The 72,089-nt window shown below is 42.1% G+C and overlaps 3 protein-coding genes across 7 annotated transcripts in view; all 3 read right to left on the bottom strand.

Moving 5' to 3' along the window:
* Positions 1 to 3,230: 3,230 nt before the first annotated feature.
* igf3 (insulin-like growth factor 3) lies at positions 3,231 to 8,864 on the bottom strand. Its single transcript, XM_061700927.1, has 4 exons — positions 8,787 to 8,864; positions 7,830 to 7,962; positions 5,443 to 5,630; positions 3,231 to 3,429 (listed from the first exon to the last, which is right to left on the bottom strand). The coding sequence occupies exons 1-4, from the start codon at positions 8,829 to 8,831 to the stop codon at positions 3,328 to 3,330; spliced, it is 468 nt and encodes a 155-aa protein (XP_061556911.1). The 5' UTR covers positions 8,832 to 8,864; the 3' UTR covers positions 3,231 to 3,327.
* An 11,499-nt stretch (positions 8,865 to 20,363) lies between these two features.
* On the bottom strand, positions 20,364 to 44,528 carry lrif1 (ligand dependent nuclear receptor interacting factor 1). The gene is made up of 4 exons (XM_061687394.1): positions 44,239 to 44,528; positions 26,815 to 28,270; positions 23,254 to 23,569; positions 20,364 to 22,600 (listed from the first exon to the last, which is right to left on the bottom strand). Exons 1-4 carry the CDS (start codon positions 44,274 to 44,276, stop codon positions 22,332 to 22,334), a joined length of 2,079 nt encoding a protein of 692 aa, XP_061543378.1. The 5' UTR covers positions 44,277 to 44,528; the 3' UTR covers positions 20,364 to 22,331.
* Positions 44,529 to 50,859: 6,331 nt separating this feature from the next.
* The window catches only part of renbp (renin binding protein), a 33,403-nt gene continuing 12,173 nt past the window's right edge, over positions 50,860 to 72,089 (bottom strand). For 3 of the 5 annotated variants that reach the window (XM_061687415.1, XM_061687407.1, XM_061687432.1), the window contains 10 exons: positions 65,128 to 65,237; positions 64,930 to 65,005; positions 64,773 to 64,848; positions 60,880 to 61,058; positions 53,474 to 53,701; positions 52,714 to 52,795; positions 52,389 to 52,564; positions 51,596 to 51,727; positions 51,182 to 51,269; positions 50,860 to 51,086 (listed from right to left, as the gene is read on the bottom strand). In XM_061687415.1, coding sequence (XP_061543399.1) covers positions 51,013 to 51,086; positions 51,182 to 51,269; positions 51,596 to 51,727; positions 52,389 to 52,564; positions 52,714 to 52,795; positions 53,474 to 53,701; positions 60,880 to 61,058; positions 64,773 to 64,848; positions 64,930 to 65,005; positions 65,128 to 65,237 — 1,221 coding nt within the window. In that variant the 3' untranslated portion in view covers positions 50,860 to 51,012. The other 2 variants (XM_061687424.1, XM_061687441.1) reach the window with 2 other exon arrangements.

The following is a 72,089-nucleotide window of genomic DNA, read 5'->3' on the forward strand; positions in this document are numbered from 1 at the left end:
GTGGCTGTCACAAACCAGCAGTAAACGTCGGTTTCTTTTATCGTGGACTTAGGCGGCCGGAAACACTTTCTTGTCTGAACAGAGGTTTTTCTAATCATAAATTTAAATCTGATCACACACAAGCCCTGCTTATGAATGTTTTAGACGTGCGCGATAAGTCCGTCTTCTAATTCATGTACATCCATACAGTTGATGTTGTTGATGATGTTATTACCTCTAAACCAAAGCAGTTAGATCAAAGTTTGTGCACTTTTAAAATGTTGACAAAGCACACTTTTTCTGAGGACCGACAAGACATGATACACAGATAGGCCTTCAAAATGGACCAAAAAAATGAATATTGCACCATCTTATTCGGACACACATTTTGCTTAAACTGCAAATAGGGGCATGTTAGGGGCATTCAACTTTATATTATTAAACGCTGACACCATTTGTGACCTTGAGAGAGAGAAGGCAGGAGACATCTTCATTTTGAATGCCTCTCAAGAAAAGGCCAGGGATGGTTGCACAGAGAACTGACCTTAGGCAGCCTTGGAACCTCTCTTTCTCTTGGTATAATTTTTCATAATTCCGAGTATGCATCCATCCATTCATTTTCTATAGTGCTTGCCTTGTAGCGGATGAGCTCTGGACTACTTATGAAATATTTGGTCTTCAAATTAATGAACGTAACACATGCGTGTTTTTGAAATGTGGGAGGACGCTGGAGTACTAACGGAAAACCTTTGCAACTGAGATTCATACCCCAAATCCCATAACTGTGAAGCCGTTTTTACAATCCTGAGTTTAGGCATGTCACGCTCATTGAAGCTACAGGTAGTGAAAGTAGCTGAAGATTCTACATTTTTATATCGTTGACAGGTTATTGTGATGCATATCACACCACTTTAGGAATTGCACAGAGTAGATATGCCGAAAGTTTCCTATTCCATGGTTCTAATCTCTTACGTGGAGGGGTCACCTTTACAGTATGCGTTATGATTTTGTTTGGTTTTGCCGTAAAAGATTGCACGGCTCACAGTTAACTTTGCGGATTCAACCTTTGTGTTGCATGCTGTCCAAATGCAATATACTCCTCAGTTATTTATTTGAAGTGCAGCTGTGGAGGTTGATGGAAACTCTTGTCTGTGCAATTCCAACACTCCCTTCTTATGCCTTGTTGTATGGGTGGAATGCTGACGTCAATTTTCTATGCAAACTGTCTTCATTGGGGTCACGGGTGATCTATCCCAACTTACAAGTACTTTGGGCGAGAGGTGGCGTCCAGCCTAGAATGGTCACCAGGCAATTGCAGGGCACATATGAATGAATGAAGTAGTTTATTTTATAGACAAAAAACCAAATTAGATAGACAAAACGAATTTTAAAAAGTAGCAGTGTTCAAAAAGGAGTAGGAGGAAGTAAAACGTATATATCCCTCCCCCCGTGTTACATTTCTTCAATACCTACATAGAACATGCCAACTCCATATAGGATGGCTGGAGCCAAGATTCAAACTTGTTTGATCTGAACTGTGATGGAATCTTGTCCGTGCAACACTCCTTTCTTGGGTCCTGAAAGTTCTTACCATGAGTTGCTATATAGGCTGAATCTTGACTGCAACTCATTTACCTTTAAATACAGAAAAGGGAATCGCAATTCTGTAATTTTGCTAATATCACTCCTTTCTAAACAATGCAAGCCCTATTAGGTCCTTTGCTGCAATGGCCTTCTCAACAGTTGGGAAGGCACTAGATAACTTCAGTCTTGTTATAAAATGATCAGCTGTTTTCCATGTCACTGAGGCTCAATGTCAAAACATAAGGTCAAGTTATGGTAAACAATATATTGTTATGAATTGGCAGTGAAGTAAAAACCATAATCTGTAATGCTGGAAGTTGTTGAAAAACAAATCTCTCAATCATGTTTTCATCCAGCTATTCATTCTTTTGATGATAAAAATTAGATCAATACATAACCAACTTCAACATATTTCAATCTGAACAGTCGTACTATATGTTGTCTAAGAGATATAAATAATCCTTTTAAATATTACACAGATAATAACATCTGCTAAATAGAGAAAGAACGGCTCCATACACACAATAAAATAAGATAAAAACATGAGATAATTTACAAATAAGAAAATGTTATCAAAGTGCATGTACTAATAATAAACAAATGCAACTTATTTGAAAGACAGCTATACTCTAAAACTGCCATAAATAAACAGTAAAGGATTTGAATACAAATAGACCAGCAGCTGGAGAAGTATTCATAACATAACATTAGCAAACTAATGACAACTATACCCACAATAAATACAAGAAGCCAAAGACCATGTAGGGCCACTAAAATGTGGCAGGTGTTGGCAAAGTTTGCACAACATATTGCTGTAGCTATTAGCAGTAGGGATTCAAACGGGTGAAAACATTCTGGAAAGTTTCTGTTAAATTTCCATGGGAATTTACACTGGGCAAAGTTTGAAAATATTCCAAATTGTAAACTTTTTAATGGGCATCAAGAGAATTAACTAGAAATAAAAGGGAAAAACAGGTAAACAGTAGCAGACAGAATTCATGTTACCACTGTACGTTTTGAAATATAGTTGTTTTAGTCAGGATTATGCACAAAAAAAAAAAAAATTATATATATATATATATGTGTGTGTGTGTGTGTGTGTGTGTATATATATATATATATATATATATATATATTAATATATATATTAATATATATATATATATATATATATGTGTATATATATATATATATATATATATATATATATATATAGGCCCCCCAACTATATTCAAGCTCCCTACAGAGCCAACCTTATTTTTTTTGCAAATTCCTAGTTAGTTCCTGTTTATTTGCATAAATTCCCATAAATTCTCTCTAATTCCCATGGAAAGTTTCCAACCTTAATTAGTAGAATATCTTTGATCGTACAATTGCGCCCATAAAAAAAAGGTTGAACTCTGCAGCCTGAGTTGAGGAGACACTTAATATGCAGCTTCAGTATGGCGAAAGTTATTTGTCAGTGCTTTACTGCATTTAACACTCATACAGTGGAAGTAATTATTAGTAACTTAAGTATGCAAAATATTAAACCAACATCAGCATTTTTCCAAAAGTGCAAGACAGTACAAGAACCATCTGCTGGTGAGAGTCAGGCCAGTCCTACAAGGAGGGTCCATGAGACGGTCTCACTCAAATGGTGAAAGAACCCCATTTGAAGAGGGCAGCTGATTAAAAGGATGTCCTTTTAGTGGCCATCGAGGGGGCCTCACTTGTTGCGTGCTGTCGGTTCATCTTCCTGAGTGATGTCGTTTTCTTTGGGAATTAACGTTTTGTTTTGTTCCTATAAGCCTCTCTCTTTGGAGTGTTGGGTGGCCCCAGGTGCTGCAAAAGTCTTTTCTGAAATACTGCTTGGAACTGATAGGCCTGGAAGACAACGATAAGCAAAAGCAAAGCGTTTCAAGGACTTGGCAGGCAGTGGCTTCTCTGCATCAGATGACCTTGGTCCTTTGTTTGACCTGAACTGATTTGATGCGTTGGCACTGACTTGTTATGGTTCAGTATCAGTATTATTTGCTACATGCATTTATTTACATTCTTTTATCTAGTAAACGATTATCTTCCATCAACATGACCATTTCAACATACAGACGTCACTAAGATGTGTTTTGTCCACCTATTTAGTGGGAGGGTTTTGATCAGTGAGTGTAAATCATCGTCATTTTACTTTCTTTGCTACAACAAAGTTTCAAATAAACGGAGTGCATTCAGAAATTTGCTTAACGAGTGAAAGATTCACAGTTTCTAAATGTATCAATTAACATAAGACAGGTGAGACACACCAACATTCTGATGAAAGGTTATTAAAGAAATGCCTCACAATAATAATGGAGGTCACTGTAAAATTTACTTCCATCCATCCATTTTCTGTATCACTTCTCCTCACTAGGGTCGCGGGCGTGCTGAAGCTTATCCCAGCTATCTTCAGGCGAGAGGCAGGGTAAACCCTGAACCGGTCGCCAGCCAATCGCCGGGCACAAAGAAACAAACAACCATTCGCACTCACATTCACACCTACGGGCAATTTAGAGTCTTCAGTCAACCTACCACGCATGTTTTTGGGATGTGGGAGGAAACCGGAGTGCTTGTAGAAAACGTGCAAACACCACACAGGCGGGGCGGGGATTTTACTTTTGTTTCTTTATTAGCCTCACACAATGTGGTACATCTCCATCCATCCATCCATTTTCCGTACCGCTTATCCTCAGTAGGGTCACGGGCTTATCCCAGCTGACTCTTGGTGAGAGGCGGGGTACACCCTGAACTAATCGCAAGGCACAGATACAAGCAAACAACCATCTCACATTCACACCTACGGGCAATTTAGAGTCTTCAGTTAAGCTACCATGCATCTTTTTGGGATGTGGAAGGAAACGGGAGTACCCGGAGAAAACCCACGCAGGCACGGGGAGAACCCCGCCTCTCGGCTGGGATAGGCTCCAGCACGCCCGCGACCCTAATGAGGGTAAGCGGTATGGAAAATGGATGGATGTATAAGTCTGGCATGGAGTGTCTCTGTCACCGAAAACGCACAAGCGCAGTCAATGAATGTGGCTATTGTTGCCAACAGCCACTAAAATAGCCACACTCCCAAATTTCGCCCATTTCCTCTCTTTGTATTATTACAATAATCGGCTTCTACTTTGACAATCACGCCATGTTGTTTGTGGTTCAATAAAATATGTGGAGTCTCAAAATTTTGTTTCACAATAAGAACACTAGGAGTCGCATTTTTCCTGTTGCAGCAAGTTGATATGTGCGCTCGGATCAATTGCCAAGTATGAGGGTGTAAGTCGCCGAGTGTCATTTGTTTGCGATTGTCCAGTTCAGTCGCCCTCAGCCGCATTGCTCAGTGTGCGGTGGGCCAAATGTACATGGTTTAGGAATGCATGAGGAAGCCCGAGCACTTGAGAAAACCTACAAAAGCACTGGGAGAATATCCATCCATTTTCTGAGCCGCTTCTCCTCACTAGGGTCGCGGGCGTGCTGGAGCCTATCCCAGCTGTCATCGGGCAGGAGGCGGGGTACACCCTGAACTGGTTGCCAGCCAATCGCAGGGCACAAACAAACAAACAACCATTCGCGCACTCAGTCAATTTACAGTCTCCAATGAATCCATGTTTTTTGGATGTGGGAGGAAACCGGAGTGCCCGGAGAAAACCCACGCAGGCACGGGGAGAACATGCAAACTCCGCACAGGCGGGGCCGGGGATTGAACCCTGCACCTCAGAACTGTGAGGCTGACGCTCTAACCAGTCGGCCACCGTGCCGCCCTGGGAGAATATGCAAACTCAAAAAAACCTCAAAATATGCAAACCCCAAACCTCAGAATGTTGTCTTGTTAAGCATGATTTTACAGTCAGTAAATGCAGTTCTTACCACATCTGTTTGTCTTGTGGCGAGGGGTTCTGTGCTTGTGCTTGGCCACGCTGTAGTCTGTTGTTGCTTCTCTGCCTTAGCACAGTACATCTCCAGATGATACAGGTCACAGCCATTTGACCGGCAGCATTTGTCCACGATCCCCTTCCCTCTGGGTCGAGAACCATAACCAGACCAGGTACCTTTACCTTTCATAAGAAAGATACAATCCATGAGAGTCCTGTTTTGAATGCTCCATGGCATCAATATCATTGGAGTCTTTGTTGTGTTATTGAACTGGACTAATTTAGGGGTAGTCGTGAGTAGCACAATCAAAGCAGCACAGTTAAATATCTTTGTGGTGCAAGATATTGGCTTGGTTTACATGCATAGTTGTGTTCCTATCGTAACTCAATATCCTGAACAAGACAATGCCAAGGCAAAATGATCACCCTCACCCAAGTAATTAGCAAGAAAAGGATTTAGACGTGGTAACATTATTTTATTGATTAATCATCCCCTCCGATATGATAAAGTTTAGTCATTTCAGTAAGCTATCTTAATTTTCTGTATTGTAAATGTCTTTCTGCTCTTTGTTTTAAATGCTTTTAATCATGTAATCATGGGGCGGCTCTGGCTCAGTCGGTAAGTCCAGTGACCGAAGGGTAGTTGGTTCGAATCGCGACTCCGACTGTCCGCATGTCGAAGTATCCTTTGGGCAAGACACGGAAGCCTAATTTGCTCCCAGTGGGGTTGGCAGTGCCTTGTGTGGCAGCACCCGCCCATTGGTGTGTGTGTGTGTGTGTGTGTGAATGGGAAATGTGAGGCTTTGTAAAGCGCTTTGGGCACTGTGATAGTGTCGATAAAGCGCTATAGAAGTGCAGTCCATTTACCATGTAAAGCACATTGAGTTACAGTACCTTGTGTATGAAATGCGCGATAGAAATAAATTTGCCCTGCCTTGTTATAATGTTCATTAACATGCAAAATGGACTGAATTAAATATTCAACAAGCAACCAAAAACATAGTCCAATTTAGTCGGGTTATTGCTGTCCAGGCAGTGTTAGTGTGAGCCAGCACTGTTCTCTCTCTCTTTTTTTCCCCTGTACCTTTCTATGAAAACAAAGCTGCTCTCAGATAGCAAGTGCTGCAACAATAATGCTATCACACAATGTGCCACTGTGTTCTGGTGGGTATGCTCCCATTTGAAGTGTTGCTACCAGATGGAGACAGCGGCCTCGGTCAGAACAGGAGAAAGGTAATCAGGTGAAAGGGCCCGCGGGTGGCTTCCAGTGTGCACATGTGCAATTAACAAGTCTTCAAATGAACAAGGGATACGATTAAATACGTACTCAACATTGAAAACCCAGTAAGTAAATACACCTTGAGGCACTATTATGTAAAGCCCGACACACAAACACTAAAATGAATTGTGCCTTTTAACTCGCTGCGAAGACCTTACATACCTGTGCAGATTATTGCTATGTAAACCATCAAAGAATGCTCTGACAGAGGGGAGTCAAACACACAGCCTTTCGGCTAAAACTGGCACGCGAAGGGGTACAAGTCAGCCAGAAGGATGAATTTGAAAGTGAAAAAAAACTATGTCCATTGTGGTGGTGGATCATTTTGAGAATTATTATGATAGAATGGTAATGATTTCTGGGTCTTCAGAAGTTGATTGAATTTTGAAGTGCAACGCTATATTTTTCAGTTCCAAAAACCTGTGACTTCAAGTTTTGTGCATTAAAATACAATCACTGTGATCGGTTATCAGGCACACATGTAGATGACAAACGGAAGCAACATTTTTGCAAGAAATCAGGTTTTTGGTTGTTAAATAATTCAAATAATAATAATGAATTATTAATCAGTATTAATAGTAATTAAAGCCAAGGATTTTCCTCATGTTCTTGTTTGGTGTAGCATTAAAACAAAGGGGAAATGTATTATTTATGAATATATCAAGTATGGTATGATTTAATGGTCCGGCACCTTTGACTTCACATTAGGCTGCATGTGGCTCCTGAACTACAATGACTTTGACACCCCTGCTCTAACATGATAGCTATATTGTTGTTATCCTCTTTAGTATTGCAATCATGAACACAATGTGCGGAAAAAGAGTGACACGAGAGAGTCCTATCATATTTACACCTCACCCCATTGTCTCAAAAAAAAAGGTATGAAATACTCTATGTGCAAACAAGACTTCATCAGGTGTTTGTGGACGTGCATCAAAAATGCGCCACAATGTTAGCAGATAGTGAACGCGTTTTAGGCATGGTCCTATGTCAATAACAAACACATTGGTCCATAAATAGCAAAACTCTACACCATTTCAAAACAGTCCCCGAGAAAGTATTCGGTATCAAGTGTGCAACACAAACCATGAAGACGCACGTACCCAAGTAGAGCCCACGATCACCACACACAAACAGGAGGTCATTGAGAAGTTCCGAGCCACAGCGAAGCTTGGCTGCCTCGGAGCAGATAGGCCCGCTGACCAGGCACATGGTTGAGTAGAACATGCACAACACCTGAGTACAACAAGAACATGTATTGAAATGAAACCAGTTTTCTCTGAGTGGGATCAAAACCAGTGGTGATCCTGTCTCATAATAATAGTATTTAGCAATACTGTTTTGGACGTTGCATGAATGATATTTCAGTTCTATGAATCACACATTATTTGTGCTGTCTTTATAATTTGTAAAATTGCAGTTGAAAATGTTGGGAATCTTAAACTGCACAACAGACAGTAATGGTTATTTTCCATGTAAAAACAGATCAAAACACAACTGAACCCAAATGATCCTACATGCACAAGGGGTAGCATATTAGTGCATGCACTTACAGTATAAGTGCAAATACGTCCACCAGTGATATTAACAATCTTAATGAGTTCTATTAAAGTAGTATGTCAACTAAATGACAAGGATTCTAAGGATTCCCTAATCTCTGTAACTGTTTGCATGACTTTAAACTTTTGCATGAGTATAAATAACACAGTGACTCCTAGATAAGTCAATATTAGGCCATAGTCAACAATTTGTAAAGATTTTGGAGCAAAAAGACAATGCATTGATTACATTGATGCCCTTTAAACATTCAGATGTTTAAATTTAGTGTCAAGTTTTTTGGTTTACACACAATATTGTAATAGTTCAACCTGACAATGTTAAATCGAAAACTTAGAGTTTAAGCACTTTTCATTGATAAGGATATTGTCACATTCAAGTCTAAGTTGAATGTGCGCAAAAAACAGAGATCTATATTGTCTAAATGCACGCCATCACTACCGACAACTCCAAAATACTATTTACTTATTGACATTTATATTTGGCAAACAAACAACTCTTACCTTTAATGGCAGTGGTCTCCCAGAAGGGCACCGTGAAGAGTTCATCCTGCCTGTGCAAGGGGACTTTAGCACACCTTCGGTATTATAGTCTAGCTGTAGGAGAGGAGGAAGGATCACAGCACAGAGAGATGGCCTCTCTCCACTTGTTTGCAAATTCGTTTTCAAATCTCATCTGATTCTCTTATCAGATGACTCAACATTCTGTGAGAGGGACTGAACTTGTTCTAAAACATTCCTTACTATCATGTGATACAGTGGATATAAAAAGTTAACACGGCTCTGCTAAATTGGTTTCGAGACACCAGTGACACAAAGCTTAATCATGTTGAAGCGCTTTCTAAGTTCAGTTGCATAATTTGAGTTTTTTTTCCTGAATTGAACAACTTGAAGACAGTTGGATTGTAGATGTTCTACTGCAATATCGATCACCTTGACTAAAACCCAAAACCATGATTCTGGCCATCTCCTTGGCTACGATGTTGTGTCAGTGGTGTGCTGTGTTCTTTTTGTGTCAAACAAACTGTATTCCTACTGCTCTTTAATGATGCTGAAAGCCTTTTGGCAGCCTCCCTCACCTGTTATGTTATTGTCCTTTCGTCAGTTGTCGATGGATATCATCCATCCATTTTCTATACTGCTTATCCTGTCGAGAGTTGCAGGGGGCCGGAGCCTGTCCCAGCTGACTTCGGGCAAAAGGCACAGTATAGCCTGAAATGGTCGCCAATAAATCGCAGGGCACATACAGTATCTCAAAAATGTAAGTAGACATCACATTCTTTGTAAATATTTTATAAAATAATTTTTATGGGACCACCAACTTCAACATTTTCACTGAGGGGTCTATTCAAATTTGTTTCCAGTGGTTTGACATGAATGGCTGTTTGTTGAGTTATTTTGAGGAGACAATCAATTTTACTGTTACACAAGCTGATCACTGACTACTTTAGATTGTAGCAAAGTGTCATTTCTTCAGTCTCTACATGTTGCCTGCACAGAAGTCAGGCGAAATGGTAAACAACTGGGTAAATGTCAGAAAAACTACTGTATCAGCTCAGATATCTCAAGTTATGTTTCTGCTTTTCAAGCAGCAGCCGATGCCATGTTATGCATCTATGTTTTTCAGTTAAGCTAAGTTCTATGTGGGAAACATATACAGTAAACCTCTAGTGGCACTGCATAATTAGTTCACATCACTCCAATCATTGCATCTAGTAAAATGATGGCACTTGTACAGTGCTGTGAAAAAGTATTGCCCCCCTTCTTAAATTCTTACATTTAAAAAAATGTCCCCCACTTTATCAAAAATTGTGAATTATCAGACAAGGCTAACCCAAGTAAACTTAAAATGCTGTTTTTAAATGGTGATTTTCTTTATTAAGAAAAAAAAAGGCTACCTGGCCCTGTGTGGAAAGGTAATTGCCCCCCTTGTTAAATCAGGAATTAACTGTGGATAATCACATTTTCCTGGGTTCATTTTCACTGACCGCCACCAAACCTGGATATCGCTCGACCTGTTCAATCAAGAAATCACTTAAATAGAACCTGTTTGACAAAATAAAGGCAGCCAAAAGATCCCAAAAAGCTGCATCAAAATGCCACGATCCAAAGAAATTCAAGAACAGATGAGAAATAAAATAATTGAAATCAGTCTGGAAAGGGTTATCAAAGCCATTTCCCAGGCTTTAGGACTCCAGTGAACCACGGTGAGAGCCATTATCCATAAATGGAGAAATCATTGTGGTGAACCTTTCAACTACGAGCACAGCAATGACTCATCCAGAAGGTCACAAAGGAATCCAGGACAACGTGAAGAACTGAATGCCTCCCTTGCCTCAGTTAAGGTCAGTGTTCATGACTCAACAATTAGAAGAGACTGGGCAAAAAAAACTAAACAATATTGACCAAAAAGAACATAAAAGCATGTCTTACTTTTGGGGGAAAAAAAAAAAAAAAAACAAAAAAACATCTGAATGATTCCCAAGACTTCTAGGGGGAATATTCTACGGACTGACAAAACAGAAATGTAACATTTGGACGGTGAGTGTCTCGTTAAATCTCGCGTAAATGTAACTCAGCATTTCAGAAAAAGGACACCATCCCAACAGTCAAACGTGGTGGTTTTAGTGAGATGGTCTGGGGCTGCTTGGCTTCTTCAGGACCTGGACAACTTGCTGTGATTGATGGAACCATGAATTCTGCTCTTCACCAGAAAATCCTGAAGCAGAATCTTCGGTCATCAGGGCGTGACCTCAATCTTAAGCGCACTTGGGTTCTGCAGCATGACAACGATCCTAAACACACTAGCAACTCAACTTCTGAATAGCATAAAAAAACAAATACAAATAAAAAAATTTAAAAATGAAGTTTTTGGAGTGGCCTAGTCAAAGTCTGGACTTGAATCTAATTGAAATCCTGTGGCATGACCTTAAAAAGGCCATTCATACTCAAAAACCCTCCAGTGTGGCTGAATTAAAACAATACTGCAAGGAAGAGTGTGCCAAAATATCTCCACAGGGAAGGGAAAGATTCGTTGCCAATTATATAAAAAGCTTAATTTCTGTTGTTGATGTTGAGGGTGGCCCAACCAGCTATTAGGTTTAGTGAGCCATTATCGTTTCACTCAAGGCCAGGTAGCTTTTTTGGTTTTCCCCCTTAATAAATAAAATCACCATTTAAAAACAGCTTTTTATATTTACTTGGGCTATTTTTGTCTATTTACATTTGCTTGATGATCTTAAACAAAGTAGGGAAACTATGCAAAAAAAAAAAAAAAAAAAAAAAGAATAATTTGAGAAGGGAGCCAATAGCTTTTCAGAGCACTGTAGTTGTGCCGTCATGAGCACCATTTAAACAACCTCTTCTCCCTCTGGGTGGAGTCAAAGCAAGAATGAATGCCAAAATTTGGTCTTTTTATAGCATTATAATTGAGACTGTTGATTCATTATAATTGAGACTGTTTATTCATTTTCCATACCGCTTATCCTGTTCCGGATCACGGGTGAGGTGGAGCCTAACCTGGATTAATTTAGGTGCAAGGTGGCCTATATCACAGGGCACCTTATTGATATTGTTCAAACTGTTACTGTTGTCTGCATCGTTCATTTCGTAAAAGGAAGAGAAACTATTGATGTTGCATTTTCATAAAAATAAAAGATATGTCATTAAATCTGCACTTGTTTACACAAAACCTAAGCAGTTTGTTTTGCATTCTTTCCCTACTGTACAGCATTGCGACTGAAACGTGACTTTAAAATTAAGGTACGTACATATAAAAAGATTACACACTCTGAAATAAAATAACAACTGAAATAATATGGTTGCACAAGTATGCACACCTTTTTATAATTGGCACGTGACTGTTCAGAATTAACCAATCACTTTCAAACTCATGTTAAATGGGAGTTAACACACAACTGCCGACATTTCAAGTGGCTCGGATTAATCCCAAATAAAGTTATGTTGTTCTAATAAGGTTTTCCTGACAATTTTTAAGCTTTCTAGCAGAGGTCTGAAGGTTTTGCGCTAACTTTGACTGCTGTGTCTTTTGGAAATATGGCCAAAAAGTTCAAACTTGGTTTCACCTGACCATAAAACGGTTTTACACATGTGAGGAAGATTAGTATTATTATTTGGTGCAATGAGACCAAGGTTAAACTACAGTTTGAACAGTTCAAAATTGGGGTCAGCGTTACCACAAAAACGCCTGCGAAAAAAATCCACCCCAAAAAATGTCAGGAAAAGCCTACTAGTACATCTGAGATTTATTTGGTCTTATTTAAAGGTACTTTAATTGGTGGCAGGTATTTGCTGAGTCCCATTAAACACTCGCAACACAGTGACATTGCAGTTATCGGCGAGTGCAACCACAGTATCTCAGTTGTTTATTTTTACTTCCTGTCTCAGAAAGATCTGAAAAAAAAAAAAATATGTTGAGTTGTACTGGTCATAGGTCACACTAATCTCGGTCAAATTTTTGATAACCCAAAAACCTGGCTTTTGAACAGGGGTGTGTAGACTTTTTATATCCACTGTACTTACCAAACCGTGATTTTTGGCATACTGTTACACCCCTAGTGATTATAGATTTACTGCATGCGGATTCACTGGTGTGGCCTGTGATGACAACAAGTTCGACACCCCTGCATAGGGTGTAGAATGCGGCAAGAAACAACCCATTTTAGCCTATGTTGTTGAACACCATAGAGTTCATTCAGATTCTTTGAAAGAAAGAAATCACGTAGGTTAGTTTTACAGACAATGCTGCAGACCTCAAAACTGTAGACCGTGACAGGCCATGTCACCATTGCTAAGCACAGAAGAAAAACCAGCAGAATAAAATGAAATTAAAAGAAGACGATGCTAGGTGATTTTGTGAATTTGGAGAAAAGGGCAGGTTCATATTGTATTGTCTTCCTTCCTTCTCATCTCTGATGGTTATTCGATTGTTTACAGTGTTAGCAGCATGAGATCTGCACCAAAGTGACACTTAGATTGGACCAAATGCATTTTATCCAAAAATACAAACAATACGAGCCCATGTGCAAGTTTTAATTCTGCTTGGCTCAAATGATGATGACGATGATCAACATTCAAGCATTAAATTAACTTGTCAAATTTGGGATCTTGATGAATTCAATTAGGCTCAAGATAGATTTCCTGCTTGTAATTGAATTAAAGATATATTTATAATACGCCCTTAGCTGATTTGAACAAACAAAATGTACTGTTTTGGAAGCCGTTAAACCAACGTGAACGGTGTTGAATTTTTGACAGCTTAAGTGCCTCCCCTAAAAATGACCAAAATGAAGTTAAGCACCAATAGAAAGATGTATGTGGTACAGTGTATTTTCTATGGCAAAGGGAGACCCCAGTGACTGAAGGCATGGAAGCTAATACTATGTATGTGTATTATGTACAGTACTGTATGTGTATTATCTCATAGGACTGTAGATCTACACGTGGCTCTCAACTGTTGGAGACCCATATTTTCCGAATGTCGCCAGGTCGTGACCAGAGGTGGGTAGAGTAGCCAAATATTGTACTCAAGTAAGGGTACTGTTGTTTGAAAATAATCTTACTCAGTAAAAGCAAAAAGTAGTCTTCCAAAAAAATTACCTGAGTAAGAAAAGTAACCAATGGAAAAAAAACACTCACTGAGTAAATGGTGAGTAACTTCTGATGTATTTTCTTCACAAGAGCATGAATGTAAAATAAAAGAAAAATAACTAAATCAAAAGTGAATGTGCAAATTTTGACATTGCTGTGTGCGTGCATGCATGTGTGTGAGCAAGATTAGCACGTACCCCAAACGATGCATGTTATACAGTTACTTACGACCAGAAAATAGGGTTAATGTGTTTTCTCAAGTTAGAAGGGGGTTGGAATATCCCACGTTTGGGCAGAAAGTTCCAGACAAATACAACAATGCATGCAGTTGTTTTTCGGCATCTGAAATATAATCAGTTGTGCGCCGTTCTCTTGAATGGGAACGACAATCTTCCCAACATGGCTGTCATATAGGCACGTATTAGCCGGCCTGGCGTATCTAGTGTTCATATCTATGCCTGCGAAGCCAAGTTGAAGACATTGTGTGCGGTCATGTGTGCCCTTGTGTCGTTTGATTGGTGAACTAGAGTCAAACGTCACTCGTGGTTACATTGGATGAAAGCAACAGCCCCTAATGCGGAAGTGATAGTCTAAACAGCTAGATTGCACACGAAAAAAGGGATGAGCGATAATTGACAAATAAAAGTAGCGAGCGGCATGAAGATCATTGAAACTGCCCACCTCTGGTTGCGACCCACTTTTCTAAAAATGAAGAACATTAGAGAACATGAATTGTTCAAAAATAGCCTTTAATAACACAGTATGAGTAACATACACTATATTGCCAAAGGTATTTGTTCACCTGCCTTGACTCAGAGATGGATGTAAGTGACATCCCATTCTTGATCTATAGGGTTTTATATGACATCAGTCCACCCTGTGCAATTATAACAGTTTAAACTCTTCTGGGAAGGTTTTCCACAAGGTTTATGAGTGTGTTTATGGGAATTGATGGCCTTTTATCCAGAAGCGCATTTATGAGGTTACACACTGATGTTGGACGAGAAGGCCTGGCTCTCGGTCTCCGCTCGAATTCATCCAAAAGTGTTCTGTAGGATTGAGGTCGTCCACATTAAACTCTCTCCGTGTCTTTATGAACCTTGATCTGTGCACTGATACATAGAAAATGTTGGAACAGGAAGGGGTCATCTCCAAACTGTTCCCACAAAGTTGGAAATGTCCAAAATATTAGCCCCTGAGCTCCAGTGAAAGGAACTGTGAATGCTTCAGCATACCAAAAGACAAACAGTTTGGGCTTACCCCTTCCTGTTCCAACATGTCTGTGCACCAGTGCACAAAGCAAGGTCCATAAAGACATTCATCCCTCCATTTTCCGTACCCCTTAATCTCACGAGGGTCTTGGGCGTGCTGGAGCCTATCCCAGCTGTGTACCTTGCGAGAGGCAAGGTACACCCTGAACTGGTTGCCAGCCGGTTGGTGGGTACATATAAACAAACAACCATTCACATCTATGGACAATTGAGAGTTTTCAATTAAGGTTTTGGGGATGTGGGAGGAAACCGTAGAACGCGGAGAAAACCTGCGCAGGCACGGGGAGAACATGCAAACTCCACACAGCCGAGGCCGGATTTGAACCCGGGTCCTCAGAACTGTGAGGCAGATGTGCTAAACCAGGTGTGTCAAACTCATTATTGTCACAGGCCACATTGTAGTCACAGTTTCTCTCAGAGGGCCGTTGACTGTGAAGCCATATAAATGTTGAGTCACCTCATATTATTGTTACATACACATAACAAATTGATGGATACCTAGTTTTGAAATCAGAAGTCAAGGATAATACTTTGTTCAACTGTTGTTCATGTTACTGTAAACAGAAAATGCTTGCAATGTCTCAACGATACTATTTATTGTTATTATTTTATGAGAATTTGAGCAAGAATCATGGAAGTTGACACAGATGATTTGCTTTCGCGGGACACATGAAATTACTTGGCGGGCCAGATTTGGGCCCCCGGGCCTTGAGTTTGACACCTGTGGGCTAAAGAGTCGTCCACTGTGCCGCCCGCATAAAGCCATGGATGAGAGAATTTGATATGGATGAACTTGACCGGCCTACACGGAATCCTGCCCTCAACCTGATATAACCCATTAGGGATGAATTAGAGCAGAGACGGAGAGCTAGGCCTTCTCATCCAACATCAGTGTGTGACCTCCCAAATGTGCTTTTGGAAGAATGGACAAAAATTCCCATTAACTCACTGCTAAATCTTGTTGAAAGCCTTCCCACAAGAGTTGAAGCTGTTCCAGCTGCAAAGGGTAGAGCAGCATCGTATTCAACCATATGGATTTAGAATGGGATATCACTTAAAAATCATATGAAAGTCAAGGAAGGTGAGCGAATACTTTGGGCAATACAGTGCGTATTTAAACACATCACATTCTTACATGTACAAAGTGCCTTTCAGAGAACCTTGCAAAGAAACTGAGGATGAACAAACATTAGGTACAAAAATGGAAAAAAAGAAAATTAGCGATCACAATTGCACCAAACAGGGCCACAGAATTTCACTCATTTGGCATTGAGCTCTTCTTTTTAGGAAAGTCAAAATAATGTTATTTTCCAAATAAAAGTATAGTCGGACCAGGGATAGACTTTGAATATTTCAGCGTACAGGGGGTCCAGAGTTTTTTTTTTTTTTTTTGCTCACATACAGAATTTTCATGTAAGTTGGCCGTGTGCCACAGTCTACTACTAATCTAAACTAATACAGTCGTAAAGTCACAATTACTTTAGCTCTTTGTATGAAAAACCCTTGATAAATCTATAAGAATCCAATGAAAAAAAAAAAAAAGTACAGCATAAACTGAGAGTGCCTTCTTGTGCAAAGTGACCACGTATTCTTACACCACTGCGCAAACTAATTCATTGCGCGCTATTGGTAACCTCGAAACATTATGTCAATTCCATTGAGGACCCGCTGCAATTTTTTACTACTGTACCTGTCCGCGAGTCCACCCAGTATGGGTCCGCGACCCACTTTTGCATCCCGACCAGTTGAGAATCTGAGAGTCTGCCGTTTAGAAAATACATTTTGAGTTGCAATACGAGACAATTGTCCTCACTCTCTGTCATGATTAACATTACACTAAGTTTTGATTATTTTTTATAGTAGTAGTATGTGCTGAAAAGATTTAAATCATGAATGACTTTGAAGTACAAAGGATCTCAAATCTTAAACAGAGTCTCATGTGCAGCTTAATCGTGAACTGAATGGAAAAACTGCTGCTTTTGAGTCACTTGACAGGAATTAATAAGTCTATCTACCTATTTGTCTGCCATAACCGAGATCTCAGAGACCCGCTTGGGAGATATTTTAGAGGGGACATCTCAGTACTGGGGAACCAAGAACGTCACGCCAACAGTTTCAAAACAAAGCAGTGTGAATACTGAACATTTGAACAGTGCATTGTCATTGTTTTACAACACAAACATTGATTTCAACCATTAACCCCTTACAACGCTATCACCCACTATCCAAATGCTGTTGTTTGGGTCGACACCTTCCAGACTCCACTGACTAAAGGACTGTAAATTTGACCTATGCACTTGTTTTTGGTTTTTTTTGTTTGTTTGTTTGTTTGTGTTTTGTAACTGTAGCGTGACGTAGGCTACTTTCCCCACCTTGTGGATTGTTTCGGTACTTCTTCTGTTACCATGCCCTGGGATTGCACTTAGAAGCTCACACCAGTGCGGCCTTTAAATCCGTATGTATCCATTCGGGGTTCAAGCCTCACTTCCCGTTTAAGGGTACCTATTGGACAGGGTTGGACAAAAATACAAGAACATATTGTCATGGTCTGCTGATGACAACTCTTTTATACAGCAACTGATAAAAGCAGTTCTTTCTGCTGAAATATCTATATCGTGTGTGAATAGGTTGTTAAGAAGTTGGTACTATAATAACAAAAAATAGTCTTTTGCTCTTGCCCTTCATTGAGAAGTGAGCTATCACTCCTGTTCACAAAGAATGACACAGAAATAAAACAGGTCCATAGTGTAAAACTACTCCGTCTGACTTCATGTGAGAAACTGACATGATTGTTTATTATTTATTTTGCTTCTAAATCACTGTTGTTATTATAATTATTATAATGTCCTTTCTTGTTTCTCTCTTAAACTGTTCTTCTTTACTCTGTGATATGGATCCCCCCTAGGTGTGAAATAAAGAGTAAAAAGCTGCAAGACTGGCCTGGTTCACATTAAATCAACGGTGATTGGTTCACATTTCACATCTCGTGTGTGTGTGGGCAATCTTGGTTTTAACTACATTATTTCTATCAAGCGTTTTTTTTTTTATATAAACATATAAAAAAAATCCCAACTACTGTGCTCAATAGACATCTTGATAAATGACGTGACATTCACAACGAAGTGCGTATGTCACACAGCTGTAGCGCACATCATGTATACACTCGATCGGAATAGATCGCGTCACACGTAAACAGTTCACCAGAGATTTTCAATCGGAATGACAAATAAAGGTCTCCATGTAAATTCAGCTGCTGTGTGGTTGGTTCGCTGAAAACTAGCCCTTCACCTGTCAATCAAATATAGCTTGACGTTCAATGGCATTAACTACTTGCTGAATAACGTGTGCAACTGAGGTAATGCTTGATAAACAGTTAGCGTTCCCGTGTTTGTGTACTACTCTGGACTAACATCGGCAAGAGTTGTCAAAGGGGATTAGAAAGACAATTATAGACAAGCACAGTTCGGCGCTACATCCGTAAGTGCAACTTAAAACTCTACCATGCAAAGCAAACGCCATTTATCAACAACACCCAGAAACGCCACCGGCTTCTCTGGGCCCGAGCTCATCTAAGATGGACTGATGCAAAGTGGAAAAGTGTTCTGTGGTCCGACGAGTCCACATTTCAAATTGGTTTAGGAAATTGTGAACGTCGTGTCATCCGGGCCAAAGAGGAAAAGAACCATCCGGACTGTTATGGACGCAAAGTTCAAAAGCCAGCATCTGTGATGGTATGGGGGCTGTGTTAGTGCCAATGGCATGGGTAACTTACACATCTGTGAAAGCACCATTAATGCTGAAAGGTGCATACAGGTTTTGGAGAAACATATGCTGCCATCCAAGCAACGTCTTTTTCATGGACACCCCTGCTTATTTCAGCAAGACAATGCCAAACCTTCGTAGTAAAAGAGTGCGGGTACTAGACTGGCCTGCCTGCAGTCCAGACCTGTCTCCCATTGAAAATGTGTGGCGCATTGCACAATTGTCCAAAAAAAATAAATGTACCGGCACTACCAGATAACTAGCAACCCTTTTTTTTGTCAATGTCTTTATGTCTCAAAAGTGTTCTCTGTCAATTGACTGTCTGTTGTCATAGTAGAGCGGCTCCAACTTCCGTAGACAAATTCCTTGTGTGTTTTTTGGACATACTTGGCAAATAAAGATGATTCTGATTCTGAAGCGTAAAATACGACAATGGAGACCCCAGACTGTTGAACAACTGAAGCTGTACATCAAGCAAGCATGGGAAAGAATTCCACCTACAAAGCTTCAACAATTAGTGTCCTCAATTCCCAAACGTTTATTGAACGCTGTTAAAAGAAAAGGTGATGTAACACAGTGGTAACATGACCCTGTCCCAGGTTTTTGGGAACGTGTTCCAGCCATAAAATTCTAAGTTAATTATGATTTGCTAAAAACAATAAAGTTGATCAGTTTGTACATTAAATATCCTCTTTGTAGTGTAATCAATTACATATAGGTTGAACATGATTTGCAAACGTATTCTGTTTTTATTTATGTTTGACACAACATCCCAACTTCATTGGAATTGGGGTTGTACATCAGTGTCAGATCGCACCACCCGTCTTTGTTTGAGCCAAAGTGGACTTCACTGGAGATGACCGAGGAAGACACCACTGTTGAAAATAAGTCATAAAAAAGCCAGACTGGAATTTGCCAAAGCGTAAGTAGTAAAAATGTTCCTGTGCATGTGCAGAGTGGTTGACCATCAGCCTACTCCAAAGTTGTTTCTGGAAACGAAACGACCTGCCTTCCGAGCACGAGACGACTAAATAAAGCTAATAAAAGATGATTTTCCATCTGGTTGGCTTGCCAAAAGTTTTGCTTTCACCATCCATAACATGAGAAAAACCTTTATTATTGTCAGCAAATCGGGAAAGCAGCCTTTTTCAGTCTCTTCCTCTTTCAGATTTGGCAGACTTGCAGAGTCTGAAGCATAAGCGAACTAAGTATTATAAGTCAAGCATGTATGGCCATTACTTGTGGTATCCCCAAAGGTTGGTATTGGGCCCAAGCTGTTCATCAGTGTTATTTGTGATGACAGACAACAGACAACACAAGCAGTTTTTCTTCATAGTGTTTTTTTCCTTCTTCTAAACACCGATTTCTCAATTTAATAAGGCGATCGCTTGTAATAAACTTCAGAGATTTTGAAAGAAAACACAAGTGAAGATTAATATGGAACACTAGAGTCGTGTTTTATTATGTTGATTTAATTACATTTTGACACTATACAGTCAAGCCACATAATTTAAAATACCTACAGCCACAACACCACGAAGTTAAAAGCAAGAAAAGGGGTAAAGCACTGACCCTTGTTCTAGTAACATTTCACATATGAACTGAATCGTTTTGTCAAGAACAGTCTTCTTAAACCCTTGCTTATCTTGAATAATGCAAGTTAAAAAAAAAAATTATTTGCATAAAACCAATTTACGTTAATAAAAGTGCCTCTCAGTCTGCCTCTCAGTTTGTTTCTGTTAATCACAGAATCTTACATTCAAAACGAATTCAGGGGGTCCTCAGTTTACGGCACAGTTCCATTCCCAAGGCACCACTGAATTTGAATTAATCACTAACCTTTGCTAGGCAGCAGTAAAGTCATCCATCCATCCATCCATTTTATAAGCCACTTCTCCGCACTCGGGCCGCGGGCGCGCTGGAGCCTATCCCAGCTATCATTGGGCAGGAGGCAGGGTTCACCTTGAACTGGTTGCCAGCCAATTGCAGAGCACATACAAACAAACAACCATTCACACCTACGGGCAATTTAGAGTTGTCAATTAAACTACCATGCATGTTTTTGGGAAGTGGGAGGAAACCGGAGTGCCCGGAGAAAACCCACGCAGGCACGGGGAGAACATGCAAACTCCACACAGGCGGGGGCGGGGATTGAACCCCGGTTCTCAGAACTGTGAAGCAGACCCTCTAACCAGGTGGTCACCGTACCACTCAATAAAGTCATAATTATAGTAAATATTTCTATGAAAAACACGTTGACACCATAACTATAAAACAAATAAACGTATGGGGGGGTGGGGAGTACGACAGTAACTGCTGCGCAAAGTAGTTAATTGATTGCCAATTGTAACCTGGCACATGTCGGGAGGACCCCCTGTAATCAAAAAGCCCTTGTGGTCGTGTAATCGTTTTATTATGACCCTCATCTATTCAAATATGTTGTTTCCTGAGCGGTTGTACAGAAAATAACATTTTAACAGTGAACCCACGTATTTGTTTTGAATCATAAATCCATTTTAGTTTAGGGTCTATTGCTTCAGACCCAAACGCTGTGTAATTGCAGTATACTAAACTAAAGAACAAAACAAATAGCCATTGCAACACTGACATCAATATGAAGGCATCAAAATGTCCTATTGGTTGATTTTCACTCAATGTAAAAAGAAGACTCCAGTCATTTCATTCCTTAATAATTGGTCTGGTATGCAATACAATATTGAACAAATTTAAACAAGTCAAGCCAATGGATGTTAATGCTAGACAATAACAAAATCGTGCTATAACATCTTGTCTTGAAATAAACAAGTCAGTTGACATGATTTTGTAACTTATTCTAACGTTAAAAACATATAGGTTATTTGAAGAAAATGCCATCATTAAACTGAAGTTGAGCTCAAAAATAGCTTAGAAAAAACTTATAAATATGCACAATCATATAAAAATAGAATGAGGTGCAAATATTTAACGCGTTATATCAATTTTGAGTAGCTGCATGAGAATGTACTACTGAAATTGATGGACAAATGGGAGGCAGATTCAGGGCTACAATATAAGTACACTAAAAGACAAAACAAATACACTGAAATAAAATTGTTCTTATGGTCCACAAATTGGATGACTACAACTAGTACTACTATGACCGTTACTACCCTGCTTAATTTCAGTGCAATTACTGCTGTATGTTTGCTCAACATTGAAGGACATTGTCAGTGTTTGTGTAAATCAGACTTTAACCAAATACAAACGCGACAGGAAAAGTAACATTTAGAATTTCAAATGTTTTGTAATTAGCTTACACACATTTCTATATTTTCCCCCGTTTTTCTCTTTGCTGGTTCCTGTGAGTCCATGCAGACAGGTTGGTCCCGCTAAAGTCGTACATTCACCTTTTTTATTAGAATTTTTGTCAACGTCCACCCCTTTTACTCGTGTGGTCTCTTGTCCATGTCAACCTCTCTGACTCTACTGCCCTGGTCCTGGACTTCCTGGTCAGACCCAGCGTACCAGGGACACAACATGGACACCTTGTGCGTTTCCTTGGCCTTCCCATTCGACTTGTATTTGGACGAGCACTATTCAAGCTCCGGGCAGCTGAGTCCTGGGAGTCAGGAGTGTAATTTTCATCGATGCTGGCGATATCATCATCGATTGGCTCCACATAGCCAACCATTATCCCTGTGTCCAGATCACAGAATACTGTTTTAGTAGAAGTTCTGCCAGATGCACACTTTGTTTTCTAAGACCCCTATCTCATTGGCGGAGACGTCACTGACACTGATCAGTCGCAGCGACTCGGGTACCTCGGAGACCAAAATATTGCTTGCGCTCTCACCAGAGAGACGTCTCCAGGCAACGTGACAACCAATTTACCTGGTAGTCGCTCATATATCGGCCTATATGCAACATATATATTCTTTAAATAAATTTGTAATGTATATTATGTGTGTGACACCTGGACAGTCGTCTAATGAGGAAAATGGTTCAACTTCAATAAAATCCAAAATATTGGGGTGATAGTTCCGATATTTTCAGAGGTTGAAGTGGGCAAAGGTAGCGATGTCCATATACATTTTGGTGACGACTGAAGTTTTGTGACATTAAGCCGCGTAAATGTTTTTCTCTAGCGAGAGCATATTGATGGGTCGCAAAAAGGTCGCGAATAAAATCAAACGTTTTCACCGCGACTCCTTGGTGACCCGGCTAGTTTCCAGGAGATGTCGCTTAGACTCAATTTGCCATCAGGTCGCCAACTAGTCTCCAGGCCAGTGCGCTAGGGGTCTTAGCTTTTGTGTTCCAGTTTAAAAGACAACACTTTATCGATCTGTTACCTGCAAGAGGATTGGTAGTAACAGTTTCTCCTGACAAATTCTGTACATTTGATAGCTTTGCTCTTTTGACGTTGACTGGACTACTGCTGCGGTGAGGATCTTGTGGATTGTAACTGTACTGCATGAAAACTTCCCTCTCTTTTAATAGGTTTGTGGTTTCCTGAATGTCCTCCGTGGGCACAGACTCTTTGAGTCCAGTCCCAGATGATCCTGGAGTAATTCTCTGCAGGCAAATTCTGACATCAGATGTAACCCCAAAAATTTGCCTTAGAAGGTGGTCAGATGATCTATAAACTGGAGAAGCAGTTGAGGAACTCTGCAAGTAAAAAAAAACCAAAAAAAAAAACAAAAAAAAAGAATTACAAGTCTCAGTTGAATATTCCATCAATAACATCAATTGAAAAGAAAGCAGAGCATCTCTTTTACCATCTGGTTAAATGATACTGGGTCACCCATGTAGGATACTTGTGAACGTTAAGCGGCTTTGATGTCATCTGTCCATCCATAGTAGTGATGCACCGCAAATTTTCGGTGGTTGAAAAATTTCAGCCAAAAAAGGCCTCAAATTTCATTTTCAGATTTCAACCAAATTACTTTTGTCACCAAAATAAAACAGCCTAAACAGGATGTTATTATGACACAAGCAAAAACTGCAACCAGCGTGCGGTTGTGTGTGGTGTACACTATTTTACGCTGTTCAGATACTACTACTGGTGAATGCTTGTTACATTTTGAGCTGCCCCAGCTACCTAAGCGCGACGGCAAATGCGTCTAAATGCGATGCCAAGCCACGGAGGCTAAAGTTTGCTTCGCGTCCTGTATCAATGCAGCATAAGTTACTCATCATCGTTTCGTCAAGTATCGTTATCATGTAGGGAGAACAAGGAGTAATAGACGGGAAAAAGATGAAGACCCCTTGCTAATTGCTAAGCTATCGTGACATGAAATCGCAAAAACACCGAAGTAAGTGATTGGGTGTTACAGTTCACTTGTCACAGATCTGTTTGGAATCACGTTTTTGCAGAGGGTGACCAACTTTGAAGAGCAAAATAGTAAGTGTCTGGAGATAAAATAATTCAACAACAACACTACAACCACGCACGAACCAGAAACAGAAACCTGAAATGAATTATTACATCACCGCTACCTCACCTGAGAAAAGGGGCCTATAAGCATAAAAGTACATTCATATAATAATTTATAATGCACAGTGCCGTGAAAAACTCTTGACCCCCTTCTTAAATTCCTATATTTTTGCATAGTTTCTCCACTTTGTTTAAGATCATCAAACAAATGTAAATTGACAAATACAACCTAAGTGAACTTAAAATGACTCATCCAGGAGGCCACGAAGGAACTCTGGACAACTTCTAAAGAACTGCAGGCCTCCCTTGCGTCAGTTAAGGTCAGTGTTCATGACACAACAATAAGGGAAGAGACTGGGTAAAAATGGCATCCATGGCAGAGTTCCAAGGTGAAAACCACCGCTGACCAAAAAGAACAAAGGCTCATCTTAATTTTGCAAAAAAAAAACTCTTAATGATTCCCAAGACTTTGGGGAGAATATTATATGGACTCAGGAAATTAAAGTTGAGATTTTTGGAAGGTGTGTGTCTCATACATTAGTGTAAATGTAACACAGTATTTCAGAAAAAGAACGTCATACCAACAGTCAAACATACAGTAGTGGTGGAAGTGTGATGGTCCTGGGCTGTATTGCTCCTTCAGGACCTGGACAACTTGCTGTGATTGATGGAACCATGAATTCTGCTCTTTAACAGAAAATCCTAAAGGAGAATGTTTAGCCATCAGTTTGTGAACTCAAGCTGAAGCGCTCTTGGGTTCTGTAGCAGGATAACGATCCAAAACACACCAGCAAGTCAACTTCTGAATGGCTTATAAAAAACAAAATGAAGGTTTTGGAGTGGCCTAGTCAAAGTCCAGACTTGAAGACGATGGAAATGCAGTAGCATGACCTTAAAAAGGCCATTCATGCTCAAAAACCTTCAACTTTCACTGAACTCAAACAATTCTGCAAGGAAGAGTGGGCCAAAATATCTCCCGAAATGTGAAAGACTCACTGCCAGTTATAGAAAACGCTTGATTCCAGTTGCTGGGAAAATCATTAAGTGGGGAAATTATGCAAAAATATATGAATTTAAGAAGGGGGCCAATACTTTTTCACGGCACTGTAACATTAATTAGTAGCACAATGGGGAAATTTGCATTGTTTCAGCAGCAGTAGTGGATAAAGCAAGTACAAAAATAGCATGCAAGAGAAAACATTTGGCTGCAAACACGTCCGCCATTACAAGACTGATGCAACAATTACATTAAAATAACATATTGAAGCTATAATTTATTAATAATTACGAATATAGTGTGATGATTATGTTGTGCAATTGAACAGTACGCAGAATTATTTTTATCCTCTAACATAATATACCGCAATAACTGTCCCATGGTAATGTCCTTGACAGTTTCAAAAATATGAAAATTCAGACAAATTGCTCTGGAAGTGAAATTCTTTAGGTCGTTTGCGCTGCAGTCGTTGCCATAAATGCAATTTTACTAATAATTGGCAAAGTAATTTGTTTCGATGTTTTGGCCTTCGGTTTTCTGTCTTGGGTCTCTCATTTTTGGTTTCGGCCAAGAATTTTAATTTCTGTGCATCACTTGTCGATAGTAATTGCTTCAGTCAATGGTTTGAAACTTAAGTGCACCAAAGGCTTCTTTATACTTGCGCAGGCGGCGACCGTGTTGACGTCACTGCGGCTATCCCGCGTGCAGTTTGCCTTTATACTCGAGCGCGACCCACGTGTGCTGTTCTGAAAATGTGCTGCAGTTCTCCTCCAAGTCGGGGGCCCCGCTATGGCTGATATTGGCTAGGACGCCACAGGGTGGAATTTCCTCTGCCTTTTCTGGCCAATTCTGGTAGCCGTTTTTACTTTCCGGAACAAGGAAAAAAGTAATAACAATGGCAACCGTGGAACAGTGCCTGCTAGAACAAATGGGCTTAGATGACCAGATAATGCATTTAATTATATTGCAAAATCAAGGGGAAAGCTGAATACGTAATCACAGCATGTGACTAAAATGGATCAATCACGCGGCTTCTGCGCGGGGCGACAATTTGTGCCGTGTGCGCGTAAAATGTCGCATAGGGGCCTCAAAGGGGCCGTGCGGCCCAATGCGTAGGTCACGTGATGCAACGTAGACGCCGTTGCCCGCGCAAGAGTATAAAAAGGCCTTAATGCCGTCGCTGCTAGGAAGCATTTTTTTTAAATAAGCACTCATTAGCGGTGAGGAAAAGCATAAAATAAACATGGGTTATGAACACTGATTAACAACAAATGGCCAATATGACTAAAAAGCTTACATACCTCAAGTAATGGTCTGACAAAAGGAAATATCGTATAAAAGTTTGACAAAGATGGTTGAAAAACAGAGCAACGGTCTGACAAAAGGAAATATTGTATAAATGTTTGACAAAGATGGTTGAAAAGCAGTTATGTACTGTAAGCGTGGTTCCCAATTTGGCCACAACAGTAGATTCCTCACCTTCATTTTGTCTGTGGATTCTCTACTGTTGAGGCCAGAAGCACTGGGATGTGACAAACTCTCCATTCCTAGGGAAACCTCTATGCTGTCCAGCTGTTGTTTCTGGGTGTTATGTTGACAGCTCATGACCGAGTCCCTGTCATCATTTGGAGCTGTGCTCGCCATCATGCTCTGCTCTGGTTTCTGGCTTTTATCAACGGAGCATCCATCCATGCTTTCACATGTTAGTTGATCATGGACAGTATTGGAGCAATTGAGGGAAGTCTTCTCACATTCAGTCACATGGTGCATGGTCCTTGTGCTTGTCTGGTTTGTATCAATCTCCAGTGTTTTTCCTACCAGACTTTGCATTGGCACGTATTCGGGTTTTGGTGGAATATATGATACAAATATTACATTATCTTCGTCCAAAGAAGAGCCTGTCGGCATATCATCGGGTATTATTTCACACAGGTCATCGGGATTATCGTCACTGCAAAGGTCGATCACTTCATTTGGCTCCTTTGGTGTGATAATCCTTGAGTGTTGCAAGAGTGACGAAGACGATAGTACTGCAGTGTTTTTGAGATGGCAACGTTTTTCCCTGCTCCCCACTGTCGAAGAAAGGCTATCATTTTTGGCTGCCAAAAAAACCCTGCCATCGCACATGACCGAGGCTTGTTGATTATGAGTTTCACTTGAAGTTAACCCTGAGAGAGAAACAGGCATCACTTTTTCAAACACTCCAAACGTCTTGCTACTTTCCACGGTTTTGAATGTCTTTGATTGAATAAGAGGAGAATTTGGAAGGTCAAGAGCAGATTCAGAATAGACTTCTTCAATCAACCACTTCATTGGGCTGTTGGGCCTCTGGGAAACCTTTGGAATTAATTTCAAGTGTGATTTGGGTGATCTCAGTGGAAGAGAAGTCATAGGTGATCCGGAACAAAAACGTTCAAGTTCTGAAAGACACGTAGAAACATTGCTTTGACAGACAGTTGTCTTAGATGATACATTGGCCACACTGGTCGAGTCTGAACTTGAAAAGCAATCCGTTGATGGCATGAAACTCTGTTTATTAATACCTGAGGCAACTTCAGAAGTTGTAACTGTTCGTACTTGATTTTGGGGGGCTCCGAAGAATGTTTGTGGTTTTACAGTTCTAAGTGGATATTTATTTAATGAAATACCTAGCTCATGTCCTTGACCCGCAACACCAAGTTGGCAAGGCAAGGCATTCACGAGGGAAACCTGATTTCCCGTAGTTTGTTGTGTAGCTAAGGAAGTCAAGGCTGTCTTTATTCCAAAGGGAACAGGTGCTGATACAACATTTAGCGGTACGGCGTCCTGCGTTTTAGGTTTGTTGATTTGACTTTGGACACATTTCCCATTGACCATCTGAACAGGAATCAGCACCATGATGTTTTTTCCATCGGTTCCAAGGGCGGGCAAAGCCTGGTAGAAGACTCCGGTCCCTCTGGGAAAAATAAAATGAGCAAAGAAACAGCACATCAACTAAGAACAGGACACCACCATGGAGAGAAAAAAGCATTCAAAACCACAAGATTTAGCTTCAAAATAAGTTATTGCATTATGAGCGAGCAGAAATTATTTCAGTATTATGTTTGATGTTGCTCTGTATCTCTTCAATTTGTTGGATTTGTCAGTGGATCCTGCTGTAAGGGCTGAAATGTGTCCCAGAAGGAATTGAATTTGAATTATTTGAAACATTGCATTTAAAAACTGAATCTGAATAGTCCATCCATTTTCTACACCGCTTATCCTCACGAGGGTCGCGGGTATGCTGGAGCCTATCCTAGCTAACTGCGGGCAGGAGGCGGGGTACACACAAACACAAGTATGTTCCAAAAAATTTGAATATCGAGGGATAGTCCATTGATTTCAATAATTTGTTTCAAAAAGTGAAACCTGTATGTCATATGAGTTCACCGCACACAAAGTGAAATATTTCAAGCCTTTTTTGTTTCACTTTTGATGAATATAGCAGAAAGACAAAAAAATAAACAAATCTAGTATTTCACAAAATTTGAATATCATGACAAAATTCAACATTGTAGGCTTCCTGTGTCCCAATCTTGTCAACTACTGGAATTTCTTGTGTATAATGGGCACCCATGTATAATACGCAGCCCCAAAGTTGACCTCAAAATTCTGGAAAACCCTTCCACCCATGTATAATGCACAATTTTGCTTCTACCAATATGACCAAAACTAATTATTCTGAAGTTAAGCACTTTATTTGAACACATAATCCTTTTTTTAATTTACAAGCTCTTATTTTGAAATTCACAGACCTACTTTTATTTAGTAAACATGAAAACACACAGTTGGGCTCATGTTTGATCACTCAGGCAGAATTTGTAAGATGGGTACAATTCTTTAAAGAAAAAAATGGACCAGGCGAAACATAACATTTTATTTTAATGGGATTGAAATGAAACTGTCGAGTATTTCAGAAAAGCATTATCATTAAACAAAACCTAATCATAAAGAAATTAATGATGGTTGTTTTTCAGTCAGTCAAAACCAATATTTCACAAATTCTGCTAGGGTATGTAAATTTATGAGCATAACTGTACATATATGCAGTCATACGTACCCGTGTCATATTGGAATGAAAGTGTAGGCTACACCTTTTTTATAACCACTAGGTGGCGGTGGCATTTTGGAATGAAAGTGTACAGCTTTTTCATAACCACTAGATGGCGGCATACATTTATAAAATGTTAATGTTTTTTTTCCATTTGCCCCTATACCCATGTATAATGCACACTATTGGCTTTTGACAATTTTTTGGGGGAAAAATGCGCATTACACATGACAAATTACGGTAATTAATGCAAAATACCTGCAGGGGTTTTCCTCAGCCTTTAAATCGTCTTAGTCTGGCTTAGTAGGCTTCAGAATCACGGGTAAGACTGCTGGCTTGACGGTGGTGCAGAAAACCATCATTGACACACCTCCATAAGGAGAAAATGTCTCAAAAAGAAATTGCCAGAGAAGCTGGATGCTCACAGAGCGCTGTATCAAAGTACATCAACACAGTGTTAAGAGGAAGGGGAAAATGTAGTCGGAAAAGGGGCACAAGTGACGGATGAAATCTGGGTGAGCTTCATAAGGAGTGGACTGAGATTGGTGTCAGGGACATGGACTACAGCTGTAGAATTCCATGTGTCAAGCCACCCCTGAACCAAAAAAAACGTCAGAAGTGTCTGTGCTGGGCTAAGGAGAAAAAAATACCGGTCTGTTGCCCAGTGGTCCCAAGTCCTCTTTTCAGATGAAAGTAAATTTTGCATTTCATTTGGAAATCAAGGTCCCAGAGTCTGGAGGAAAACTGAAGCGGCACAAAACTCAAGCTGCTTAAAGTCCAGTGTTAAGTTTCCACAGGCAGTAATGGTTTGGGGAGCCATGTCATATGCTGGTGTGGTCCATTGTCTTTTATCAAGTCCAGTCAACGCAGCTGTCTACCAGGAAATTTTAGAGCAAGCACTCCATGCTTCCCGCTGCCGACCAGATTTTTGGAGACAATTATTTTATTTTCCAGCAGGATTTGGTACCTGCCCACAAAGCCAAAACTACCAATACCTGGTTTAATAGCCATGGAAAAACAGTATATTGGCTTGATTGGCCAGCAAACTCGCCTGACTTGAAGCCCATTGAAATTTTATGGGGAAGATGAGGGAACATAAACCCCAAAATGCAAACGATCTGAAGATCTGAATATCAAAGCAACTTGGGCTACAATAAAACCGGAACTGCACTAACGGCTGATCACCTTCATGCCACACCGCCTTGATGGTGTAATTAATGCAAAAGGTGGCCCAACAAAATGCTTGAGGGCATTTTATTTTAATACATTTTCAGAAGCCCAACATTTCTGTTTAAGATACTTTTGTGTTGGTCACATGAAATATTCTAATTTTGTGAAATACTGCATTGATTTTATTTTTTGTGTCTTTCTGCCATAAACAAAATTGAATCAAAGGCTTGAAATACTTAATTTTGTGTGTGGTGAACTAATATAACATGCAAGTTTGACTTTTTTTAAACAAATTGACTTTCCCTCGATATTCAAATTTGTTGGCACGTACGTGTGTGTGTGTGTGTGTGTATGTATATATAAGAACAATGCACTTTTAATTCTATGACTAATGAACATTGCCATTGTAATGTAACACGATAAATATCTTGGATAAAAAAATATAAATAAAACAGACTCAAGCTCGGTTTACAAAAATTGCACTTCGACAAATATAAAAATTTGGCACTTAGGTATCATTAATGCCTCAACAGGCAATATCTACTGCCAACCAAGTATCCAGTTGACACCACAAGAAGTTCAAAGCATCCTGTTTTGATTCAAGATTTGTACTACTTTTTAAAACGCATGCAGCCTTTCTTTAAATGCTTCCTTGTCAACATGTTCAATAGTAACGCTGTACTGTAAAGTATATAATGTGAGTATACGTGTACGATGTTGATGTTTGTATTTGCATTGTTGGGCAAAGGGTTCCATAACTGCAAAACTTAGCTTCGCGTATGCTGGCGGCCGTATTTCAAACTGATACGCACACAGCCAATCAGATGGCGGGTCCCCGCTCTTCACTCTCTCTGATTGATTTAGAGACGATGATGACACCCATTGTATGTCTGCTTTCAAGTTGCGGAAATGTTTCTTTCTTCCTCAAATGACTGGACACCTGTACGCACCATCAGTTTTTTTTTTTTCCTGCCACACCATTCAGAAATTGGGGTGCATATGCGACCAAATTAGTCAGACTCTAGAGTGGGAAAAAAAAAAAAACATCCGCCGGATTACCAGCACCATGCCAGAGTACCAAGCCATGCGTCCAACGACGCAGATTGTACTTTATGCGGCCCTGCTACTTTTTGTACGTCTATGTCGCGCAACGCACATCAGACGAGATCCCTGTATAGTACCCTCCAAAGTATTGAAACAGCAAGGTCAATTCCTTTGTTTTTTGTTGAATACTGAAGACATTTGAATTTCAGATCAAAATATGAATGTGAGAAAGTTCAGAATTACAGCTTTTATTTTATGGTATTTACACCTAGATGTGTTAAACAACTTAGGACAGAGCACCTTTTGTTTGAAGCCACCCACTTTTCAAGTGAGCCAAGTATTGGAACATGTGACTGATGGGTGTTTCAAGTTGCTCAGGTGTTGTCTTTTATATTAATTGCTTAAAGAGACAGTGCTCCTTTTTGGCTTTGGGTTTCACCTGTGAAAACTGCATTTGCTGTTAAGCAAACGAAGACCAGAGAGCTGTCTATGGGAGAAAAGCAAACCATTTTGAAGCTGAGAGAAGAGGGAAAATCGATCAGAGCTATTGCACAGACATTGAGCATAGCCAGTACAACAATTTGAAATGTCCTGAAGAAGAAAAAGTAATGCTGTACTGAGCAACAGCCATCGAACAGGTCGGCCATGGGTACCAACAGCAGTTGACGGAAACATTGTGAGCGCTGTTAAGAAATAGCCAAAGAAAACAGTCAGTGACATCACTGCCAAACTCCACAGGGCAAGGGTGAAGGTATCACAATCCACTATTCAAAGAAGACGTTGAGAGAAGAAATATCCAGGCCATACCAGAAGAGGCAAACCACTCATCAGCAAAAATAATTGGAAGGCCAGATTGGATTTTGCAAAGCAGTACAGAGATGAGCCACAGAAATTTTGGAACAAAGTTTTATGGACTGATGCGACCAAGATTAACGTCTACAAATAATTGGAAGGCCAGATTGGATTTTGCAAAGTAGTACAGAGATAAGCCACAGAAATTTTGGAACAAAGTTTTATGGACTGATGCTACCAAAGTGATAGAAAGGCCAAAGTATGGAGCACAAAAGGATCTGCTTATGATCCAAAACACACAAGCTCATCGTGAAGCAGGGTGGAGGTATTGTCATGGCTTGGGCTTGCATGGCTGCTTGTCGAATGAGGTCCCTAGTCTTTATTGATGATGTAACTCATGATGGTAGCAGCAGAATAAATTATTAAGTCTACAAAACCATTTTGTCTGGCAATTTTGCCTTAAGAGGAGACTGTAGGAATAAACAAGAACTGAAAGAGGCTGCAGTAAGGCCTGAAAAGGCATTTCAAATGAAGAATGGAACAGTCTGGTGAAGTCAATGGGTTGCAGGCTTGATGAAGTTATTGCTAGTAAGGGTTATGCCACCAAATATTAAATGTTATTCACTTTAAATACATTTAATATCTGTTCCAATACTTTTGCTCACTTGAAAAGTGGGTTGACTTGAAAAGTGGCTTCAAACAAAAGGTGATCTGTCCTGAGTCGTTGAACTCAATGGTCCCCAACCACCGGTCCGCGGACTGGTACCGGGCCGTGAGGCATTTGGTTACTTGGCCGCAGAGAAAGAATGACCAATTTATATAATTTCTGTTGTATTGCATTTCATGTGTCAATCTGTTTTATTTAGAAAATTTACCGGATCTTCTCCGCCGCAACAGCTGCGCGTCTCAATTGACACGTCGAGACTACACAGAACGCTTCCGTTTCTGGTTCCAGCCGGCTCGAATGCTTCTGTTCTCCCAGCGGGCTGGCTAACAGCGGCAGAGATAAAAGAACTAAATCATTTCATAAACTAATTCAGCTCATTACGTTAACTAAAAAGATTTTTTCTTTTGAATGAAAAGTTCGCAAACGAAACAACACTATATTAGGAGTCCTACTTAAAATATGGGTTTATCGCAACAGTTAACTCTCACGCACCAAGTCCGCTCTGATAAAGATACAGTCGTAGGTTTCTGCTCGACACAGGCATAACTACGTTTATGGAGTTAAAAGTCTACTCTTATTGAGGAGCTACGGAACTGCAGTCTCGTCTGGCTGCTTACAACAACTCAGACCCCACTCCTGCATCGCGCCCACAGTGGACGTGCCACGAACGACGAAGGAGGAAGCAGAAGCGAGGCAAGCGCATGCGTGTGTGTGTGTGTGTATGCACGCGACCACAGTCGGTCTTTGAGGAAAAATGCCGACTCCTAACCGGTCCGCGGTGCAAAGAAGGTTCTGGAACACTGGTTTAACACATCGAGATGTAAATACCATGAAATGAAACCAGGAATTCTGAACTTTTGTCTCATATTCATCTTTTCATCTAAAAACCAAAATGTCTTCAGTATACAAGAAAAACAAAGGAATTGTCCTTGCAGTTCCAATACTTTTGGAGAGGATTGTGGACTGTGAATAAATATATATATATATATATACACACACACGCACACACACAAACACAAAGTGGCTGAAATAAGTATTTAACACCTCACCTTTTTTCTCATTAAATATAAATATTTCTAAAGGTGCTATTGACATGAAAATTTCACCAGATGTTGGGAACATCCATACATACATACATACAAAACAAAGTAGAACAAATAAAATCAGAAATTAAGTTACGTGGAATAATGTGAAATGACACAGGGAAAATGTATTCAACATGCCAACTGGTATTTGTTTAAACGTTGAACAAAAGCTTTCGTTTGCAATGACAGGTTCAAGACACCTCCTGTATGGAGAAACTAGACACATGCATTGCTCTGGTGTGATTTTTGCCCATTCCTCCACACAAGCAGTCTTCAAATCTTGAAGGTTCCGTGAGCTTCTTTTATGGACCTTAAGTTTCAGTTCTTTCCATAGATTTTCGATTGGATTCAAGTCAGGTGATTGGCCGGGCCATTCTATCAGCTTTGTTTTTTTTTTTCTTTGAAACCAACTGAGAGTTTCCTTGGCAGTATGTTTTGGATCACTATCCTGAAGAAATGTCCACCCTCGTTTCATTTTCATCATTCTCGCAGATGGCAGCATATTTTTGTCAAGAATGCCTTGCTAGATTTTCCCATTCATCCTTCCCTCAATGTGAAGTTTACCAGTAGCATTTGCTGAAAAGCACCCCTACGCATGTTCTCCCCTCCAAACCTCACTGTTGGAATGGTATTTTTAGGGTGATGTGCATTGCCATTTCTCCTCCAAACGTGGTGTGCATTATGGTATCCAAGCAGTTCAATTTTGCTCTCATCTGACCAGACTATATTCTCCCAGTAGTTAAGTGGCTTGTCCAAATTTTGTTCAGCAAACATTAAACAAGCTTTGACATGCTTTTTTTTTTTTCAGCAATGGGGTCTTGCGTGGTGAGCATGCGCATAGGCCACAGTGGCAGAGTACATTACTCACTGTTTTCCTTGTGACAACACTACCTGCTAATTCCAAGTCTTTTGGAAGCTCTCCAGGAGCTCATTGGCTCTTGAACAACTCTTCTGATTATTCTTTGCACTCCTTTGTCAGAAATCTTGCGAGGAGCACCTGATCGAGGCAAATCTATGGTGGTATGATTTGCTTTCCACTTACGTATTAGGGCCACAACCGTGCTCACCGGAATGTTCAGAAGCTTAGACATGCACCTGTAACCAATGCAATCGTTTGTTTTGTTTTGCAACAATTAGTTTGCGATAGTCTTGAGACAGCTGTCTGCTCTTACGCATCATGAGATGTGTCTTGACTCTGACCTTGGCAATGAGACTTTTTTTGTAGGCCATCAATTAGGACTGAACCAGCTGATATTCATATGCACTGAGAAGATTGGATTGCTGTTTGATTAGTGATAATATTTTACGTCTTTCCATGCCTTTTTGTACCTCACTTCATGTGTTCAATACTTCTTCCCTGTGTCATTTAAAATTTTTGCACAACTTAATTTCTGATCTTTTACCATTCTTTGTATGTGCAGTGGGGCAAAAAAATATTTAGTCAGCCACCAATTGTGCAGGTTCTCCCACTTCAAAAGATGAGAGAGGCCTTGAATTTGCATCATAGGTATACCTCACCAATGAGACAAAATGAGGAGGGAGGTATATTTAAAAAAAAAAATAAAAAAATAAACCCTCACTGATTTTTAAAGGATTTATTAGCAAATGATGCTGGAAAATAAGTATTTGGTCAAGAACAAAAAAGTACATCTCAATACTTTGTTATATAACCTTTGTTGGCAATGACAGAGGTCAAACGTTTTCTGTAAGTTTTCACAAGGTTTTCATACACTGTTGCTAATATTTTGGCCCATTCCTCCATACAGATCGCCTCGAGAGCAGTGATGTTTGGGGGCTGTTGCCGGCCAACACAGACTTTCAACTCCCTCCAAAGATTTTCTATGAGGTTGAGATCTGGAGACTGGCTAGGCCACTCCAGGACCTTGAAATGCTTCTTACGAAGCCACTCATTCGCTGTCCGGACCATGTGTTTGGGATCAATGTCATGCTGAAAGACCCAGCCACGTTTCATCTTCAATGCCCTTGCTGATGGAAGGAGGTTGTCACTCAAAATTTCACAATACATGGCCCCATTCATTCTTTCCTTTACACGGATCAGTCGTCCTGGTCCCTTTGCAGAAAAACAGTCCCAAAGCATGATGTTTCCACCCCCATACTTCACATTATGTATGGTGTTCTTTGGCTGCAACTCAGCATTCTTTCTCCCCCAAACACGACAAGTTGAGTTTTTACCCAAAAGTTCTATTTTGGTTTCATCTGACCATATGACATTCTCCCAGTCCTCTTCTGGATCATCCAAATGCTCTCTGGCAAACTTCAGAAAGGCCTGAACATGTACTGGCTTAAGCAGGGGGACACATCTGGCACTGCAGAATTTGAGTCCCTGGCGGCGTAGTGTGTTACTGATGGTAGCCTTTGTTACTTTGGACCTGGCTCTCTGCAGGTCATTCACTAGGTCCCCCCGTGTGGTTCTGGGATTTTTACTCACTGTTGTTGTGATCATTTAAACCCCACGAGGTGACATCTTGTGTGGAGCCCCAGAAGGAGGGAGATTATCAGTGATTTTGTATGTCTTCCATTTTCTATTAATTGCTCCCACAGTTGATTTCTTCACACCAGGCTGTGCTTACCTATTACAGATTCAGTCTTCCCAGCCTGGTGCAGGTCCACAATTTTGTTTCTGGTGTCCTTTGACAGTTCTTTGGTCTTGGCCATAGTGGAGTTTGGATTGTGACTGTTAAGAGGTTGTGGACAGGTGTCTTTTATACTGATAACGAGTTCAAACAGGTGCCATTAATACAGATAACAAGTGGAGGACAGAGGAGCCTCTTAAAGACGTTACAGGTCTGTGAGAAAGAAATCGTGCTTGTTTGTAGGTGACCAAATACTTATTTTCTACCATAATTTGTTCATAAATTCTTTAAAAATCAGACAGTGTGATTTTCTGGATGTTCTCCCCTGTACCTGCGTGGGTTTTCTCCAGGTACTCTGGTTTTCTCCCACACATCCTAAAAACATGCATGGTAGGTTAATTGAGAACTAATTCCTCGTAGGTGCGAATGTGAATGTTTTTTTTATGTCCCCTGCGATTGGCTAGCAACCATTTCAGGGTGTACCGCACCTCTTGCCCAGTGTCAGCTGGGATAGGCTCCAGCACCCCCGCGACCCTAGTGAGTATAAGCGGTATGGAAAATGGATGGACGGATGGACATATACATGTAGACATAAGAATCTGAAGTAATCAATCAAGCATCTTGGCAACAGGCTAAGAAAAGAGACATTATAAGGCATGTATATTTTTGTGTCAGTCCATTAATAAAAAAAATAAAAACTAATAATAATCTATTCATGACTATCACTTTATTCTATACCACCTATTTATTTTCACACATTTTTCAGCAAATTCAAATAATTACTTTATGTTTTACTTAATGTGCTTCTCATAACCCTAAAATGTCAAGTACTGTATTTTCACGACCATAAGGCGCACTTAAAAGTCTTAAATTTTCTCCAAAATGGACGGGGTGCCTTATAATGCGGCGCGTCTTATGTGTGCACCGAGTTCCAACATCTATAAATGTTGTTGTGTGATGAGCGCTCTGCTTGACTTTTTTTTTTGTTTTTTGCATTTCCTGCCGACACGCTGCTTACACAGAGGGTGAGGACAGGGGAAGGGTGCGTGAAGTACGACGCTAAAGCCACGTCCCCAGTAGGTATATAGCGGCGTTTATTTTTTTCATTTAAAAAAATTAAATCAAATTATTTTACCGCTTGACTGACTGGGAGCATTTCCGGGGTGTGCATTGTGCAAAACAACATCAGTTTGTCTAAGGACCCCCGAAAATGTCACCTACGAAGAGACACGGTTACGAAGCACAGTTTAAACTGCAAGCTATCAGTTACACGGAGGAACATGGGAATCAAGCAGCCGCGAGAGAATTCAAGATCAACGAATCCATGGTTTGCAAGTGGAGGAAGCAGGAAATCGAGCTTCGCCAAGTCAAGAAGACGAAGCTTAGTTTCCGCGGAAACAAGCCGAGGTGGCCCGAGTTGGAAGACCAACTCGAGCAATGGATTAATGAGCAAAGAACAGCCGGGAGAAGCGTCTCTACAGTCACCATTCGACTTAGTGCAATAACTCCGGGCTTTCCATCATTCCGGGAGGCTTGACGAACCGCTGGACATCCATGTACACAGGGCGTTCAAAGTGAAGTGAGCGGTGTGGGAGCCATGGATGACAGATGTTGAACACAGCTTTACTAAGACTAGGAGGCAGCGCCGGGCGTGTTACACCACAATTTGTGAATGGATTGTGGATGCTGGGGCTAATGTTTCTGCTTGCACTGTTGTTCGAGCTTTCGCACGGCAACAAGACTGTCTTGAACCTGCCGTGTTTGATTGAGAAATTGCCCAGCTGTTCATTTCGGATACAGAAGATGAGGACTTTGATGGATTTGTGGATGGGGATTGATCAAAAAAAATAATGTGAGTACATTGTAAAATATTTCAATAAAGTACAACCGAACTCAGTTTTGCTCCCGCTGCCTTTTTGAAAACATTGTTTTAGCATGCGTGCATGCTACCGTATGTTTTAAGCTAGCGTCTGTTTTAGCATGCCTGCGCCCAATAATACGGTGAGCCTTATTTATGTGTTAAATACAGAAATAGGCCCCGTAACGGAGACTGCGCCTTTTAATACGGTGCGCCCTATGGTCGTGAAAATGCGGTACATCCATCCATTTTCTTCCGCTTATCCGAGGTCGGGTCACGGGAGCAGTAGACTTCCCTCTCCCCAACCACTTCAACCAGCTCTTTTGGGGGGATCCCGAGGCATTCCCAGGCAAGTCGGAAGACATAGTTTCTCCAGCGTGTCCTGGGTCGTCCCCGGGGTCTCCTACCGGTGGGGCGTGCCCGGAACAACTCACCAGGGAGGCGCCCAGGAGGCATCTTAATCAGATGCTCGAGCCACCTCATCTGGCTCCTCTGCAGAGGAGCAGCGCCTCAACTCTGAGCCCCTCCCGGATGACTGAGCTTCTCCCCCTATGGCTAAGGGACAGCCCGGACACCCTGCGGAGGAAACTCATTTCGGCCGCTTGTATCCGGGATCTTGTTCTTTCGGTCACGACCCACAGCTCATGACCATATGTGAGGGTAGGAACGTAGATCGACCAGTAAATCGAGAGCATCACCTTTTGGCTTAGCTCCTTCTTCACCACAACGGACCGATACAAAGTCAGCATCACTGTAGACACTGCACCGATCCGCCTGTCGATCTCCCATTCCATTCTTCCCTCACTGGTGAACAAGACCCCAAGATACCTGAACTCCTCCACTTAGGGCAGGATCTCATCCCTGACCTGGAGAGGGCACTCCACCCTTTTTCAACTCAGGACCAAGGTATCAGATTTAGAGGGGCTGATTTCATCCCAATTGCTGCGAACCAGCTGCGAACCACTCCAGTTAGAGTTGGAGATCACGGCTTCATGAAGCCAACAGAACCATATCGTCTGCAAAAAGCAGAGATGCAATACTGAGGTCACCATACCGGACCCGCGCTATGCGTCAGCTGGGCCTAGAGATTCTGCCCATAAAAGTTATAAACAGAAACAGTGACAAAGAGTAGCCCTGCCGGAGTCCAACCCTCACTGGAAATGAATCCATCTTGCTCCCGACAAAGCGGACTAAACTCTTGACACCGGTCGTACAGGCACCGAACAGCCCGTATCAGTGGGTTCGGTACTCCATACTCCCAAAGCACTCCCCACAGCACTCCCCGAGGAACACGGTCGAACGCCTTCTCCAACTCCACAAAACACATGTAGACTGGTTGGGCGAACTCCCATGTACCCTTGAGGACCCTGCTGAGGGTGTAGAGCTGGTCCACTGTTCCACGGCCAGGACAAAAACCACACTGCTTCTCCTGAATCCAAGATTAGACTTCCCGACAGACCCTCCTCTCCTACACCCCTGAATAGACCTTACCAGGGAGGCTGAGGAGCGTGATCCCCCTGTAGTTGGAACACAACCTCCGGTCCCCCGTCTTAAAAAGGGGGACCACCACCCCAGTCTGCCAATCCAGAGGCACTGTCCCTGATGTTAGGGTTAGATGTGTCAGAGGCTTGTCAATCAGGACAGCCCCACAACATCCAGAGCCTTTAGGAACTCTGGGCGAATTTCACCCACCCTCGGATCTCACCCACCTACCCCCGAACGTGGGTGAAGTTCTGCCGGAGGTGGTAGTTGAAACTCCTTCTGACGGGATTCTGCCAGACATTCCCAGCAGACCCTCACAATACGTTTGGGCCTGCCAGGTCGGACCAGCACCATCGGAGCAAACACACCACCAGGTGTTGATCAATTGACAGCTCCGCCCCTCTCCTCACCAGAGTGTCCAAGACATGCGGCCGCAAGTCCGATGACAGGACCACAAAGCCGATCATCGAACTGCAGCCTAGGGTGCCCTGGTGCCAAGTGCACATATGGACAGCCGTCTGCTTGAACATGGTGTTTGTTATGGACAATCCGTGATTAGCACAGAAGTCCAATAACAGAATACCACTCGGGTTCTGATCGGGGGGGCAGTTCCTCCCAATCACGCCCTTCCAGATCTTACTGTCATTATTCACATTGAAGTCCCCCCAGCAGAACGATGGAGTCCCCAGCGGGAGCGCTCTCCAGCACCCCCTCCAAGGACTCCAAAAAAGGGTAGGTACTTTGAACTGCTGTTTGGTACATACACAACAATAACATTAGTCAGGATCCTTCCCCCCACCCGAAGGCGGAGGGAGGCCACCCTCTCGTCCACCGGGTTGAATCCAAATACACAGCCGCCGAGCCGGCGGGCAACAAGTATACCCACACCTGCTCGGCGCCTCTCACCGTGGGCAACTCCAGAGTGGAAGAGTCTCCAACCCCTCTCAAGAGGACTGGTACCAGAGCTCAAGCTGTGTGTGGAGACAAGCCCGACAATATCTAGTCGGAGCTTCTCGACCTCGCACACCAGCTCCTTCCCTGCCAGAGACATGACGTTCCACATCCCTAGAGCCAGCTTCTGTCGCCGGGGATCGGATTGCCAACGTCCTGCCGTCGGCCACCGCCCAGCTCACATTGCACCCGAGCCTTATGGCCCCTCCCACAGGTGGTGAGCCCATGGTAAGGAGGGCCCACGTTTTCCTTTTGGGCTGTGCCCGGTCGGGCCCCATGGGTGCAGGCCCGGCCAGCAGGCGCTCACCTTCGAGCCCCACCTCCAGAGGAAGGCCCCAGTGACCCACGGCTGGGCGAGGGAAAACGAAATCCAATATTTGTTGTCATCATAAGGGGTCTTCGTCAAGTTGTGCAATTAAAAAGGTTTGCGGGAAGAGACCTTTTAGATTCATATCTGCTCAGAAACAAACACGATATTATGCTTCTGTAAAAGAAACTTAAATGAATTACTGTTATCATTCAGTCCGGTGTAGACAAATTTCTGAATTATGGATTTAAACAAAAACATACTAGTACTAAAATTATTGAACCCATGGACAGGTAAATTAAGGCCGTCATAACTACACTCTCTTTATTTCAGATTAAGCCCATCTATGTCATTAAAGTGAACCCAAACTGAAGTTTTTCCAGTCGGGATGGATGAGTACAGAAACTGGGTAGCTGGCTGATACCGGTCGTATTTCTAGGAATTGGGTACTTTATGAAGGCTACCGATACCATCCACCGATAACAGGGTTTACCCACGTATAGATTTATTTGTGGCGGGTCGCCACAAGTGAATTTTGGCCGCCATTAAAAGACTTTGCCGCCATCGGTTCGCCCTTGCTCTGAATGTTGCATGTCATTACAGGCCAGTCATTAGGTGGTGTTATGCATTGCCTCCGCCAAGACGCGCAGCTTAGTCTGCCAGACTAATTATTCCAGTGAATCATGAAAAAGACTCGTCCTGAGGAGACAAGCCAACATACTTTAGAGTCTGCTAGTTCGGCAGCAACGGGTGATACTTAGCACTTAACACAAGGCTGGTCCTTTTGTTTCTCCTTTGCGTTTATGACTGCATCAGTGAAAAAAATAAACACAGAACTACTGCATTTGACCCAGAGTGGCTTAATTTAAGTCATGCCTGTATGTGAGACTGCGCAGCAAATTTATTAGCTGCATTCTATCTTCAGTAATCAATAACCATGTTTTTTTTGGTTCATTTTGTAATTTGATTATTGCTCTACATTTTAGGGATGTTTTGTCGATTGCGCAGAATGCACAAGCCTACAGCTAAGAAAGGCCCAGGAAGGAGGGTTTTGTTGAGTTTGGGGCAGATGTTAATAGAAAAGACTACTTAGAACAGATGGCATATCACCACAGAGCACCACAAGGACCAAGCATCTCTCATAATCACTTTTCAACAATTATTTAGGTAAGAGCATCATTTTAATAAGCAAAACAATCTTTTAAACTTGTTGTGGGTGCAGTTTTGCCAGTTATCTTTTCAATTAATCCTTAGGTGAAAACAGACCGCAATCACTTACAAGGCAAGCACCTGGCTGCCTGCTTCAAAATATCTGTTAATGAACAGGATCCTGTGGACTTAAATTTTGAAAGGTTTCTAATATTTTCTGGACCCTATGTAAAATGCAATGCTCCAGTGAACAGTGCAAACTCTGCAAGAAAATGTAACACTTGTTTCTTCTTTTGATTTGTTACCAACCATATTTCTTTTTCGAGTAAGCAAATATATATTTTTTGAAATTTCCTTTAAGTTATTTGATGAATGTTTGATATTACAGTTTGCGTTAACTTATTTGTACTTAAGTAAGCGATTGTAATTTTTCATCGAATTTCTTGTTATTCTGTTTAAACTAAAGATTGATTTATTGTTGTTACATGTATTTTGTTATTAGCTTCATTAAAAGAAAATTACAGTATTCTATTAAAAGCCAAATCAAACTCGATTTTTTTGGTCGTAAACATTGATGCGCAAAAAGAGATCATCTCCCCCGGCCCCACCAACCTGGCCAGCCTGCGGGTTCCCACCACCGCAAATAGATTCCGGTCCTGTGGAAAACACTGGATACTTAAGGCAAAAACAATCTTACATGGAGCAAGTCCTCCTAGCCAGTAGTTGACACTATACTGAGGTGATTAGACACATCAGCGAATCATCATAAGCGTCAGAAAGAAAGATCTTTGTTTACAATTATCTGTCAATGTGTAAATTTTAATTTGATGTGTCAAAAGTTCTAGTGGTATCGGTACTCTGTATCGGTGAGTTATCAAGTTTGATAACTCGTACTCGTGTCTGTGTGAAAAAAGTGCTTTTTATTGTCTTTAATCAATAGAGAATAGATAGGGCTTTCTGACACTTCAAATTTCATCAAGCTATCTCAACTAATAAGAAAGATACGGAAATATTTTTCTACCAAAGAGTCAAGGTTTCGGTCACAAGTTTCCTCTTGATTTACACTGATTTCTGGGCAGAAAATTTGGGGACATTTTTTACATAAAATCCTTAATCTTATCTGATTTTTACAAAATAGGGCTCATTTTACTCCGGTAACACTCATCTATCCAATGATATTGTCTATTTTAATTTCAAAATAAATAAATAAAGTATTTTTCAAAATTTCAGTGACATACCTACTAACAGTGTGTGTTTGCTGTGTCCACTACTGTGATGTGTAAAATGACCAGCCCAAAAATTGTGTGCCTGAGCTCAGGATAATAAAGACCATTCTGATTCGATTCTACCAATTTGCTCATTATTGTGTCTGTAGTTTGAAGCAGAACTACACTGCAACATATTGCGAGATTTCCAATATTTTGCCTATCTCATAAGGGCGTGTAACAAAGTTCATGTATTACTGTCTATCTCAGAAGTAATAGACTACATTAAGTTGCTTTATTTACGACTTGTATGAGGATTAACAGTGTAACAAAACAAAATCACATACATTGCTAAATATGATGCAACACTTACGACTTTTGCATGCCATTTGTATCTAAAGTGTATGTTTTTATAGTCAGGCAACACCAACATGAATGCATGTTGAGAAACCATGCAGTCTTTTTCATGTCTCACAGAAACAGCTCACTTCATAATGGAGATCAATGTAAGGCTGTTTCCTTAACTTTACCTTTGAGCCGCATTGTCTTCCCGAGGTGCTGAATACATGTCTCTCTTAGTTAAATGTGAAATAGTCCACGCGTGCCGTAAAGGACAAAAAAGAACCCCAAGAGCGGCATGCTAACTCCAGGAACAAGCTAACGATGGCAGGCAAGCAGGCAAAATGTATCTCGTAAACTCAAATGGCCACGTTTCTTTATCCATCGGTATTCAGTCTTTGGATCTATAAAGCCTCTCCATACTCATAGATAAAGTAGATAAAAGATTAAAGCCACCGTTTACTTCTTTACATCCGTCTTTGGCTTCTTCGTTTTGTTTATTGGCGGGTGACACCTAACGTTTAAGTCGCATTACCGCCACCTACTGTGCTGGAGTGTGAGTCAGAGTCCTTATATACCTATGTACAGTACTAGGGAGCAAACAAACATACAAACGAGTCTATGCCATTCATTTAAAAAAAAACAATTTTTTTTGACATAGGCCTTGGCCTCACCAATGCCAACGAAATTTCTACCAATTCTTGTTTTATTCCATATGTTCTGGAATGTACTCTTATCTCTAATTTGCTTATTCTCTACAAGTCTCATGAATTCCAAATCACAGATCCGTCCTGCTTTGTTATACTATGTTCTTTAATGATGGTAATCATAGGTGTTTTTAGCCCATTTGTGGGGGTGCTGAAGCATCCCTAAAATATAAGCAATCAAAAAATTTATTTTTTAAACAACCTTGAAAACTTTAAAACCACAGCACTTGGTATTAATGTACTATTTTAACAACAAAAATACAAGCGTCAAAAAGGATTTGCTCCACCCAACCCTTTCCACCTCTCCCCGACTGGACCTGCCTGTCTTCCAGTGATATGGCATCAGTGCTTGGTTTAAACTAGCATATGTGGGACATTTCCTAACTTCAACTACTCAATACCAATGCACCATTATCATTACCAGTCCTGATTTTTTGATACATTTATACATAGGTCACAGTTTATGTTGTTAGCTGAAGTTTCTTTTAGTAAATGATACAGGTGGTCAGACAGTACCACTGTCCTCTGTTTGAATTGGACAGAGAAGTTCATCATTTGTCATGCACATGTGATAATATTACAGTTAAGCCAACATGCCAGTGAATAGCTTTGAAATGGGCCTTTCTAGCCCATGTTTGGGGGTGGTGAAACACACATAAAATAAATACCATTGTCCCCAACCCTTTGATCCCAGAACTGTCCGTCACGGTAATGCTGAAGAATCATTCATTCATGAACCGAGTAAGAGAAAGAGTCAATGTGGTTTAGGGCGGATTATGCGGCCAAAACGGCTGTGCTTCGCAGGTCAGGGGCCCTGGGTGGGTCCGGTGTCTGGGCCGGAACTGCAGAGGCCGGGTGCAAGTGCCATGGGGGCAGGGCCAGCTGCGGCGCCACATTAATGTCCACATGGTCAGGCTTGAGGCGGTCCACAATAACCTGCTCTGGCTTACCTCCCATGTCCACCGCAAAGCTCTTAGCCCCCACCCCTACAACATAGAAGGGCCCCTCTTAGGGGGGCTGCAGTGGGGTCAGATGGCTTTTGTGGCGGACGAAGACATACTTGGTTGACGGTAGTTCTGCAAGCACACAGATGTTGGAACGTCAGCAACTGCCCGGGACACGGCCCGGTGGAAGGGGGCTATGGCATCTGTGAGGAACTCCCCTGGACACGTAGTGGCTGGCCGTAAACCTGCTCAGCAGATGAAGTCTGGAGGTCCTCCTTGCGGGCAGAGCGGAGACCCAGCATGGAGGCGGTCAGCCCAGTTGCCGTCTGTGAGCCTGGCCCGCTGAGCGGCTTTCATAGAGTGAAGAAACCGCTCACAGAGCCCATTGTCTTGCGGGTTGTACGCCAAAGTGCGGTGAGTCTTCAGCCCTAGACCCTCAGCAACTGCAGTTCAGAGCTCCGACGTAAACTGTGGGCCTCTGTCAGAGGGGAGGTCTGCTGGCGTACCAAAGCGGGCAACCCAGGACGCGATGAATGCCTGGCGCACCTCTGCTGAGGTAGTAGATGACAGAGGAACAACTTCCGGCCACCTGGTGGCCCTGTCTGCCATGTTGAGGAGGTGAGTGAACCGGCAGGAGGGCGGGAGGGGTCCCACCTGGTCCACGTTCACATGGCTAAACTCCTCTTCAGCACAAGAAACGGTGCCAATGGGGCTCTAATATTGCGTTGCACCTTGGCGAGCAGGCACGCCATACAGGAGCAGCCCATGAGGCCTGGCTAGACGAACTTGGCCACCATCAGCCTGGTGGTGGCCTTCACACCCGGGTGGGGAAGGTCGTGGATGGTGTCGAAAACACGGTGCTGCCACCCACCAGGCACCATGGGGTACGTTTGGCCCGTGGAGACATCGCAGAGGAGTGTTGCATTGCCGTTATCAAACTTTATGTCCTCTGGACGCAGTCCGGTGGGAACAGCAGCCATGACTCTGTAATCAGCCCCAAGTGAATTGACCCTGTGATCGACTGAGAGAGGCAGTGTGGTGATGTGGGGTGTGGTAAGGCCAGGGGTACTCTAGGAGCAGGCGTTGATATGGATCCTCGGTAGCAAGCGTGTTTGACAGGCATAGCGCTCTAACCCCTCCAAGCTTGCAGGCGTACGTAGCAAAAGAGACCGCATCGATAAGGTGGCAGTTGGTAACATCCACTAACAGCCAAAAGGCACAGAGAAAGTCTGCCCCCAGCAGAGGCATAGTTACAGCGGGCATAACAAAGTCCCAGCCGAAACAGCATCCACCACAACACACTTCCACATACCTGGTGACCTAGGTACGTATGGGCGTGCCATTAGCAGCGTCCATGTCCGCCAGCCACGGTGTCCACCGGCTGTGCCAGCAGGATGCTGCGCTGAGCGCTGGACTGTATCAGCAGATGTCGCTGGATATGGAGTCAGCTTGCATCCAACCGGCCCCCGTAGCTGTTACTGAGCACTGGCTCTGGCGTTTCCCTTCCTCCCAAACTTGCAGAGCTTGCGACACTGCCTGGCCTTGACCCCAAACTTGGCGTGGTAGGAGCACAACCCGTAGATGCGTTGGTGGCGGGCTGTCCCTGTGGCTGCTGTGTCTGTAGTATCCTCCGGGGGTGGAGGCGGTGGCCAAGCGTCCTGGGTGGGAAGCAGCGCATGGACAAACTGTTGCCGGTTGGCGAGGAAAATCCTGTCCGCTCTGCAGCAAGCGCACGTTAATTTTGGGAGGAGAGGGAGGAAGTGGCTATTGTGGCTGGAAATTGCCACAGGAAAATTTAGGTAAACAAGAATGCGCAATCAGCTAAGCCCAGCACGGCAAGCATTCTTTCCATCATCTCAGATGGTTTGCAGTTGCCGAGGCCGTTGACACACAGCAGGCGGGTCTGCCTTCTCAAGTATGGATAGTTCGAAGAGTCTCAACAGGAATGCTTTGAGCGCATAGGCACCGCAGGTCCGTTGTTGTCACCATCATGTTCTGACATTATTGATACATCAGGGTCACAAACTGTGGAGATGTGGAAAATAACAAGACGAGGAGACGAGAACCAGTCATGTCACTTTACTCTCCACAAACAAACCGAGTGTTTTTACATCAAACAGCCAACCACTCCCTCTGAAACCAACAACTCCCTTTGACCCTTTCGTCTGAGGACCCTCCCTTGAAGATATACGTCCCCGGTGAATGTCTCCCTCTTGTGGGTCACCACAATGTAATTATTAATAATGCAATTTAACAAAACAAGTTTTAATTATTAAAATAATTTTACATATCCATTTCTTTCTTTTACCACAAAGGACACTTCTGGCCATTAAAAAAAAAAAAAAGTGGCCCTTGAGCACAACAGTTTGCCCATTTGTGGTCGAAATGATCTTATCGCTCTCGCACCAAATCTAACCATAATACTGTATTTTATTTGGTTCTAATCTAATTTTGTTTACTGTCCATATGCAGTGGATATACCGATAAAATGTCCACACACCCCGTTTTAGGTTTTTGTGAAAAAATTAGACCAATATAATTTCCAAAACTTTTCGACCTTTACTGTGACGCATAATCCTTGCAACTAATTGAAAAAAATAAATAAAAATGACATTTTTAAAGGTGAAAAATCCATCCATTTTCTGTACCGCTTATCCTCACTAGGGTTGAAATCAAATATTAAAAAAATTAACAATAATTTGGTTGCTTGAATATGCACACCCCAAAGCTAAACACCCTTTAAGACTGCACAGCGCAGTGCAGCATTGACTAACCTAATTGTTGTCTATGTTGTGCTCCAGTGCAGCACCGCGCCACACAGACCGGCGGCACGAGGTGTGATCCTACCACAGCAGCAAGTGCACCCAAATTGAACAATGCTCAATTCGCGTGCAGCACGTTGCGATGAGATTTCAGCACTTTCAATTGGAGAGATTATGGCGGAGTGACTGCAGGGTAACCAGCAAGACATTTTGGCGGAGTTCTGCCAAAAGACAGCATGGGTAGAAAATGGAGATATCAGTAATTACGATCGTGTCCCACGCTCTGGGACACAACACACTGACATACCGTGACTTGATAAAGATGTCCTGCGATTGGCTGGCGACCAGTTCAGGGTGTACACCGCCTCTCACCCGAAGTCAGCTGGGATAGGCTCCAGCTCGCCCGCGACCCGAGTGAGGATAAGCGGTATAGAAAATGGATGGATGGTTGGACTTGATAAAAAAGCTGCTCCCTACTCAACCTGAAGTGCTAACCTGGAAGCAGTCTTCATGGAGCTGTGGCTCACAGGCGAGGCTAAATTCCCCCAGATCTTGCCGTACCATTAGAATTCGACTAACCCATACACTCCTTTTAGCTGCTGCTCACTTCCTTTCTCCTCCACATTATAAGCATAGCGAGGACTTTCTGTTGAAAATAACCAATACATACTGGCAGGCTGCAGCCTAATTTTCATCCAAAGCAGCAGGAAAGTCACCAGGCTACTTCTTGTTCAGTTACTTAGCAACGAGCACCAAATATGGACATGCTTGCACCATGCCACAGCGTCCCTGCACCCTATCCGGTGGGTGCCGTGCAAACCAAGTGCAACGTGGTAAGTGTTTTAAAAGTTCCTTTTATTAGCACAACGTAGTGCGTCATCAACCAACTCATTCATTTTGTATGCTGCTGCAGCATATCATTGTGCAATGGAGGCTGGCAGCACATGAAGTGAGAGCCTACCTCTGTGGTGAAACATTTTGAAGTCTGGCACAGATCGCTGTGATGACATCAAATCCAGTGCAGTTTGTTAGCACGTCTCTTTGCAGCACTCATCGCATCATTCACTGCAACTTCTCACCACAGAGCCATAATAATAATATTCCATCCATCCTTTTTCAATTCCGCTTATCCTCACTAGGGTCGCGGGTTATAGGCGGCTTTCAAGCCACTCAAGGTCACCATACAAACATAATTAAAAGAAATGAAGCAATACAATAAAAATAACAGAACAAAACATCAACTCAAAGAGCAAATAATATGGGAAATTTGAATAGGCAGTCTGGAATAGGTGTGTCAAAGAGGGTTTATAAGTCTGAGCTATGGAGGTCAGGTGGTAGTGAAAACAGGGGGCAGTGTCGGCACCAGAGCACATCCGTTGGGTGGGCTTTCGGTCAGCTTGAGGGGACACATTTTAACGCTAACAAAAATGCACGCGCGCACACACACATTAAAACAGGTATATGCCACGGCGGCCATGCACACGTGTGCACATGCACAGTCACGCAAACACGCATTAAGCATTGTTATGAAACAAATATTACACACAGGCAGATGACTCAGGAGCCCATGACTGACTTAGCTTTAGAAGAGTTGAGTCGGCGTACCCGGCAACTTTCTGTGACGGGTTGGCCATGGTGTCCTTCCTTCCATTCACTTGGGTCACGAAACGTCCCTCAAACGCAAGCTGAAGCAACACGGTGTGGCCTTTTATTTTATGCAGTATTGTGCGCCTGTGGTCTGAAAACATGTTTCTCAAAGTGGAGAATAAATTCTCACATAGGTTACTGCTGTGGAAGCGCTGAATGCTGGGCTAAGTTTAAAAGCAGTTAGCTCACACAGGTGTTGTGTACTTAGAATTGACATACTATATGCAAATGACAAACACGGTTTTTCTTATTTTGATTTTGTTTTGATTCTCATCTTTAACTCTTTGTTACTGGCGGAAATGAACAAATTTAGAGTAATTAAATAATATACTAATATTGACACGAAAGGCTACACCACTTCATGGCAGGGCACAACTCATTTGGAGGTGCACAGCAAGTCTTTTCGGGAGGCGTGGCCCGCACATGCAGAGGAGCATGTGGTTAGCTCTTCTGCCTCACTGCTGGAGGACAGGCTCAAGTCTGTGTGGAATGTCTGTCTATCTTCACCCCACGCTTGCGTAGAACTTCTCCAGGACTTCCTCTCACATTCCAAAACATGGATGATAGGTTAATTATAGCCCAAATTGCACCATGTAGTGAGTGTGAACAGTTGTCTGTCTCTATGGGCCCTGAGATTGGACTGGCGACCAGTCAGTCACCCTGCCTCTTGCCCAAAGTTAGCTGGGTTAAGATCCAGCTCCCCACGACCCTGAACAAGAGAAGCGGTGTAGAAAATTGGTGGATGGACGGACTCATCATGGGAGTGTTTTATTTCATAATAAATCTGCAACTGAAGATACACACATACAGCTATAATATTTTAAAAAATACATTCATTATACTTTGATTTGCAACAGTTTAAAAATATGTTTCTCTTCTAATCTAAAACACAATGGAGAGAATGTTCATGCTTTATTATCCAGCAGATCATCCAGAATACGCTCGCACATATACAGGCAGCGTGGTACATGGAAGAACCCTGCAGAGAAAAGAGTTGCAGTCATCTAGATTCTAGAGGCATTTATTTCATTGGCAAAACTGGGATAATCATCCAACAAGCAATGTTACTCTCACCTTTAAAGGGACCCCCTTTAAAATCCAGAACTACTTTTCCATCTTGTGACAGATAGCCAAACCATTCACCATGTTGGTCATCAGAAAACTGCACACAGGCAGCATGTCACATGTCAATTAAAGAACCATAATGCAAATCAGTTTTGACAATGAGTGGAAAATGTCACCACAACCCCATTAAAATGCTATGTTCTTTTGATGTAACAAACAGCTCCATGTTATTGTATTATGTTAGTTAAAATGGCTTTAAAAATGGTCGGCGAGTCAGTTTTCACCCTTTGCTAACGGCATCTGTACTAAACACAAATACAGTATGATCGACCAAAAAGTTGATCTGCTCTTATCACCTATAGAAAAAAAGATGAATAGGTGTGTGGTGGTTTGAAAAGTTTGATGTATGATGCGTATACTCACGTGGCTAAATGTGTAGTCATAAACTTGAGAGAATTTCTCCAGCAGTCCAGGCCTTTTGGTTTGGCTGTAGGCCATGAGGAAGGCGACAAGAGCCTCACAGTGAGGCCACCACAGTTTCATACTCCACTCCAACTGCTCAAACATAAAGGGGCATCTGATTTATTATTAGACAAGAAAAAACAATACTTATTTTTGTTAGGCTTGTACTCTCATTTTTACAGGTTATTCTTTTAATCTTTACAGGGGAAATATACAATCGTGGTGTGAATGTCAGTGGGTTTTTTTCTGAGGCAGGTTGAATGACTACTGGATAACTTCAAAATAAAGCAAGCGAGTGGAGAACATGGCCACTTTTCATGGCACAGATAAACCAATCGTAATCTGTGATCACCACTGAAACCAAGTTAAGAGGCGTTAAACATTTCAGCACCACTTTTTAAATGATAAGTTACAATAAATGGCGTGTAAACACATTTTTACCTGTACACATGAATTTGAGAAACTCAAAACATTATTTTACATTTCAACCCAGTGTATATTGCACTATCACTCCTAACAAGAGAAAGAAAAAGAAAAAAGACATGAAAGCATAATATTCATGTCCACTGAGAATAGTATTGATCACTCTAGTAACATTTTCAGATATTGATATTATTAGAATATCATTAAGATGCATAAAATACATCCTAAAGTATGGCGATAAATTACATGTGTAAATTGTCTATATACTATAAATGCCAAAGGTGGGATTTTAAAGTGCAAATAAAATCCCAGGTAGTGATGACTGAATTACCTGGGTGGGACAGTGCCCATCTACATCCAGGAAGTAGAAGAGGCCACCGTGCTCTTTATCCCAGCCATACTGAAAGGGTAACTCCACAAACTTATTGATGGCTGTCTCCTGCAGCTCCTTGTCCCCCCATTGAGTAGTGTATTGAAGTAGGAACCAGCCTGCTTCCAGGGCATGGCCTAAATTAACGTGTTGAGAGTGAGGAGACATAAAACAGGAAATGCTAAATTATAGGTTGGAGGGGGAAAACAGCCTTGCTGGAGCTGGGCCAAAGAGCAAGCATGTTTGATCGCTTACTTGCATGCTTTGCAAACAGTGGCTAATTTACCTGGATTCTGCAGGCGGCCCTGACAACCTGGTAGCTCTGCCCCCTCCAACGACACATTCTCTAAAACAGCTGTGCCATCTCTCTGTACAAAGAGGATAAATGTGGGGTTTATTCAGCAGATATGAAAAAGACACTATCTTCACATTTCTGAAACAATCTTATTTTTGACTGGTGGTGTTGCGACTTTCAGCTCGTCCCATTAGTGGTCGCCACAGCAAGTCACTCACATTATATGTTTGGCAAAGTTTGTATGCCAGATGGCCTTCCTGACACAACCCCGCCCTTATTTATCCGGGCTTGGACCAGCAGTGGATCGGTACTGGGGCACTGGCCGGGAATTTTACCCGAGTCATCTGTACAAAAGGTAGCAAGCATGTACCGCTACGCTACTAGTGCTAATATTTTCTACTGTTGTAATAAGTCAAAGAGCTAATGCCACAAGTGGGAGTGGCTACCATAAAAATGAGAAGCCAGCAAAAATATCTAGCAAGGGACCTTCTAGCATGCACAGCCTTGACACACATGAATATGGGCAAATTAGTACGTAGTCACGTTAGAATTTGTTTCCCACCTCATCCACCACACCATTAGGGGCTCCATTGCATAACCACCATAGTCATTATATTATCTGCCCTACTATGTCAAAATGACTAATGACTGATGTGAAATACTGCACATACAGTGGCCTGAGACTTTTTGCATGGTACAATAGTACACATGAAAGCACTTGCAATTATAGTACATGACAATGTTTTCAAACCTGGACATGTTCGAGAATCTTCTGCACGCACCAGCTGCTCAACTTTTTGTATTTCAAGACTGCTCCCTGACCACGGCCGTCAGTGAGTTGCTGCACGAGGCACATCAGCATCATTGGAACTGCCATGCTGTTGGTGGGTGTGTCACCAGGTAGGCTGGGTCGGCCCAAACCTGTTGGGTCAACCTGAACCCAGAAGATGAGCTGCACCATCATCTGTTCAGCCTCTTGCTGGGAACAAAAGAAGCAGTACAAGTCAAATGTTAGGGCAGTTACCCTTTTAAGGCTATTGCAGCCATAATTTCAAACAATCTTAAAAAATACTGTTTGTATGAAAAGCAGGAACCCTACTGACAGTTACTTAATATCCAGATGTGAGTAAGCATGGCAGCGAAAGATAGACCTCTAAAGCAACATTTCCACCAGGCAGAAGAATTTAATTCAGATTGGAACGGTCAACATTGATCTTGCTTGCACTGTATTTCCATTGCTGGGTGTGGAGTCTGGATTACGATACCTTGGTCAACTACAGTGACCTTTTTTTCCCCACCTTTCTGAAATTGTTTGTGTATTGCATAGTTTCCTCACTTTAATAATTAAGATCATCAAAAAAATTTAATATCAGACAAAGATAACCCAAGCATAAAATGCAACTTTTAAATTCAAATATATATTTTTTTAAATTAAGAAAAAAATATTTAAAACTAGAAGGCCCTGTGTGAAAAAGTAATTGATTGCCCCCCCCTTGTTAAATCATGAATTAACTGTGGCTAATCAAATTTATTGGGAAAGCTGAGTTCATTTTCACTGACCACACCCAAGCCTAATTACTTACAGACCTGTTTGATCAAGAAATAACTTAAACAGAACCTGTCTGACAAACTAAAGTCAGCCAAAAGATCTCAAAAAGCTGCAACAAAATGCCACAACCCAAAGAAATCCAAGAACAGATGAGAAATAAAGTAATTGGTGGCCGACTAGTTAAGAGCATCTGCCTCACAGTTCTGAGGACCGGGGTTCAATCCCCGGTCCCGCCTGTGTGGAGTTTGCATGTTCTCCCCGTGCCTGCGTGGGTTTTCTTCGGGCACTCCGGTTTCCTCCCACATCCTAAAAACATGCATGGTAGGTTAATTGAAATCTTTAAATTCCCCATAGGTGTGAATGTGAGTGCGAATGGTTGTTTGTTTATGTGTGCCCTACGATTGGCTGGCAACCAGTTCAGGGTGTACCCCGCCTCCTGCCCGATGATAGCTGGGATAGACTCAAGCACGGCCGCGACCCTAGTGAGGGAGAAGCGGCTCAGAAAATGGATGGATGGACATCTATCAGTGTGGAAATGGCTTTGGGACTCCAGCGAACCACAAAACGGCAAAACTGGCATCTATGGCAGAGTTCCAAGGAGAAAACCCTTGATGACCAAACAGAACATAAAGGCTTGTCTTTTGCAAAAAAACAAACAAACAAACAAAAACATATGAATGATTTTCAAAACGTTTGGGAGAATATTCTATGGACTGATGAGACAAAAGTTGAACTTTTTGGAAGGTGTGTGTCTCATTACATCTGGCGCAATGTATATGTAACACAGCATTTCAGAAAAAGATCATTATACCAACAGGCAAACATGGAGGTGGTAGTGTGATGGTCTGGGGCTGCTTTTCTCCTTCATGATGTGGACGACTTGCTGTGATTGATGGAACCATGAATTCTGCTCTTTACCAGAAAACCCTGAAGGAGAATATTCGACCATCAGTTTGTGACTTCAAACTGAAGCGCACTTAGGTACTGCAGCAGGACAACGATTCAAAAAACACCATCAAGTCAACTTCCGAATGGCTTAAATAAAAACAAAGGTTTTGGAGAAATACTGTGGCATGACCTTAATAATTGTTAATAATTAACAATAATTGACAAAGCTAATTAACAAAGCTGAACTCAACCACGAACTCCCTAAATACAAGCAGCACATCGACTGTCCTACCAGGGAAAATAAGACCACTGCTACACTACGGTAAAAAACGCATACCGTGCTATACCTCGTGCAGCCCTGGGCTCGTCTGATCACTGCTTAATTCACTTAATACCGACGTACAGGCAAGAACTTAAATGCGCGAAGCCTACAGTGAAAACAGTGAAAAAGTGGACCAATGAAGCAAAGATGGAATTTCAAAGCTGTTTAGACTGCACAGACTGGAGTGTGTTTGAAAATTCAGCTGGCAGCCTGGATGAATATACGGACACTGTCACATCCTATATCAGTTTCTGTGAAGAGATTTGTGTACCAACAAAATCATTTCGCACATTCAACAACAACTTAAGCAGCTTCGCCAAGCTAAGGAGGACGCATATCAGAGCGGGGACAGGGCCCTGTATAATTGAGCTATAAACCAGGTGACTAAAGAAATTAACATTGCAAAGGGGATCTATGCAGCAAAGTTGGAAAATCAGTTTAGCGCAAACGAGTCTAAATCAGTCTGGCATGCATTCCAATCGCTGACTAATTACAAGCGACGATCCCCCCCAAGCTGAGAACAATAGCATACTAGCCAACGACTTGAATACCTTCTACTGAAGATTTGAAAAGGACAGTTTGTCATCTGCAAACTCCTGAAGTTTGCAGATGACACCCCTGTCATCGGCCTCATCAAGGACGGTGACGAGTATGCATATCGACAGGAAGCGGAGCGGCTGGAGCTGTGGTGCGGCCGACACAACCTGGAGCTGAACACGCTCAGGACTGTAGAGATGATCGTGGACTTCAGGAGGCATCCTTCGCCACAGCTGCCCCTCACGTTGTCCAGCTGCCTTGTGTCAACCGTTGAGACCTTCAAGTTCTTGGCAATTACAATCTCTCAGGACCTGAAGTGGGCGACCAACATCAACTCCGTCCTCAAAAAGGCCCAGCAGAGGATGTACTTCCTGCGGCTTCTGAGAAAGCACAGCCTGCCACCGGAGCTGCTGAGACAGTTTTACACAGTGGTCATCGAATCAGTCCTGTGTTCTTCCATCACAGTCTGGTTTGGTGCTGCTACAAAAAAGGACAAACTCCGACTGCAACGGACAATCAAAACTGCTGAAAGGATTGTCGGTACCCCCCTACCCACCATTGAGGACTTGCACGCTGCCAGAACTAAGACAAGGGCATGCAAAATCCTCTCGGACCCTCCACACCCCGGTCACCAGCTCTTCCAGCTCCTTCCCTCAGTTAGGTGCTGCCGATCAATGCAAACTAGAACTAGTAGACATTCCAACAGCTTCTTCCCTCTTGCAATCAACTTCTGTAAACAGCTAACCTATAATTCCATTACAACAAGCTGGCAATTTTTTGACTTGAGTTCGTTGTTTCATTTCTGTGGGGCCAATTATGTATTACTCGTGCACTCACTGTAGTTGTCTCGCCATGCTGCACTATTTGCATATACTGGCCACTCATTCCAGATTAGCATCTGCTCCATTTGCACACTGATTGAGGAGTATCTGTAACATTGCACAACCAACATTGTCCCAGATTATCGCACTACTCGTCACTTTAAACCGCATACACTCCTTGAAGTCTCAGCGCCCTTTGCACAATGGTCATTGCACCGGACTATTGCAATATTAGTCATTTGCACTGCTCTCTCTATGTGCTAGAGGACTCTGCATCTTTTTGCACAATTGTTTTTTGTCAATGTCTTTATGTCTCCAAAGTGTTCTGTAAATTGACTGTCTGTTGTACTAGAGCGTCTCCAACTACCGGAGACAAATTCCTTGTGTGTTTTGGACATACTTGGCAAATAAAGATGAATTCTGATTCTGATAAGGCTGTTCCTGCTCGAAAACAGTTAAATGTTGCCGAATTAAAACAATTCTGCTACGAAGAGAATGCCAGAATATCTCCACAGAGATGTGAAAGTGTCATTGGCAGTTATAGAAAACGCTTTATTTCAGTTGTTGCTGCTGAGGGTTTCCCAACTTTCACACAGGGCCAGTTAGCTTTGAATATTTTTTTTCATTCATAAATAAAATTCCCATTTAAAAACAGCATTTTATGTTTACAGCATTTGTTTGAAGATCTTATCCAAAGGTCACCTTTCATCACTTTTTGTATTTTATTTTGATAATCTCTGATGTCCTTTGATCTGGTTTGCACAATAATATTGGTTGGTGTTTTGGAAAATCTTTTTCTGATAGTCTAAGTAAGGAAGCAATCTTGTGTTTCTGTTTTTTTTTTAATACAAAAAGCTACTTACATGATATAAACAAAAAGAAATAGAGGGAATTAGGGAGAAAGCAAACATGGTGAAGCAGCATTTAGCTATTATGCTGCACGCAAATGGAGTAAGTTGCCAACAGAAGTGAGGTCAGCCCCAAGTGTGAATGTTTTTAAATCCAGGTTAAAAACGTTTTTTTCCTCATGCTTTTTAGAGCATTTCCACTTTTAAATGATATTTCTTTCACTGTATGCTGTTTTAATTGTACTTTTTTTGTCTTTGTTTTAAATGTTTATAAGCAGTTTTTTTCCTTTGTTTTTAAACGCTTTTAATCATGTAAAGCACATTGAGTTACCTTGTGTATGAAATGCGCTATATAAATACATTTGCTTTGCTTTGCTTACTTTCTTTGTATGTATGAATTACTTGGGTTGTTCCCAACATTTGGTGAAAAGTTCATGTCAATAGCACCTTTGGAAATATGTTTAGTGAGAAAAATGGTGATGCGGCAAATACTTATTTCAGCCGCTGTATATTATATGATGAATATTTGTGTTTGTATGTACATAAAATTATACCTCTGTATGCAGTATATGTATATAATCATGAAAAAAATATTAGCCCACCGATTTCTTCACTTTATTGTTCATTATAATACCTGGTACCACTAAAGGCATGAGAATACAAAAGCCTAATTGTATTATTAAATATAATTTCGGGTATTATCAGGAAAACCATGGATAATGGCTAGAGCTAGATATAAGCTCTTATGAGCTATTTTTGTTCTCACAATTATGTTTGTCCAAACAAAATTACCTTTAATTGTACCTGGTATTACACATGAAAAATAAACTGAAGAAACAAGGGGTCTAATATTTTTTCCATCACTATTTTATTTCTATGTCTATATTTATACACACTTTACTTTATCCATGTTGGAACGCTCCAAGCTGAGATTCCGTGTGGCGTGCACCCGTGGTAACTTGTGCCCTGGAACTAGTTTGAAGCCGTTTCATTCTCCTGGCTCCCACACACAACTTGTCGGAAGATAGTCAACCAATGACTGCCTTTCTGCTTTTTGGGTACTGGCCTTTAAGATGTATGAATTGATTGGTGTTGCAAAATCTTTTGCTTTTTTTTATACTACCGGTACTAAAAAAAAAATATATATATATTTTACGACAAAATACCTCGGTACGGTACTTAGTGGGAAATGTGAATAGTGTGAGTGCAACACAGTGCAACCCCATTTGAATGAGTGCAACGGAAAAAAAAAAATGAACAGGACACATCAAATACAGGGTTATGAGCAGATATTACCCATAAACCAAGCACATATATGGCTTTGAAACGTTTCTCTGTGTCTCATTCACTAGAATGCAGTGTCTTGCTCGAGCCTAGAATAGGCTACATACTAGTGGTTGAACGGTTTTTGATAACCATCCAAACAGTTTGGTTCGGCTGGTTCAGTTCGGTCTGCATCGGTTCCATTCGGTTTATAACATGCGCAACTCTTTTTTTCCTCCTTTACCAATGAGGTGAAGCAGTGCGTACACTCCAGAGCACAGTAGCAAGTTGGCCTTCATGCCCTTCCAGGAATGCAGCAGCCAAGCATATCGCAGCGTAGCGTGTCATCAGAGACCTTGCATTGGAGAGAAGCGAGACAGATTCTGTAGAAGATGTAAGCTTACAAAGGTACTTCCGCATCTTTCTCTCTCCAACGCAGGATCTGTGGGTCTATAAAAATATGCATATAGGTTCCCTTTCTCAGATACAGGTCACCGGGGCCCGCCTCTGGAGCCAGGCCTGGAGGTGGGGCTCGAAGATGAGCGCCTGCTGGCCGCGCCTGCACCCATGGGGCCCGGTCGAGCACAGCCCTAAAGGGTAACGTGGGTCCCCCTTCCCATGGTCTCACCACCCGTGGGAGCGTCCAAAGGGGTCGGGTGCAGTGTGAACCGGGCGGTGGCCGAAGGCAGGGACCTTGGCGCCCCGATCCCCGGCTACAGAAGCTGGCTCTAGGGACGTGGAATGTCACCTCACCTCCACACACGACTTGGGCTCTGGTACCAGTCCTCTTGAGAGGGTTTGGACTCTCTTACACTCTGGAGTTGCCCACGGTGAGAGGCACCGAGCAGGTGTGGGTATACTTATTGCCCCCTGGCAGTAGCTCGCCGTTTCCTTCATGGTAACGACGCCTTCCCAAAATGGTGGCCAGGTAGGCATGAGAATCAGCTGGGCTGGCTTATCTAGCGTTAATACCTATGCCCGGGGAAGCCCAATGGAAGACTTTGGTGCGAGGTCATGTGACTTTCTTTTGTTGCTTGATTGGTGAACTAGACTTAAACGTCACTAGCGCTCAAATTGGATTGCCGCAAACAGCGCCCGATGCGGAAGTCGTAGTCTTGCGCATGAAATAGTTGATAGATAAGCAATAATTGATCAATAAAAGTAGCGAGCGACATTTACATCATTGTAACGGAGTAAAGGTACCGTTACTTCTTAACAGCAGAAGTGTCAGAAGTGTTTTTTCTGGTCTCGTCAACTCCTGTGACTTGTCCAAAGCAGGTCCCGAACACACAGGCGGAACCTCAGAACAATGCGCTCGCATATTCGTCCGCTGCGGAGTAATATTCAGAAATTACATCTATGTGTGGATGGTGGAATGGATCTAGCTGCCAGCGTTCAAGGAGTACGAAACAGCCTATGACGTCAGCAACGGCTAACCCCCATCCCCTCCAGGAAAAAACAGTTAGATCTATACGGTTTACGTAAATGGTCTATTTTTAGTTCAAAACGTCAAATTTCGCCGAAAGGCCATTGATATGCATGTATGATAGATAGTTCTGATTAATAAAAGTCATTTAAATTATAATACAACAACAATAAAGTAATAATACGACAAACATACTTTTACTTTAACCTAACTCTACAAGACAATTGATTTTCCTAATAGTCAGTGTACCGAACAGAATAAAAAACTGTGACCACAAAACCAAGCTACAAACCGAACCTTGGATTTTGTGAACCTTTCCACCCCTACTACATACTGTATACAGTGTACAGAAAGAAAGTCATTTTAATTCCTTTTAAAGATGACACTTATCAGAAGGGTGCATGGACATGAATAATAATACATAGTAAAGAGAGAAATCTAAATCTAACAATCATGAATTCCAGTGTCTTTTACTGGGCATGTGTATTTTTAAAATTTTGTACCTGCATGTCCTTGTCACCAGTGACTCTGCTCAGTTCGTCTAAAGCCATGATGTAGAAACACTCACTGAAGATTGTCCTCTGTACTTTCACTGCTTTACCATCTCGTGTTAAACAGAACGCACACTTCATCTGACCATTGCTGCTGGAAACACGAGCAAACTTCCTGAGGAAAGTCCCTCCTGAAATGTAAGAGACAATAGCACTCAATGACTGAAAACATCCTTTTTAAAAATAAATTCAATAAAATAAAATAAACTGTCCTATTCAGCTGCATGGCCTAGCAGAATGGTGGATCTGTTTACCTTTGTGCTGGAACAGTTTTGCTGTGCAACAGGAGAGTTTGAAATACTCCCTCTGCTTATTTTTTAATGTTTCAATTATTCTGGTGTTTATTGAAGATGCAGCCGGACAGAAAAGGGATTTAGGGGGCAGACAGAGTGGACATGGGGAGTAGGGGTGACAACCACAACAGAACAATAGTTAGACAATCTAGATATTTGAGCACACATAATGTTACAACAGTCAAATCGTGTTCTTATTTGTGGATGGGGGTGTACACACCCGGCGGGGACATGCCATAACTAACCAAAAGAATGTGATGAGAGAGGACAGAAAAGGGGAGAACAGGATGTGGGAAATGAGTGCAACTGATGAGTGGTGCGGAGGGATTCTTTTTAGTGTCTGAATACCAGTAAGAACTGTGAGTTGATATGTTAGTACAACCTCTGTTGTTGTTAGCGGTCCCAGCACAAGCAATTAAAGCCTTTAGCGCTTCTATCGAACTTATTAGTGAATGCACCATATCACATGCATGTTAGTCATGCATGTGTACGGAGTTGCTGAGCCGGCACATTGAGGAAGGGTGAGCCCGGCCCCCACCACCCGCAAGGGGGGGGCCAAGCCAGCCAGCCTGTCCAGCGGGGGAAGCCACTGACCCAACCCCCCAGGACCCAGGGAGGTCCCCAGCCCAACCAAAGCACCCTGACCCCTGAGGGGCACAGGCGCCGGACCACCGCCCCCCACGCCCAACCCCCCCACCCCCTACCCAGCGTGTCCCACCACCGCCACTGCCCCCACCACCCTCGGAGAGCATGGGGGCCCCACCCACCAACAGCCCACCAACAGGGCCCAACGCAGGAGCCAGTAGCCACCCGCAAACGGTCATAGCCTGCCAAAAACGAGCCCATGTTAAGCGCCCGTTGTGAGCAAGCTATTTGGTTTTATTATATCCACTTGATACTCTTTTCATCTGAGAGGTGATGCTTGAGGATCAAAATCTTTTTTTTTTGTTTTAACAGTATTTGATTTCATATCGCCAGCACGGTGGAAGACTGGTTAGCACATCAGCCTCACAGTTCTGGGGACCGGGGTTCAAATCCCGGCCCCGCCTGTGTGGAGTTTGCATGTTCTCCCCGTGCCTGGGTGGGTTTTCTCCGGGCACTCCGGTTTCCTCCCACTTCCCATAAACATGCGTGGGACTCTAAATTGCCCGTAGGTGTAAATGTGAGTGCGATTGGTTGTTTGTCTCTATGTGTCCTGCGATTGGTTGGCGACCGTTTCAGGGTCTACCCCGCCTCCAGCCCGAAGATAGCTGGGATAGGTTCCAGCAGCCCGTGACCCAATGAGGACAAGCGTCATATCTTATCAAATTAGGAGTCACGGATGGTGTAGTGGTACACTTGTCTGACTTTGGTGTGGGCAGCGTGGGTTCAGTTTCCACTTAGTGACGGTGTGAATGCGAGTGCAAATGGTCGTCCGTGTCTATATGTGCCCTGTGACTGACTGGCGACCAGTTCAGGGTGTAGTCTGCCTTTCGTCTGAAGTCAGCGGGGATAGGCTCTAGCGCCCCACGACACTGAACAGGATAAGAGAATGGATAGATGGAGCTTATCAAATTATTCATTGGTGTCTTTTGTGTTAATGCTTTTTACATGTATTTTGAATAACTACTGACTCCATGAATCATGTGTAACTATTATATTGATTAACTATGTGCTGTACTAATCGATTATTTGTACTGTTGATTATATGTGGACCCCGATAGCTTAGCAAACTCCCACGGCTCAAGCTAATGGGCATGTCGCCAGCTGCTTGAGAGTCATTGATGTGTTCACTAAAACACTTTGCCTATAACACCAAAAATAGTCTATCCAGATTATTTTAGCATATGATCTTGCCTTGCTGAAATTGCGATCATCCAGTGGTTTTGAGTTCGTAAGTACAATGGTTGCCGCTGAGCTAACTAAGCTAGCTAACTTTAAACAACAAAAAGTGGCGAAGTGCGCTTGAGCCATCTCATTTTCCGAGTCACACTGAGAGCAAGCGCATCGTCAGATTTACTTTAAACTTCACAGAAAACAAGAAGAATAATATTGAATCACGTCCATATAGTTTTCTATTGTGTCCGAATCCTATAAAAATGTTTTACATTTTTTTTCAGAAAACACTTTTTGCAGTCAGAGTTGCGCTGTAACAGCCACGAGGAACATTTTCATCTTCATCAAAACTTCAAATAAACACTAACGTAACGTAGATAAAGTTAATTAAAACTCACTCCAAAAGAATCTGAAATGTATTCCTGTAGATGTCATTGCCTCTCATTAACTAAGAGGTCCGTCGGCGTTCCTTTCATCATTGTAGTTCACAAGTCACTTTCAATTCTTGCAGTCAGATTTGCGCTGACAGAACAGCAAGTTCTTTGGCAATGTGTCATCATTCATCGACAACAAACAGAGCTTCCAAAATGAGCAGTAACAGTTAACTAGTAATGCATGAGCGGTGAATAAGTAGCCATGTGGCTCCTTTGAAACTGGCACCTGTGTAACGAGAGCAAGCTAGGCAGTTGAGACACCTCACACTCCATCCATCCATTTTCTGTACCGCTTGCATCCATGTTGTTAATGTAAATTACAAAACCACGTGATTGGCAATTAATCGACATCACGCTCTAACTGTCATTGCACGGTGGTAAAGTTGACATGTCGAATAATCGACTAATTATTTTAATCCTAAAAACCACTGCTGGCTCACGCATATGCTTTGTAACGTTTTGCACTCAGGGCAACACAAAATATCAGGCTTATATCACGTTGCAACTCCTTGGCTGAAAAAAAGGCTGAGTTGTGCAATTTCTATTTTGGACAGTACAAACGGAACTGTGATTCTTACACAGATTATTACGCCATGTTTTGCTGACATGCTGAGATCTGTCTGACCTTCTGACTTTGGCTCGAGATATAAGGCCATTATTACTGTATCAGGACTGTTAGGATTTAAAATGATCCGTTTTGAAGCTGATCAAAGTCACGTGAACATTTGCCAATAGGACAGAAAGCGTCTCATTTCAAAAGGGATCTTGCAGCCACGTCATGATGATTTGCTTGTTTAGATTCAAACAAGCAACGCTTGCAGAATGCATCAGCAGATAGTATACCGACATTCAGTAACCAGCAGAATAATAAGGCTTGTTCCACATGTTGGATAGAAACATTTCTAGTCTGCAATGTCGACCACCCTATGCCAAGGATAGGGATGCCTTACTGCTAATACTGGCCAAGCAATAATGTCACATACAATAGTAGATTCCTCCCTCCCAGCATCTTCACCAACAATAACATTTTTCAAAATCTTGTTGCAGTACCACTTCCACTGAACTGAGTGACGTCACGACCATGCACTGGTGCTCATGACTATCAGACTGCATCGTGACTAAATACATGGCCAATGAAGATATCGTCAAATTGTGCAGCCCTAAGAAAGAAACACAGGTCACAGCATAGTGGAAGAATAAACTGCAACTGTGGTTGGGAAATTTCAGACATTTAGAAAACAATTGTCGAACAATTTTTGTCAGTCTCAATAAGTGCACGAGGACCTGACTTTAACGCACATACCAGCTTTTGCTGCTTCAAGGATTTCAGGCCTGTGGAATCTAGCCATTGTTCTATAGAGGCGACAGTACATCCACACCTGGGAAAGAGAAAGCTTATTTAAGACGACAATGGCCAAGTGTGGACTTACCTGCTTGACATATCAACCACTGAGGCTTACCTGTCTACCCTGCAACCAGACATATTTCAGCTCATCATAAACCGTCCCGTTCTTCCCAATACAATTGAAGAAGCCGCTGAAACAGGAAACAGGCTGCAATCAACAGTGCTGGACACAGCTTTTAGACATTGAAATTTTCATTAGTATTTAGGTTAACCATGAATTCTTTTCAGTGGCAAGCAGGGGTGAGTACAGTACCCAAAAACAGTGTCATGAGAGTATTTCAGCCAGAAGTCCACAACGTTGTTCAACTCTTTGCGAATCTTTTCTCGACATTCCTCCAGTTTCACCACAGGCATGGTGCTTTTCTAAATGAAATGTAAAAAATTGTAAGCGAAAGACTGACTGTATTTACTGACATTGGTTTTCTGAAGTGTTCCTGAGCCCATGTGGTGATATCCTTTACACATTGATGTCGGTTTTTGATGCAGTGCCGCCTGAGGGATCGAAGCTCACGGCATTCAATGTTGGTTTTCGGCATTGCCGCTTACATGCAGTGATTTCTCCAGATTCTCTGAACTTTTTGATGATATTATGGACCGTAGATGATGAAATCCCTAAATTCCTTGCAATTGTACGTTGAGGAACATTGTCCTTAATCTCTTTGACTATTTTCTCACACACTTGATCACAAAGATAAGAACCTCGCCCCATCTTTGCTTGTGAATGACTGAGCAATACAGGGAAGCTCCTTTTATGCCCAATCATGGCACCCACCTGTTCCCAATTAGCCTGTTCACCTGTGGGATGTTCCAAACAGGTGTTTGATGAGCATTCCTCAATTTTCTCAGTCTTTTTTGCCACCTGTCCCAGCTTTTTTGGAACGTGTTGCAGCCATAAAATTCTAAGTTCATGATTATTTGCTGAAAACAATCAAGTTTATCAGTTTGAACATTAAATATCTGGTCTTTGTAGTGTATTCAATTAAATATAGGTTGAACATGATTTGCAAATCATTGTATTCTGTTTTTATTTATGTTTAACACAACGTCCCAACTTCATTTGAATTGGGGTTGTCTATATACACAGCGGTCATCGAATCAGTCCTGTGTTCTTCCATCACAGTCTGGTTTGGTTACTCGTGCACTCACTGTAGTTGTCTCGCCACGCTGGACTATTTGCATATCTGTTGTTGACCAATACTGGCCACTCATGCCAGAGTAGCATCTGCTCCATTTGCACACTGATTGAGGAGTATCTGCAACATTTGCACAATCAACATTGTCCCAGATTATCGCACTACTCGCTCGACGTCTCAGCGCCCTTTGCACAATGGTCATTGCACCGGACTATTGCATTATTAGTCTTTAGAACTGCTCTAAGTGCTAGAGGACTCTGCATCTTTTTGCACAATTGTCAAAAAAATTATGTACCGGCATTACCAGATAACTAGCAACCCTTTACTGCTCAGTGACTGTTTTTTGTCAATGTCTTTATGTCTCAAAAGTGTTTTCTGTCAATTGACTGTCTCTTGTCGTACTAGAGCGGCCTTCCTCCTACCGGAGCCTTCCTTGTGTGTTTTCTGGACATACTTGGCAAATAAAGATGATTCTTATATATATATATATATATATATATATATATATATATATGGATCACTCACTTCGTCAATATGTATCATTTGATCCCTAAAATTGAAATACATTTTGATTTACATCACAAATGAATTTGCTAAAGAGACATGGTCGTAAACCTGAAAAAAAAAAAAAAACACACATACACACTCTTCCCATCTTCCATTCATCCGAATGCATCGTTAAGATGCAACAATTTAACAGTACTTACTGTATGTTGAGCGCCGTGTCCAAACGTTATTTTTTTTTGTTTCTGTTTTTTTAAATACAGAATCCTACGGTTACTTTTAACTACTACTTCTTAGTCTCGTGACAATTTTTTTTGGCCATGGCTCCACTTTACAGCTCCACATTCTCTCCATTCAGCGTTGGCGAACTTCACGTGAGGTGTGGATGTCCTTTTTCTTTTTTAATTTGCAAACTAAAGCAACGCAGCAAACGAGTTCCGTTCGAGCATTAAACACGCTGCACAACTGCCGTCACGACGTTCTGCTCTTCGTCTATTTGCGATTAATCCGACGTGTTTCCGCTTGAGCGGCAAGCGAGACTCGCAGACAATCCTGCGCTCGAGAAAGGACTCAATCATTACCTGCTGTCAGGACCCGCGGGACGAGAAGTGGCGTGGAGCTTTCCAAAGAAGACTTGCCGTGTCACTGCCGCTCCGCTCACACGCAGCACAGGGGCTCTCACGTGATTATTCAAAAGCAACCAAGGTGCTGTCACGTGATTATCCCAAAACAAGCAAGAGAAAACAACCAGAAGCGGAATGGCGTCTTGTGTGACGACATCACTGAAACGTGACATTTGGAGTTGAAAAGTTCAAGGATGATCTACTGGCTTTTATCTTACAAATATTGGATAAAATAAAATGAAAAAAGTCCAGGACATCAATTCAACATTTCTTCGGAAAATATATCCTGCAAATAACTGGATGTGCACAGTTCTTGTTACCATTATTGAGCCAGGGCACATACGGCCTGCGATCACGTAATCGGTATTTGTTTGTCCACCATGGTGGAGGTCCAGATTGGTTGATAAACTGGGCTTAAAACGGAAAGATTAGTCGACCGACTGTTGATCATTTTTTTCCTGCATAACCCTAATCAGCTAACATCTGCTGTTGTTTTAAACATTTCCAATCTTCTAATATGTGCTAAGTAAGGTGAGTGCTAAAACGTTGACAATAGTACAAAGAAACGTTAGATTCCGTGACAAAGACACAACACGATGGCAAAGTGGCCGTCATAAATAGCTACACCGCTCAAATATCTATCATCGCCTAACTGCGTGTCATGACAAGCGGAAATAAAACCGAGACCGTTTCACTTAATGCCCCCGACAGCTCGCCTTACTTCAGCTAAAACGACATGGACTTTGAAACTGCCCGATGTCCAATTTACGATTTAGACTTTATAGGGGGGTAATGCACTACATTCACTACATTGATGCATTGATTTATATTCCTATGATCCAACTACATCGATCTGTGCTCGCCAAGTTGGCCTTCCAGACAACATATATCGATCTAAAATCGTTTCGGTAAGGTATCGATACTAGGTAATAACACATTGGATTTCATATGGATGAGTGTGTGTGTGTGTTAGTTTTAGCAAGTGAAGACGAAATGGTGTCCTAAAAAAGCTCAGCATTATAGCATTAAAAGAAACAAGTCACATGATATCAGGTGCATGGCGATACATTCGTTGAGTTTGATGATAAATAAATCACCATCTGGGCATTCAAAAAGCCACCTTAAAATGCGGTTGCCATGTGGTGACGTCAGCGGTTCAATGCTTATGCCAGAGGGAGCGGTGGTGGTCGCTTGTAAACAAACAAACACGGGAAGGACTGTGCCAGTGACTTCAGCGATATTTCCGTTGAAATCGAAACAGAACGTGATACTGACAGGAATTGAGATGATCATGCGTTATGTCCCTACCGGTTTGTAGTTTTGTATACGAGACGGATGACAAGAGTGAAGGTGAAGTTGTTGGAAATAGCGACGAGTCAAAAGACACACACACACACATGCACAGCTAGCGTTTCGAAGCAGTCCAGAGAGAAATGTGCACTGCACAGCACCAAGTAGGCTGTGGGCTCCCACTTGTCCCGCGTTCTTTGGACTTGTCATGTCTATTCCCGCTTAAATTGGGGGGGTCCTTTGGGAATTTGAACAGGCTAATGCTCTCTCCACTCACATTGGAAGATCCTCCAGCCAAACTTGTTTGTTATATTAGTTCACCACACACAAAGTGAAAAATGTCAAGCCTTTGTTTCAATTTTGATGATTATGGCAGAAAGACAAAACAAAACAAAAAAACATAAATCCAGTATTTCACAAAATTAGATTATTTCATGTGACCAACACAAAAGAATCTTAAACACAGAAATGTTGGCCTTCTGAAAAGTGTATTCAAGTAATATGCCCTCATTACTTTGTTGGGCCTCCTTTTACATTCATTACACCATCAAGGTGGCATGGCTTTGAGGGGATCAGCCTTTGGTGCAGTCCAGGTGTTATTGTAGCCCAAATTGCTTTGATATTGGCCTTCAGATCACCTGCATTTTGGGGTTTCTGTTCCCTCATCTTCCTCTTGAACCCCATAAAATTTCAATGGCGTTCAAGTCAGGCGAGTTTGCTGGGCAATCAAGTACTGTTATTCCACGGCTATTAAAACCAGGTTTAGGTAGTTTTGGCTTTGTGAGTTGGAGCCAAATCCTGCTGGAAAATAAAATCATTGTCTCCAAAAAGATGATCGGCACCGGGAAGCATGAAGTGCTCTAAAATTTCCAAATGAAATGCAAAATTTCCTTTCATCTGAAAAGAGGACTTGGGACCACTGGGCAACAGACCAGTACTTTTTCTCCTTAGCCTAGCACAGACCCTTGTGATGTTGTTTTTGGTTCAAGAGTGGTTTGACACATTGAATTCTACAACTGTAGTCCCTCTCATGCAGACGTCTGTATGTGGTGGTTCTTGATACACTGACACCAGCCTCAGTCCACTCCTTATGAAGTGCCCCCCGGATTTCATCCCTGTCACTTGTGCACCTTTTCCGGCCACATTTTCCCCTTCATCTTATCACTCTGTTAATGTACTTTGGTACAGCACTCTGTGAGCATCCATCTTCTTTTGCAATTTCTTTTTGAGACCTTTTTTCCCTTATGGAGGGTGTCAATGATGTTTTTCTGCACAACCGTCAAGTCAGCAGTCTTCCCGATGATTCTGAAGCCTACTAAGCCAGACTGAGACCATTTAAAGGCTGAGGAAAACCTCTGCAGGCATTAATTTGCTGACCAGATTGGGACACGGAGCCTACAATGTTGAACTTTGTCATGATAATCTAATTTTGTGAAATACTGGATTTATTGATCTTATCATCATCAAAATTGAAAAAAAGCTTGAAAATGTTCAAATTGTGTGTGGTGAACTCATACAAGTTTCACTTTTTGAAACAAATGATTGAAATAAATGGACATTCCCTCGATATAAATTTTTTTTTGGGCACATACCTGTAAACAAAGCAACTCCCTGTCATCTGCTGACATCATACGTCAAACTGGAAGTGGCAACGTTGTTGTGTGGCAGATTTGAAAGCGAAAAAGTGACAAACATTTGACGAATTCAAACTCATTCTGTTTGATGACTATGGAGATTTACGAATCAAAATAACGCATTTTTTTTTTTTTGTTCATGACAGATGTACAGCATATTTCAACCGATCCTTCTCATCTTCCCTTAAGCATTACTCGGCCGGTCTGTGACGTCGTCGCCTCATGCTGGCAAACAACAAAACAGATGAGAAACTATTGAGCGGGAAATAATTAAACCACCAGTATGGTCCTATGGTCCAGTGTGTGGAAACACTTTGCCTTTTGCAAAGACGAAGCTGTTCTAAATAAGTCGCTCGCAGTTTCATCCAGCGCCTATTAAGGCACCATGACATTTCACACAACACCGGTAGTCCAGGCACATCTTGGAGTGTTCCCGCTATAGCAGCAGCCCAAGGGTGCAAATAAATTTAGTTTTCACTGCAGATTAATGCCTCAAAGATTACAATGGAATAATGTTTGTGTCGGGCCATATTCTCCCATTCATGCTAAAGGTTTTTTATGCACCTGCCATGTGCACCTTCAAAAGTACGCACTTGTTCCTGTAATGACTTCTATCACACCCACCGTGCGTAAGCGCCAAATGTGTGCACACTCAGCAAAAAGGCGTGACTCAGTGAAGCATGAGGGTGTCTGTTATTCCGTGAGTGTGGAGTTCACCGGAGACATGTGAATAGCATGGAAATCTCTTTGGAATACATGTCACACTGAAATTAACTTCCATAGTGGATACGGAAGTTAATAATTGCCGCATAGCTGATGACGTGCCTACCGCTTCATTCATAAGCAATACTGTGCTTATGACTGAATGCATCGGCACTGGTGATACGCCGTCACCAGCATATTGCACGTTTTGGTTTCGTTAATTGCTCCAGCGCCGGTTTTGATTTTTGACATCAGCAGGAGTGTGCGCCACGGGCCCGTCACAAATAATCACTGTACTGTGCTGTATATTCATCCATCCATCCATCGAGCCATCTTCCTTACCGCTTATCCTCACTAGGGTCACGGGCTGCGGGAGCCTATCCCAGCTGTCTTCGAGCGGGAGGCGGGGTACACCCTGAACCGGTCGCCAGCCAATCACAGGGCACAAACAAACAACCATTAGCACTCACATTCACACCTACTGGCAATTTAGAGTCTTCATTCAAACTACCACGCATGTTTTTGGGAAGTTACGCAGGCGCCGCTTCAAACTCATCGTTTCCTTCTAAATAAAGCACAATTCTTATTTCATCCATAATCGCTACATCAGACTACTTCCATAAAATATTGCCGTATGTCGGTCAGACAGTGGGAACACTACACAGGTAGCCGTGGCCCAATGGTTAAGATCATTGCCTGCCACAGTGGGGGACCTAGGTTCAAGACCCTGACTGGACCATCTGCCAACATCCCCTGGACTCACGGCTGTGGTGTCCTTGAGCAAGACACTGATCAGCTGCCCCCGACTCCAGTGTGTTCCACTAACGTGTATGTGTTCACTGTGATGGGTAAAATGCAGAGAACAAGTTTCGTGTGCATGCAAGCATGTTCATGACAAGAAAAGGTGATTCGTCTTCTTCTTCTAACTCCCAAGTGGCAGTACTCAACAGGGTGGAGGCGCCTTTGTTGGTGCAATCCTTCGACTGCCGGGGAGTTAATTAACTTAGCGTCCGGGGGCGAACTCGGCATCCTTGGGTCTCCGCTTTGAAGCGCCAGGCAGCCGTGATTCACTTAGCGTCGGCAAGGCAAAGCTGTGTTCTTGTTTATGGCGGCTGATTCGTTTAGCGTCTGCGTGTGACACTGTGTCTCACGAGCAGTTATCGTCTACCTCGGCGGGGAGCGGCGGTAGTGCTAGGCTGGGGGGCCGGGTGGCATCTTTTGCGTGGCATGCCCACTACACTGACAATTATGAAAGACCTAATTTTTCTTGTAGTCTGATCCAGGCATAAAATCGATGGGAGAATGCTTGCAATTCCAGATTTGACAGAG

The sequence above is a fragment of the Phycodurus eques genome, chromosome 1 (assembly GCF_024500275.1).
Source record: "Phycodurus eques isolate BA_2022a chromosome 1, UOR_Pequ_1.1, whole genome shotgun sequence".
Taxonomy (NCBI): domain Eukaryota; kingdom Metazoa; phylum Chordata; class Actinopteri; order Syngnathiformes; family Syngnathidae; genus Phycodurus; species Phycodurus eques.

Coding starts and splice junctions, on each gene's coding strand:
- lrif1 (XM_061687394.1), bottom strand. CDS start 44,276: ATGTATTCAGCACCTCGGGAAGACAATGCGGCTCAAAG. Junction 23,570..26,814: donor AATCCACAGACAAAATGAAG/GTGAGGAATCTA, acceptor TTTTACTTGCAG/AGTTCCTCAACTGCTTCTCC. Junction 22,601..23,253: donor TACTACCAATCCTCTTGCAG/GTAACAGATCGA, acceptor ATCTGGACACAG/GGATAATGGTTGGCTATGTG.
- igf3 (XM_061700927.1), bottom strand. CDS start 8,831: ATGAACTCTTCACGGTGCCCTTCTGGGAGACCACTGCCATTAAAG. Junction 5,631..7,829: donor TGATCGTGGGCTCTACTTGG/GTACGTGCGTCT, acceptor TTCTTATGAAAG/GTAAAGGTACCTGGTCTGGT. Junction 3,430..5,442: donor CCACAAGACAAACAGATGTG/GTAAGAACTGCA, acceptor GTTGTCTTCCAG/GCCTATCAGTTCCAAGCAGT.